The sequence below is a fragment of the Lissotriton vulgaris genome, chromosome 4_1 (assembly GCF_964263255.1).
Source record: "Lissotriton vulgaris chromosome 4_1, aLisVul1.2, whole genome shotgun sequence".
In the NCBI taxonomy this organism is placed as follows: domain Eukaryota; kingdom Metazoa; phylum Chordata; class Amphibia; order Caudata; family Salamandridae; genus Lissotriton; species Lissotriton vulgaris.
In genome coordinates, this window is record NC_141691.1 from 265,986,681 (window position 1) to 266,058,769 (window position 72,089).

The window sequence follows — 72,089 nt, forward strand, 5'->3', positions numbered from 1 at the left end:
TTAGACAAGGGGCCAGCTAGGCGCCCAGGGCTTCTAAGGACACGCAGCTCCTCCCAGTCCAACGCCTAAGGCAATGCAGCAGCAGCACTTCCAAAGGGGGGCCACAGCTTCCTGGGGGCACCAACCTCCCCAAACAGCGTCTGACAGGCGCACCTCACGGGGGGGGGGTGAACAGTTCCACAGCCAGCCCCAGGGGCACTCTCCTCACCTCCTGGGGGGTTTAAGCCCACAGCATTCCTCCTCAGGTGGGCACCTCTTTCCCTCAGCGCTGGAGTAACTCCCGGTTCCCACAGTGTCAGGGACCTGGGTAGGGGCCCTCCCTTGTCAGGGGCCCATGGGGACAGCAGCGGGGGGGTTTATAGGGGTGCAGGGCCCAGCTCACAGGCCCATGTGGCGGTAGCACCTCACAGCAGGTCCCCTCTCTTCTTTGTCCCTGCGCTGACTGACTCTCTGGTGACACTTCTCCCTTTTTATACCCTCCTCCCAGGCAGTGCCAGGACCTTCTAGAATGTTGGCAAATCTGGCCTAATCTGGTTCTAGGGGAGGGGGTGAGCACCCTGGGTGCCAGGCTTTCCCTCCAAAAGCTAGGGGTAGCTGGGTAATATTATCTAGACCGCTGACCTATGTCAGTCCAGTGGCAAAACCCATGGCCATGGCATCCATTTTAAAAGCAATACATTTCAGTCAGGTGCAGTTTTAAAATGGGGGTTTTTTACAAGTGCTCACATTATGTCAGGTAATTACATTTTTCAAAAGGGGTCTCACACCACTCATGGCCTATACAGGTTTAATCCCATGGGGGAGACAATCCAGATAAGGGGGTCAAAAGCGAAAAATTTTGGGGGGAAAAGGCCAAGTCCAACAATGGTCAACTACATAAGCATGACAGATCTGGAGATATTGATGTTTTTAAAGCTGCATTACGAGATCTAGATGAACATTTTTCTCCTGCAGTCTATGTGGGGGTATTGTGTCATGCTTTCTTTCAAAGGAAGCAAGAGAGACAGTAGTCCATTGAAGACTATGTTTCAGCTCTGAAGAAATTGTCAATCAATTTAAAATTTGGTAATTTACATGAGGATTTAATTAGAGACCAAATTGTTATGTATGCCAACAACAAAGCTATTCAAGATAGATTGTGGGTGGAAGGGGACTCAAGCTTAAAGGACCTCATTGCAATTGTCAAAAAAGCAGAATTGTCTAAACGTTGGCTAAAGCTACTTTATCTACTGAAAAGAAAGATTCTTCTGATTCAGTCAACAACATTTCTGATACTAAGAACAAGTCTTCTCACGTTACTGAATCTAAAAATGATAAGAAAGAAGTAAAGAAAGGAGTTTGTTATGTTAAAAAGAAACAACAAAATAAGTACATTTGCTATTGCTGTGGCAGTTATTCTTATGCAGCTAGGTATGATAGATGTCCAGCTAGAAATGCTAAACGTTTAGAGTGTGGTTTAGTTGGGCATTTTGCAAAAGCATGCAGATGCAAGAATTACAAGAAAAAGAGCAATTAGCTTGTGTAAAGGAAAGTGATATTGATGATGATTCATCTGATGATAGTGAGTATGAAAGCAATGGTAAGCAATATAAAAAGAAAGTTGTTTTGAAAATTTCAGGTGAGGGTGATTACAAACATTTATGTTGGTTTCCTTTGGTGGTGTAAATTTACAGGTTGCTGCTGACTCAGGCTCACCTTACACAATAATTGCAGAAAACGTTTGGGTGAAGCAATTTAACTCCACCATTGGATGCCATTTAGAAGTACCTGATATTAATCCCGAAAGTTATACTGGAGAAAAGATTGATGTTATTGGATTTCAGGAATTCGTTTTTAGATTTAAAGGTAGAAAAGTGTTATATAAAGTATATGAGGCCATGGAAGGACCATCCGTACACGGGTGGTTAAATCAACGCAAACTAAACATAATCCTGGATACAAATAGTCCAGAACAAGTCTTAGTTAGCCTGTGATGCAGAAGACACAAAGAAATGGGTTTTAAATGAACTTCCTAATGGTTTTAGTGGAAGAATTGGAAAATTAAGAGTTTTTTTTACATTTAATTAGACTGAAAGGTAAGGCTATTCCAAGGATTCACAAGGCGAGTAGATCTCTCCATTGGTCGCCGCAAGTCGTTCCAAAGGAAAGGTCTGCCTATGTGTTGACCTAAGAGGGTTAAACAGCAATATTACAGTAGACCAATTTCCGCTGCCCAGTATTGATGAAAAGCTGTCTTTCACTAGTGATGCGAAGTTGTTCTCCACACTCGACTTATCTTCAGCATACCATCAAATCATGCTTGATCCTAAATGTCGATAATTGACAGCATTCTGCACAGATATATGATGTTAGCACGCATACTTTTAGCACGCATACCATTACCACGCATTTTTTACAACGCAAAACCTTTTACAACGAATACCTTTACAACGAATTACACTACAACGCAGATACTATTACAACGCATACCATTACAACGTAAGTATAGGTAAGTATATAAAACTTTTAAATAATGTAATTAATAATTATTTAAATATTTTAATTAATTATAAAATAATGGATTATTAAATATTTTAATTGATTATATTAATTTTTATTTAATAATTTGTAAATATATATGTTAAAAATACCCCTGTACCCCAAAACCCAAACCCAACCCTGAACACTAAAAAATACCCCTGTACCCCAAAACCCAAACCCAACCCTAAAACCTAAAAATACCCCTGTACCCCAAAACCCAAATCCAACCCTGAAACCTAAAAATACCCCTGTACCCCAAAACCCAAACCCAGCCCTGAAACCTAAAAATACCCCTGTACCCCAAAACCCAAACCCAACCCTGAAACCTAAAAATACCCCTGTACCCCAAAACCCAAACCCAATACCCCTAATAAATGTTTTTAAAAAAGATAACCCTGAAACCTAAAAATACCCCTGTACCCCAAAACCCAAACCCAACCCTGAAACCTAAAAATACCCCTGTACCCCAAAACCCAAACCCAACCCTGAAACCTAAAAATACCCCTGTACCCCAAAACCCAAACCCAACCCTGAAACCTAAAAATACCCCTGTACCCCAAAACCCAAACCCAACCCTGAAACCTAAAAATACCCCTGTACCCCAAAACCCAAACCCAATACCCCTAATAAATGTTTAAAAACAAAGATAAACTTACCTATACTTACTTTGTAATGGTATGCGTTGTAATAGTATCTGCTTTGTAGTGTAATGCGTTGTAAAGGTATTCGTTGTAAAGGGTCCTGCGTGGTAATAGTTTCGTTGTAATAGTATTTCGTGCTAAAAGATGCGTGGTAACAGTTACATACCTTCTGCACACCATACGGATGTTACCAATTTTATTGCATGCCGTTCTGGTTGGCATTGGCGGCTGCAGTCTTTCAAAGACTCATGACTCAATTGTTAGGCGACATCCTTGATGTTATTTTTTTCCAGGATGATATTCTCATCAAGGGAAAAACCAAAAAACATCACGATGACACTTTAAGAATGGTGCTGCAGGTTCTTGAAAAAAAGGGATTGACTGGTGAGATCAGTAAATGCAAATTTGCTGAATCCAAAGTTACCTATCTGGGTCATGAAATTGGTCGTGATGGTATCACACCTAAAAAGATATAATTGAGGCTATTCTCAAGGCGCCATCACCTCAGAACAAAGATGAACTTCGTTCCTTTTTAGGGCTTGCGGAGTACTACTCCAAATTTTTAGAACATTTTTCCGAGAAAACACACGAAATACGTTTTTTACTTAAGAACAAGAGCAAATTTGTTTGGTCAGATTTATTTCAATCGTCATTTCTTGAGATCAAGTCTGCCATAGCCAAGTCTTCTACTTTGAAAGGATTTGACCCTTCAGCAAAGACTTTTATTACCGCTGATGCCAGTGGAAAAGGCTTAGGCACAGTTCTTTCACAAGCTGCTATCAATGGCTGTGAAAATGTGATTGCCTTTGCTTCCAGGTCAATTTCTCCTGCTGAAGAAAGATATTCGGTCATAGAAAGGGAGATACTGGCGTGTGTTTGGGCCCTTGAACATTTGAGAAAGTTTGTTTGGGAAAGAGAGTTTGTGGTAAGAACCAACCATAAACCTCTAACAAAGGTCCTTACTACTGATTGTTTATTAAGGGCATCTGCTAGATTTGCAAGGCTATCAATGAGACTACAAGATTTTATTTACACAGTCCAATATTTACCAGGTAGAATGAACACCACTGCAGATTTTTTAAGCAGGATGTTGTTACCGTTAACAGAAATTCACACGAATCCTTGGAATTATGTTTGTGTTGCAGGGATTATTGTCAGTGAAGACTGCAAAGAATTACAAGAGAAAGAATGGATGGATGCACAATCTAATGATCAGGTATTAAAAACAGTTAAACGTAAAGTTGAGAATGGATGGCTCGTTTCTGATAAAAATGAACTTCCAGGTGAGTTGAAAGCGATTTGGGAAGTATGAAATTAATAAGGTACTGAAGGATCGTTTTCAGTTAGAGGGAAAATTATTCCTCCTTATAATTTAAGAAGTAAAATAGTTTCGATTTGTCACAAAGGACATCCTGGTATCTCGCGAACCAAACGAAATGTGAAATCCTTACATTGGTGTCCAAAAATGTATATTGAAACAGAACATTTTGTCAGATCTTGTATTGATTGTGAAACAGCTGACAAATCACAAAAACTCTGATTCCTCCTTTGAGTTTTCTTCCTTGTCCTAATTTACCTTTGGAGGATGTAGCATTAGATATTATGTGTCCCATATCTTGGAGTGACGGTTCTCAAAAATTCATTATTGTTTTAATGGATATGTGTTTGAAATGGCTGGAATTGGAAATTGTAACAAAAGTTGACACACGTTCCATGATAAAATGTCTTGGTGTGCAGTTTAAATCTCTAGAAATGAAACAATTTTTAAATCATGCGAGCATTGAGCACGCATTCATGACTCAATTGGTCATAGCCATTTCAGTGTCATGAGAGACAGAATACCCCTTTCGAAAGTCAATCCAAGTTGGATGAGCAAAGATAACAAAATAAATTGGGAAGTTAATGACATTAAGGGACGTATTGTGAAGTCACAACCAAAAAATATTGCATATTACAATAAAAAACATGGTGTTAAAGAGGTTACTTTACATGAAGGTCAATGGGTTCGCGTTAAATCTATTTAAAACATTGCTAAAGGAAAGGATAAGTTTAGTTCCCCTAAGAAAGTTTTTAAAGTATATAAAAATATGATCAAATTATCTGATGGTTCTGTTTATCATATGAGTAAATTTTCTCTAGCAAAAAATTTTGATTTTTGTGAAACTGTACCTGAAAATATTTTAGAATGTAAATCTGACAGATATTGGTGGAATACCCCAAATACCACTTGTGGTCAAATATTTGAACCTGTTTCTTCTCAAACCACTGTGTCAACAGTGACATCAATACAGATGTTGTTAGTCAACATAATATTCCAGATGGGAGGATTGATGGTAAAGTCAGTAGTTTTGGAAGAAACATTGTTAAACCGAAAAAACGTAATGATTATATTTATTCCACTTGATTTCACTAGAAATATATTGTTATTCACTCGTTTTTTAAATGGTGGGGATGTTAGTAAGTTTTTTATTGAAGAAAAGGGATGTGTAGTCATGGGTTTGTATTAGATTAGTTTTTATTCCAGAAGGTGGAACATGTTTGTATTCTATGGAGTGTTACTTGACTCTGCTTTCTGGAGAAGCTTCGGTTGTAGTGAACAGATTACGTGTAGCTGTAGACGTTTCCTGAGCGTTTCCTGTTAGCTGGTAGAGATTATCAATAAATATCCTTTTAACATGAAGAATTGTTCCTGGATGTTACTTCAGTCCTGTTTCAAATATAATTTTGGACAAGTAACTGTATAAGGTAGGAACAGTCACTCATTTTTAAGGGACTAGCGTCACACAGTTACCGCTGTTTTAGGTTCTACAGCTGTACCTCTCCGCTATGTTAGTAATTACAACCACCCCTACACCTAATGATTGTTACCTTTAGAATTTTTCCTATCTCCCCTGGTTTTAGTGCTGTAAACTATTTTGCACCTGTGCTTTATGAGGCCATTCTGAATTAATATTTCCATTACACTCTCCGGTCTAACAGAGCACCAGTCATCACAAGTAAATAGTTCTAACAAGGTTACCTGCGTCCCTAGCGAAACACCTAATATGGCCACCATTCTGTCATTTTGCAAATGCTATGATACGTGCTCACCACCCACGTCACTCCATGCGGAGCACACCCAATATCGCCACCACATGCCCACTTGTAAGCACCAAGATGCACGATATGCCACCACATAACCCCATATGTCAGAGTTAACATGCAGGAACCTGCAAGTTTTATATAGACAGCTGCAGCATCCTCCCTCACACCAGCATATGAGCAGCATAGGGCAGGTAATTCACTATGTAAATGTAAATGTACAGGAATTTATATAGCGCAAATCACCGAGTGGTTTCTAAGCGCTTGCTGAGGGAACCCGTCCTGGTATTCCCCTGTGAGATAACCCCGACAGGGTATCCGCAAGGTGAAAGCCAGGCATCCCGCCGCAAGGGGCCATTGCGGAGATTAAGCAAGCTATTGCCCAGAGTCGCAGAGTGTGAACCCGTGAATCGAGTAGGAACCGGAGCGAGAATTGTCGAGTCCATGGACATTTTAGGACTCAAGACCCCGCCCAGCCGGGAATTGAACCCTGGTCCCAGGCTGACCTCTGCTTCCAGGTCTGCCTCCTCTAACCAGTGAGCCACACTTCTCCACTCCACTATCCACTGAGGAAATCAATTTGAGTATTTTCCTTCTTTGTTATCGACAACTGCGAAAATTTCACTATCTCCCGTTTCAATGATAATACAGAGTACAACATCCTGAGAGCGATTGAGCTATCAGTTTCAGGTTTACTTCCTTACATCACACTCAAGTACTGATAAAGCCATCCCTAACTTCTTCTTGGGTAGGGGTATCAGTACTGACCTGTGTAATATAATTTATTTTGTCTGTGTTTTGTGTGACTATGAGCCACATCAGCATCGAGCATTGACAACTCTTTATACTTGTTCCAGCCCTCAGGAGCATGCCGTTTTTAAGTAACATCACTACTGATCCCGGCTCACAATCCACACCTGGGCAGCCACCCTGTGAGTGTGGCATGTTGTTGTTCACTCACTATTTGTCACACCAACTTTGGCCTAAATATATTTTACTACCTCACTGCTCACAGCTTACATGCAACTCTCAGTCAGACACCCTATCTCTGTAGGCACATCTCTGTTTGCTCACTACCGATCACACCAATGTACTGGCATGAGTGAGCATTGTGAACAACCACTTCACAGCAAGTTTCGGGTATTAGTACCATGTATATGCCAGCATGCGTTTGTAACCTCACATTCACACTGAGATTAACTACTCAACTTCTGAACCACATATCCTTAGAGAAGGATGCAGTATATGACTATGACTACACGCATGATCTGCATTATGCAAATAATTTATCATGGTCAAGTATTTGTTTTTCTCTTTTTCATTTACTTCTCTTTCAGGTTGGACTTCACAACTAAGGTGGCCGTATCCGTTTGGGTGCAGAGTCGCCCTGACTACTCCTAGAATTTTGGTACCATTACAGAGTGTACTGAGTGTCACTGTCCCAGACCCCTGCACTTCACCTCTCACACTTTGCACAGTCCTGAAGAAACGCCACAGGATCCACTAGGGACCATAAAAGGTGTGAAACATGTCAACCTGATGTCAATTTTTTTTTTTAATCTCCACTTGATCTTCACTTACACTAGGATACGCAGAAGGAGAATACTCCTTTTTGTGACTACATGCTCAAGAGCATTTCTCTTGACTCTTGCTTTTAACCACATCACACAGAACCCAGAATAAAGTTACTTTAGGGTACCTGAGTGATATTTTTAACTCAACTGCACTTCTCCCTGCACACCCGCACACATCACTGCGGCATTCCTCAAAAAGATCTCTGACAGGGAGCCCTTTCCTGGGGCCCACGTGGGACAGCAACACCACCCCCACGAGGAGCAACACCCGATGATGAAGCATGACACCTGCTTGGGTGTGTGAGGGCACTTCTTCAACAAGGAGGAATTCCCCCCCTATAACAGCCAACCTATTCCCCCAGATAGAATTCCCCTCACCTGTCCCCGTAGCGACCAGACTGGTCAGCTTCACCTAGGAACAGCTACCCTCTAGTGAACATAATGTAGGCACTAGGGAGCATGGTTACTGGACCTCTGGTTCCATTCTGCTCTTTCTCCCCCCTCTTTTGTGCGTTAGAGACTCTTTTTTGAGGACCAGGAGTTATTTTGATCCAGTCGATAGTCAGAAAGCAGAAATGGGAGAAAAAACCCAGAAACAACACTAATTGGAGAACACTAGGATTATTTTCAACCCAGAAGATTGAGAGAATACGATCAGAAATGCAGAGTGAAGGAAGAAAGACCAACGGGTTGGAATCAAGACTAGGGGGAGCATTGGCATTAGATAACACCTTGATTTGACAGGGTTGGTGATCAGTTGCCCAGATAAACTTTGGACCTATGCACTATTATTATTTTTTTCTTTCAAATAAAGCACTGCCGGGCAAAATATGTAAAGTGAAAAAGTTGTTCACTAATAGTCCAAAGGCTTCTGTATTTTGGAGTAACTGAAACATTGATTTTAAGAGTTCCCACAATCTACCTCATTTTACAGTAGTGTGAGTGAGTGAGTTAGTCAGAATTCACGAAATGCTGTGACCGTATATACCTGCCTCATTTAGAGTGGAAGATTTTATCTGTGAATTTTTTTAATGATGAACATGATAAAATAAACCCATTGTTTTCACTATGTGGGTCAGCGAAAGGCTCTCAGGTTTAAAGACAACTCTCAACGTGGTGGTGCAAGCACCCACTTCTCAGGGTAAAATATTATATTTCCAAAGGCTCCTATGTTCTATGACCACCACCACTTCTGTCTTCTCTGATATCAGCTACAGGAAGTAATTTTCCATCCACTTATTCATGTCTGTTAAGCATTTCCAAACCAACAGTGTTCATAGGCACATCTCCACTGTGTTACATTATGAAGATTTGTAGAACATACTATCACCCAGGATGGTATCATTGTGCTGAGGAGGTTTGAGTTTAGCCACCCCTAGAGCCTGCTGGAACTAATTGAAATGCCAGGTCTTCAGGTTCTTGAGGAAGAGGTTCTTCTGTGTATCAGCTGGTCGAGCCATGCTCTAAGAGCGATGTAGGAGAACTCTCAACAGTTGGAACTGGTTTTCCGTATGCATGGGCTTTGTGTGGGAGTCCGGACTTGTGGTGATGTCTGGAAGGTTTGTGAATGCAGATGCAATTGTTAATTTATGTTGGACTAGTGGTATGTAGTTCCTTGAAAGTATGGGTGAGGAGTTGGAATTGTGCTTATTTGTGAATGGGGAGCCATTGGAGCTTCTTTAGGTGTGGTGTGATGTGAATGCAGCATGGAAGGTTGGTAGGGATTCTGATTGCCAATTTCTGAATTGCCTGCAGCCTTCTGGTGAATATTGTGTTGATCACAGCATGGAGGGCCTTCCCGTAGCTCAGCTTTCTTATGACCAGAGCATTTCTTGATGCTTTGAGGGTGCTGTTTGGGAGTCATTTGAAAATCTTCCTTAGCATTTTCGGTTATGAAAGCTTGAGACTGTGATGGCATTGAATTAGATGGTCATGTTGAATTTGCTGTAGTTGATTGGTAGTGTGTTGCTTTGGTGATGGTGGTTGGTGTTGGTCATAGCTTTGTTGGCCACCAGGTTTAGTCCGATGGTGATGTGCTCTCTCCAAAGTACATGACGTCGGTCTTGTCTGTGTTGACTTTTAGACACTTGGAGCCTGATTTAGATCTTGGCATATCTGGTCCTGTAGAAACTTTCCCATCTGATTCTCAACCTGCCTTCAAGTGGTCTGCCTGCTCTATTTAGATGCTGGTGGGTTGATGGACTAAAGTCAGTCTGAGTGCCGCCATCTCTGCCATGTTTTCCACATGTGTCGATAGAGCCATAATCAAAAGCAACAGTCGGAGGGAGTTCAGACAGTATTTCTACTGGGCCAACCACAATGTGCCTTCCCGCCAATGTAAATGTGGTAGGCAAGCTCCACACCTGAGTTGGTGGTTTTGAAGGGATCTAATTCCATTTCAGTCATGGACCCAATTGCCCAAGTCCTGCCTTTGCTGCTGCTACTTGACCATGAAACAAATCATCCCCTTTGTCACCAGAATCAAAGGTAAACTTCTTTTTTTCCTTGTTACCTTTTCAATTGTCAGTTAACATTAGCTCTGGACTCGTGCATTTTTAAATCACTCTTAGAAGCAATATTTTACTTATCTATAATACATATGTGTGTAATGTTGTTGTTTAAGAAATCTGACGAATCACACCTGTATAAGTTTATTTTATTTTTTAAATGTGGTGCAAGCTGCCTTTATGATAATGGACACTTACGCAAACATTTACATCAATCAAAAAGTGTCCATTCAGGTGTGTTTAATTATTTTTCATAAACTGTCAAATTATGAACATATACATTACATATTATTGGAATAATTAAAATATATTATAATGTAGAAATTTCACTAGACAAGGTGACATTGCTTTTTTATAACTGTAATATCAATGCTCGTTCTAAACTCAAATCATCTTGTCTCTTTAACTTTTTTAAGGCAGGGGTCTCCAACCTTTTCTGTAGTGAGGGCTACTTCTGATCATTGAAAATCATCGGGAGCTACTAAAGGCCAAGCAACTCACATATTTTTATGAGACCAACCTTGCCCAGCTTCATTGACTTTAAGCTAGATTTCTTCAGATCCCATACTGTGGTTTGAAATAAAAATACTTAAAGTTCCATATAAACACTGGTAGGAATGACTTCGGATTTGTGTTTTCACCACACTAGTGCTTTTTGGAGGCAACATAGTGGTTTAGGAGCTAATCTAATTGCACGTGATATGATATTGTAATCTACCCAGGAGAATGTTATTGAAGGTGTCTCTGTTACACACAGCATGGAATACAATGCACTGATTTCCCATGGTGAGCTAAATGAAAAAATCAGATCAGGAATTTTTTAAGTCCCTTGCAAAAGTGAGCACACTTTTCTTTAACACATGGCTGTTTTCTTTTCATTGCATCTGGCAAATTCTGTTGCGTTATAAAATGTTGGTTCACAAAGTACATGGATCTTTTGAAAAACATAAAGGATGACAGAATTTGAAGCTAACCTAGGATGGCTGGAATAAAGCAGAACTCCACACACACACTGTGAGATGCACAGCAGATTCCTAGTGATAGAAGCATGGTGCTGATGATGCCTGGGGATGGTAATCCAGTGAGTCAGCGTTAGTTGAGAATGCTGCTCAGTGACTTGTTGGCACATGGTCTCAGAGGCCTGACTGCAACTGGGGCTGTTGTCAAGGCTAGGGCTGTACATGTGCCTGGTGTGCAGTGTTGCCCACTCTTGCTGCTGGTGCCTCAACCGCCACTTTGACACCACAGATGAAAGTGCCTACCTGCCACAGCACAAAGTACTGGCAGTGTCTCTCAGCAGTGAGACTTTTTCAACTTGCCTCATGTCAGGTGTAATTACTACATCTAGTATTTTTGTTCCCTTACATTTTCTGGTACAAAGGAAATTTAGCTGTTGACATGTCTCATCATTGAAGGAAGAAAGTCTTGTAGCACACCAGTGATATTGGGTTGTGACATTCCATCAGGTACTGCAACAGTATATTGGAATGATCCTGTGGCCACAAAAGGGAATGCTACCATTATTTTAACAAATGATGTTGTTGATGTGTGTTTCCTATTGTGAGGCAGAAGATCCAGCTCCAGCTGATGTGATCCATTAATAAGAGTTTGCCTATTTCATCTGATTGATGAGAATTTTTCCCATTCTTCCATGGTGTCAAGGTCTGGAACTATAAAACAAAATATGACATGAATTCATTTGAACATGCGTAGGTTATAATTCATTAGGAAAATATGAAAAACTTCTTTATTCCAATTGAATCATATCCTACTTTGTGATTTCGTTTTTATTTTTTTATCTTTTAAAAAAAGTGAACACCATTATCTAGATGGATTTTAAGAATGAATAAAAATTCTTTTTAATTCTAAAATGTACAATGGAAGTATAAAAAAGCAACAAATTGAGAAAATAAATATGACACCAGTCTTTTTTTTATTCAATAAAACCAAATGAACTAAAACCGGATGTTAACAATAAACAAACACTAATAATAAGCAAACGTGGTAAAAGAAACTAATTTTGAAGAGCCAACATTGTTTTAAATCCAATATCCATATGAAAACTGTCACGAAAAAGGAATTTGTTTCCAGAAAATAGTCCGCAGATTGAATGGTAGACTCACACTGGAGGGAATTAGGTTCTGTGACTCTTGCTGGTGGTAGTGGACGTCTTGCCGTCCTCTCCTGCTAGTCAGGTTGAACGTCCTCCCCTGAGGTAGGCTGGTGGATCTACACTTGATTGGACTGAGGTTGGTGCAGCTGTTTCATCTTGTGGCAGGGTCTCCCTTTAAGGGGCAAAATCAGCCAGAGTTGCCGCAGATGTCATTGGACCACAGAAAGGGGGGTTGCTGGAAAAGCCCTGCACATATTGGTAAACATATTATGCAGCACCCGAGTTAGGGAGCCAATATTGGAGTTCAGATTTTCCATCTGTACATTGGGCTACCTCTACAACTGGTTCATTTCTCAGAACTCTGTCAGGACTTGGCCCATCAAGTCTTGGGACTAATGGAGGGATCCCAAGACTTGGTCAATGGAGGCTGGGGTGACAGTGACTCATGTTTCTGGCCCACAGATACTCTCCCCCTACCCCACTACCCTATGACCTTGATCCAGTGTGCCTCATCCCACTGAACTGGAGGGGGTGGTGATGTGGAATTGACAGCAGCCAGGACTGGGGGACAGAAGATTGGGGTGATGGTTTGCAAACAGGAAGTTGAGGTATCCATAGGCCGAGGTGTGCTAACAGCTGAGGTGAGAGGTGTAGGCCAAGTTAGACTCACAGTAGCGGCTTGCCAAGGCAGACTGGATGGACCAGGCATTTCTTTGATACATGGACTTGCAGGAGAGTAGCCTTCACAGAAGACTTGTTCTTGGTCTGTAGTGGAGGTATCCTCATTTGCAGATGTCTGTCCACGTGCTCTGGGTGTTGGAACTATTATGAATTAAAAAAGTAAACATTGTATATGTCTGGTTTATATCTCAAAGTAGTTTGAAGCTAAACATTAAGCCACCTAAATGGAAAAGAAAGTTAATATACTGATTGCACATTTCAGTGGTATTATAATACCATACACAAACAGTTTAAATTACACGGAAAATTACTTCAGAGTAGCAGGTAAAATATTGATTGCAAAGTATGCATAACATATACCAAAGATTTACCACAGTAGAGAGGAGAAATGTTACAGAAACCATCCCAAGGCCTGGCAGGCTAAACACTGACAAATAAGTAGACTGATATAGTGCAATAGTCATCGTATAAACATTGAAGAGTATATTTTTCAACTAAAAAACTTATATTGCAATGAAATACCAGCATTTGTAAAGTGCACAGCTACCTCCGGAGGGGTGTCCCGGCGCTGGGGGCCGTCAGGAAGATTAAGCGAGTTAATGCCCAGAGTTGCATAAGGCTGGGCTAACCGTGCACCAGCACCAGGATTTGAACCGTGAACCCTGTGGTCTGGAGTCGGGCATCCTGGCTGCTGCCCACACCTTTTCGACTATTCATTATAACATTTACAAAAAGCATGAAATAAAGATTGATAAATACATAACACTTTAACTTATGTTGAAATTATTATAGAAAAGAGAGAATGAGCATGATAACATTGCAATATTATTTTCCCAAACCAAAAACAAGTCATCATGGTAGTTGTAGTCATTTCAATTAAACATTAACAACACTTGCAAAATTGTAAGTTAAACATACCTAATGAAAATATGAGGTAAAAAAACAGACATTTACAATATAAAACAGATATATGAATTATGAAACAGATATATGAAATATTTTATTTAGTCTAAAAACACTTACAAGCATCATTACATCATGTGAAATGTAATTATTGTAGATTGAAATCTGTAATCTTAAATACAACACAATGCATAGACACAAACAATCAGGATGAAAAAAGATACAAATATATATGGGTGTTTATGTTTCCAAAAGGTGCAAAACACATTAGCAATAGCTAAATTAACAGCAAAAACTATTTTTAGGTTTAGGGGATTTCTTTCAAGCCTTCAAGATGTGGGATATGTAAGACCTTCTCCTCCCAGTGCAAAAGTTGTAAGGGGTGGCTGGGTTAGCATTCACTTTCTCAACTACTCTGGTCCACATTTGCCTTTTCTTAGCTGTGGTTGTATTTTGTTCTTCGACTCCAAACAACTGTGGCTCTTCTCGAATAATGTCATTCACCATGACTGACAATTCTCCCTCTGGGAATGAGGATTTCTCCTCTCTGCCATTATAAAAAAAATGAAATACTTTTTTATAACCATAAAGAAAACAAAAGAAAGAAGTAATAAAGGTTAAAGAAACAGACTAAGCTAAAAACATCTGACTTTACTGACAAATGTTCTGCTTGACAATGTTGTGCTGCAGTGGAATGTAATCAGTAATCAATGTATTGTTTAGTTAAATGAAACCTTAACAATTTTTGCATAGTTCATAATAATACAATAAAATATCTTCTTAAAAGAACATTTCATAAGTGTACGCTGTACACCCATGATCCTTGTGAACAGTAGTCTTCATGTTCATCTGATAGTGATCCTGATCTTAGGTGATACAATCTGATACTGCCAAAGGCAGGATTCATGTAAAACTTTGTCCTAGTATGAGATCATCTAAAAATTGTTCAGTGGTTGATTTTATTATTCAAGTTGGCAAGGCTTTTTTTGCAGCAGGCAGACTTTTTTTTTTACTTAACTTTAAAATAAAAAAATCATAGCAAAATGGTTATTGTGTAGGCTGGGTGAATTAAAACATCATTTATTCCAGTGGCAAAGACGTGAGAGCACTAGCTTAAAAAATTCAGTGAGTGGTATAATTTACATATTTCTTTTTGCATTTAAAGCCATTGGAGCCAGAATAAACCACCATTTCAGTTAGAAAGATAAAGTCAGTGCTCCTATTAAGTTACAATTTCCGAAGCCTGATCGTAGAGATTGAACATTTTTCATTCAAAATATTCATTTTGCGATCTGACGAATCTAGCACGTGCACTATAGCAGCTCTACATGTCCTTATGCCTCTGATAATAAGGGCTCCTCTTAATAAAGTGACACGTGCTGTAAATTGTTTGCAGCATATACAGATTAAATGGATAAGGTCCTCGTTTTACCTGCCACATTGTCCGCATACTGTTGCCCGTATATGTACCCAGCTGAGTCTTTTTAGTTGTACTGAAAATTTGATGTTTATGTAAGGTGCTGGTGTGAGTGTCTTGTAATTTGTAATTACCATCTAGGCGTGTGATCTATTGCTGAATGTGTTTTTGTCAAGTAGCAACGAGTGAACTTTTGCTGCTTTGTTTATAACTTGTGTAAAAGATGAAAAAGGGAGATTGTTGTTCCATAGCTCAGCAGTGCATGTGGTTTTTAAAGCTGTGTGGAGATATTGATTATACACTGATTTTTTGTCATTTTCAAGTGCTGACCAAAGGCCCTTATTAAGTGGGGAAAACACTGAGTATGGTTTCAGTCGATTCCAAAGCTTAATTGTGGAGTGCATTCTCACTACTGTTTCATTTATAAGCCTAAATTCAAGTCGCACCTGAACCGGTGATGGTCACTGTGGGAGCTGGAAGACCTTTTTGTAAGATGTAACTAGCAGATTATTTAAGAGTGCATAGTCTTTGCCATGTAAAGCAATGCTGGCATAAGATTTTGTTGGCAGCATTTTTGCCGCTAGCATGGTGAGAAGTGGTTTGTAAGATGGGACCTTCAGTTTTTTTTACCAGAGTCCTAAATGCAAAAATCAAATGCACTGGTTCAAAAGAATGGCAAAGGGTCATGATCTGAAATGGAGTGTGTTTTAAAGGATAGTATGCAGGTGAAAGCTATTACTCAAAACACATCATGTGGTTATTCTAGCATTCATCCAAAAGCCAGAAGAATAGTACTATGGTGAACACGTCCCACAACAAAATCACTCCACCTGCAATCCGCTCAGAGCAATCACTCCACCCTAACGGTGATGAAGTAATGCTATCCAGCAGGGGAGTTTGCCACGTCGACAGCAGTGAACCGTTTATGCAACAGAAAACAGTCTTTCAACATTGACAACCGATCAACCAGCCAATATCTGAGTATGGTGGGCAGGAATCCTTAAGCTCGACAGAATACTTCTAAACACTGTCATGTAGAGCCAAAGGGAGTCCGGCTAAGATCTAAATAAGGCCCTTGGTCTTCATCCAGTAGATGATTTCAGTCATCCAGGCATTTAACTTGATCCGAGTACTGGTTTCTTGCCTGTGAGTGAGAAAATTTGTTGTACGTCACTGGAGTAGGAAGGACATTGATGTTGTTAGAGCAGATACTAATGGCTGCATGATAATGTATACATGGAAGAGGATCGGACTCAAGGAGGATCCCTGTGTAGCTCATCAGAGTTGTATGAGCACCATTGCAAGAGACACACATTCAACATGCAGAACTACTTGAAACACTGAGGTTAATAGATTACAGATCTTATACATAAACGCATCACTGGGACGCAGACAAGTCAGGTACTCTCTTAGCGAGGCTGATCATAAATGATCCTCCCATTACTGTCATTAGCCGTATTAACCAGGAGGAGCAACCGCAACCACGCAATATACAATTGGTGAAGCCTTTAGTAAACATTACGAAGAATTGTACAGTGCACCCCCATTTTGGAGGAGTCCTCCATCGATGACTTCTTCACAGACTTACCTTACCCACAATCTCTGACAGGCATGAAGAAGGACCTGGAGGGACCTATTACTAGGGCAGACATTAAGGCAGCTATAGCCGGTCATAAAACTTCGGGCCCAGATGGCTTGCCGACAGAATTCTTTGATGCATATTCTGAAATATTGATCCCGCACCTGAAGAGCTCCATAAGAAATCGCTCGAATTGGGGCATCTTCCTCGTACCACTGCTCAGGCACTGGAGGTGTCATTGCCTAAACCGGGCAGGGACTTGACCAACATGTCTGGCTATCGCTCCTTGTCACTGCTATGCACGGAATATAAAATCTTAAGTACAGTGCTGGCGAATAGAATTCAACCATATCTTAACAAGATCGATCACTATGCGCTGGAAGTCATTCAGAGCCCCCACTACATTTATGTGGAATAGCGTACTGCTTCGATGGCCTACAAAAATATCAACCCGGATGATACTCCTACCGTTCCAAGTACCCAATAGTAACTGAGATAGTATGGTATAGAATATAGTAACTCATGGTGGTGACGGAAGGAGCAGTGTAACCGGGAATTGTACACAAAGTAATGCATTGTATGGAGATTGTTAATTGAATTATATACTGAACAGCCAGAGCCAGTTACGGGTGGGGGAGGTCATTAGAAGGGTGGAGGGTGGGGCCATAGGGTGTTGATTTAATATAACTATTCTTACAAGCAACCTGTACAATATACTGCAGTAGAAGCTTGTTCAGAATCAGTCAACAAATGAAGCATCTCCAGAAACACACAATGTTGATGATGTAACTTATTGTGTAAAAGGCCTTATATGTCATAGAATTATGATGCTGTATAGGTAATATACATAATATATATATTGTTTGGTTAAAGAAAAGGAAAAATGCAATAAAGTTTGTTTACAAAAAAAAGAGTTGTATGATGCCAGACAAGTCATGAAGGAGCAGATCCATTGTAGAAAATGTCCATGGATTCAGCGCTGGGTAGGTATTGAATAAGGATTGGTGAGTATGTAAATGCTGAGGAGAGAAAAATGAGGATAAAAGCCAACATGTCTCCTCTGTGAAAAGTCATGCGAATGTCATTCATGGTGGAGAAGAGGGCTGCTTCTGAGCTGTGGTTGGGTCTAACACCAGACTGAATGGTGTTGAGGAGTTGGTGCTTGTTTAGTTATTCTGTGAGGTTTCTACAAATGATTTTTTTAAAAGACTTTATCCGGGAATGGTGGCCGGGAGATCAGTCTGTAGTTGGTCAGCGTTGAATAGTCCGCAGAGAGTTTTATCAGCAATGGAGGACAGTTTCATGTTTTTGAGCTTCTGTGAATTTCACACAAGTGATGAAGAGATTCAGAATGTGTGAGCATGATGCTGAGGGGAATGCATGCCTCTGAGGTAGGCATGGTAGGGGCAGTAACCGATGGGTTCCTGAGTGGATGGATTTCATGTTGGCTGCAGTTTTTTCTGGGGTGATCAAGGGCCATCTGTTAGCATTAATTCTTTACATAATATCAGGAAATATTCAGCTATGTCCCTTGAACCTGGTTGCAAGCTGAATTTGTTGTAAATGGAGGTGATTGTATTACTCCAGAATTGAAAAAGATTGTTACAGAGATCCAGCAAGGGAGTGATCAAACTGAAGAATATTATGTCTTTATATAAAAGTAGTATCTTTGTATGTTGATGGATCTTGCAGGAGCTGAATGTAAGCCTTGAATAAATAAATGAGAGACACTGAGGAGAAATGTGGCACTGCATGAATCAGGCCAGGTAAGTGTGTGGTTATCTTGGCTAAAGCCAAACTTCTAGCTCTTTGAAAAACCAGTAGAGCAGAGGTCTTCAAACTTTTTGATGCAGAAACCCCCTTGTAAAACCTTTTTAGGCTTAAGGACCCCCTTCCAATAAAAGTTTCTAGAAACTGGTACTCATCATCATCATCAACAACTATCGAAAACCATAAATGCGCCTGTTAGACCTCATCACATTCATCCATCATTCATCCACCCACACTTTCACACATCCATCCATCCATCCTTCATCCATCCACCCTTTCATCCATCCATCCATCCATCCATCCTTCCTTCATCCATCCACCCTTTCATCCTTCCATCCATACATTCATCCTTCATCCATCCACCCTTTCATCCTTACATCCATCGTTTACCCATCCACCCTTCCTTCCATCCATCCATCATTCATCCACCCACCTTTTCACACATCCATCTATCATTCATCCATGCAACCTTTTATACATCCATACAGCCATCCTTCATCCATCCACCCTTTCATCCATACATCTATCCTTCATCCATCCACCCTTTCACCCTTCCATCCACATATTCATCCTTCATCCATCCACCCTTTCATCCATACATCCATCCACCCTTTCATCCATCCATCCACCATTCATCCAGCCACCTTTTCACACATCCATCAATCATGATCCATGCAACCTTTTATCCATCCATACATCCATCCTTCATCCATCTACCATTTCATCCTTCCTTCTATCCATACGTACATCCTTCATCTATCCATACTTTTATCCATCCATTCACCCATCATTCATCCACCCCCTTTTCACACATCCATCCATCCATGATTCATCCATGCAACCTTTTATCCATCCATCTATCCATCCTTCCTCCATCTACCATTTCATCCTTCCTTCCATCCATACATACTTGATCTATCCACCTTTTCATCCATCCATTCCCCCATCATTCATCCACCCACTTTTTCCACACATTCATCCATCCATCATTCATCCATCCATGCAACCTTTTATCCATCCATACATCCATCCTTCACCCATCTACCGTTTCATCCTTCCATCCATCCATCATCCATCCATCCATCCATCCACTCATCATTCATCCACCCACCTTTTCACATATCCATCCATCCATCCTTCATCCAACCACCCTTTCATCCTTATATCCATACATCCATTCATCCATCCACCCTTTTATCCATCCATTCACCCATCATTCATCCACCCACCTTTTCACACATCCATTCATAATGATCCATGCAACCTTTAATCCATCCATACATCCATCCTTCATCCATCCACCCTTTCATCCATTCATCCACCCACCTTTTCTGTGCCTCCCTGCTGGGGGCGGACAGACTGTAACAACATCTCACCTGAAGAACAGACTCTCAGGCACATTTCTCCTGCACAGGCGCCAGGTATGATGGTTCGTGCTTTACAGGCAGGACCCACAGCTCCAGGCGTGCAACGTCCATTGAACTCAAAGGGCTACAGCCTCCTTCCCCAGCCACCCTCCCCTGGCCGCCATCACTTCCCCTCCTCGTGTATGTGAGCTGGGCTGAAACACCTTCAGGGACACACACAAAGCTGCACCCCAGTACTTCACATGTCTTTAAAAGACCTTTTACTTGTTAATGAGGCTTTGTTGTTTTTCACCCCTCGGTGTGAATTAGGCCTGCACCGTGGGCACCCTCAATCAGCCCGATGCCATCTAAGGCAAACTGACAATCTGCGACCCCATTCCCAGGACTCCACGACCCCCCTGGGGGTGGCGCCCCACAAATTGAAGACCCCTGCAGTAGAGTATTGTGTACTGCAGTTCAGAGGTTTAAAACAATCTGGAGTGTGCCATCTCCAACGTCCACAATCATTCTGATATCACCATTGAAAAGAGAGAGAAAGACACAAATTGGCTAAAACTTGGTCATTTATCATGGGATTTTTAATTGATACCACCACTAATCAATTCATTTGCTTGGTAGTTTAACTGGTTATTATAAGAAGTTAGGTTCACACAAAATCACACAGTCAATACAGTCAATGACCATCAGGCAAAGATGTTTTCAATGTGGTCACACCTGAGATAATTAACTTCATCCTTGTCACTGTCATCTTGCAAAACCAAGTCCCCAACATCACCATCGGGCTGCCACTGGTAATACTAATTTTGAATATATTCCCCCACATGGCAATGTTGTGAAAAAGACAGTAGAGCACCACAATCTTGCAGACTTTGCCTGAAAAGTAGAGGAGAGCCTCTCTGTATTTGACACTCATATGCACCTCCAATTGGCATTGTTGGGATCCTCATATGTGTCAATGACCAACTGCAACTGGGATTCATTGAGGCTCCTGAAAATCTGAGACACAAAAAATAGCTTTAGACAGCTAATTTGTCACTGCCAGCTCAAAACTATAAAAATGGCTGAAAAGTATGGTTCACACGAATCAGCAAGCATTGGCAGAAGGTTTGTCACCTTTTGTGGTAAGCTGCTTGTGTGTAGAACTAGAAAGTCATGGGTAGAACCAGGATATTTGCAAAGACAATGGTAATGTAGAGGTCCGCAGTACAAACTACCTGCACATTGATGGAATGGAAATGCTTCTGATTACAGTAGGCCTGCTCCTGGTCATGAGGTGGCACAGATGCAACATGGGTACAATCAATGACATCTATCACACGTGATATTCCTCTCAAAACATAAATCTCCACATTATTGTTGTTCAGGGCATGAAATATGTTACCCCCACTATATTACCCCTTTACTAGCTCTTATGGCTCATTATTACCCCAAGGTGGCACCCTTGTTGTTTTTTTTGTGTCAAGGGGCAACCACCCTATTAAAACGTCTTTGGTTCCCTTAGACTTTTTTATAATACACTTTTCTTCACCACCCAATTTTTGAGACCTCTGACATGCATGCATTTAATAGCATTTTAAGATCAAATTATCTCTGATTAAGAGCACCGAGGCTTGTCAGGCATTGCAGTGCCGGCTTCACGAGGTGTGCCCTATGATGAAACATCACAGCCTATTGAGTATTTGAGGGCTCCATTGATATGTTTCATTTTCCGTTGCCCCACCCACTTACATTTGCATATATGAGTTAGCATGATGTGTCTAACTAATGATGTATTCATTAATGCATTTATGTTTGTACTTCCCATTTCGTAATTCATTTATGCATGTAATGATATCTAGTTTTCTTAGCTTAGCCTGTGTGCCACCATTTTGAGTATTTCTCTGTGTGTGCGAGTCGCACTCGCTCATTACCCCTCCCGTAGGAATAGGTAAAACCCTGAACGCAGCAGTTTTCGTTTCTTAGCTAATTGTGACCGAAACTGGCAACAAACCCTAATCAGTAATATTCGCATGCTCTGGAGACGCTGATGCCCGGCTCTGTGGCCTTGGGCAGAGATAACCAAATGTTGCTATTGCAGGTGCAGATGCCTCTTGTATGAGGCCATTGTTCACCCTTTCTGGGGTCCAGTACTTTTCCAGTATGGGCGTGTTCTACTCTGCTGTACCATGTTATAATGTATTGCTGTGGTGAGATGAGTCAGTCCTCTCGGCGCACTCTTAGGGGTGAGGTCGGACAGAGCCCTCTCATATGGGAGTTTGTGGCCTAATAAAATACTTTATTTCTTCTCCACTGTCCGGCTGACTACTTAATTGGTAATTATAGGTGAGTGCGGTAAGTCACTCGGGTGGATTTGAGCCACGCTTATCACCATGATCTAAACACTTGGATCCCTTGGAGGATCAGACTATTGATTCCCCACTATTTTGGGTCAAATGAGTCCCATAAGGAGGGGCTACCCCATCAAATTGTTTTGTTTTATTATGCTGGGAGGAATGTGGGTGTAGGACCTCATTAAATATCTCTCCTTGTCCATCTTTTGATTATTTACTTAAGTAGAAGGTAGGTCATGTACGTTAAGATTTGCATGTCCTGGCAGTAAACAACGAAGAAATTCATGTTTCACACGTTAAGGCATACTCCTACCATTGGTTAACATTGGGAATTCCATTTGACACTTTTAAGCTATAATTCCTGATTAGAAGGGAGTAGCTTTGTCATGTATTTTATCTTTTGGAATGGTAATGGCAAATCCACTTTACTGGTATTGTTGGATTTGGCATTTCTATATTAGAAATTAAAGGGGGAACATCTCTACTCTTAAAGCTCTTTTTGCCTTAAGCCTGTCTCAGATTTATGTCTGGGGTGGTTGACAGTTTGACTTTGTGCATTCCCTCTAGACATCCATACACAAAGGAAGGTTAGGTGCGTCTGAGTGCCCATCTACATTCTGTGAAGAGCTGACACTTACATCTGAAAGGCAGTGTACTGTCCCCACAGAAAGGTTTTCGTAGCCCCTACAGTGAGTCTGGAAACAGGTCTAGAAATAAAGGACTTCTGTGCAGTCACCACCATGTAGAACTGGGTATAATTATGGGGTCTCAGACCTAACCAAATCAGACACTTCTGGACCTGTAAAAAACATATGGCAACTGATGTGCTGCTACAGGGACTGTCGCTCTGCTGGACTGCAGCTCTGGAAGAGCTGCTTTTCTGCCATTTTGCTACAATGCCTGATGCCCCTGACCCTGCTAAGGAAGAGCAGGACTGTTTTATGAGAATCAGGAATAGCAAAGTCTCACCCACTGCTCTGATGCCTGGTCCATTGGAAGTGGACCCAGAGGTTTGCTCCATACAAACGGATGCATCCACTGTCTATGCATAGCGGAACTCAAGCATCAAGGCTGTTGCAGGAGCAGAATCAGCACATGACACTCGGAACCAGAGCATCGCCTTAAGGAACCAATGCAATGCATCGCCACTGCTGCAGTGTGGAAAGATCGACACATTCCATTGACTGTAGCGCATCATCTACAGAACCAACGCTTCTTAGCTCGGTGCATTGTCTTTGGAACTGATGCACCTCCTCCACTGATTGAAGAAAATTACTGCATCACCTTGACTGCGGGATCAACAGTGGTGCATCTCACGGCTGAATCCCGCATCTCGCTGTTGTGATTGGATTCAATGTATCTGGCCCGCGCTCCTTCACGGTCTTTCTGAAATCTTGGCTTTCCCGGTCCAGCTTGACAGATGCCAGCTTAATGTTTCTGAGCAATGTTTTTTTCTTTTTTTCATATCTCAACTTCTACCCATTGGATTTTTGCCATTTTGGTCTCATTTTATTTATACAAATTAGATCTATTTTACTAAGCTAGTGTGGAATATTTTTGTGGTGTTTTCATTGTGTTACTGTGTGTTGTGTTGCACAAATTCCTTACACATAGCCTCATAGGTTAAGCCTGCAAGATCAGTGCCAAGCTACCAGAGGGTGAGCACAGGATAATTTGTGGCTGCCAAATATACTAAGGCTAGTAATGAATCTATGTATATGGGGTTCATGGATTTGTTAGCCGCTTTTGATCACATAAATAGGGACAAGCTTTGGGACATGATGATTTGAACGGGGATAGAGGTTGGGCTCATTAATATCTTAAGAGAGCTGCATAGTTGTACGTCAGCACAAGTTAAGTGCAATATGGAGGGTGGACGCACAGACTCATTCCCCTGTAGAAGTGGGGTACACCAAGGATGTATCCTGGCGCCTCTTTTATTCTCACTCTACATTAATAATTTGGAGCAGTACCTCCTACCGTTGAGGTCTGATTGCCCACGAGTAGGGTCGCGTCATGTTCCTGTGTTACTTTACTCAGATGATGCGGTCCTCCTCGCACGTACACCAAAGAGTCTACAGATTTTAATTGATGGTTTTGTATCTTTTATGGGCTCATTAGACCTGTCTGTTAACTTGGGTAAATCCTATGTGCTGTTAGCCGGCAATAAAACCTGCACTAAATGTACCTTCATGATAGGGAGACACAAAATATAGAAAGTCAAATCATTCTCGTATTTAGGCCTAATATTTGATGGGTCACTAAACTTTAAGGGGCAGATTTATGAGTTCTGGCGCATCTCTGCAAATCAGCAAGGATGCACCAGAACTGATGCGTCACGCAATTCCCTCCTTGCGGCACCACAGATGCGCCGCATTTACAATGCGGCGCACCATGGTGCAAGGAAGGGCAGATGCGTGACGCATCTTGTGGTGTACGGGTGGCGCATTGCTGGAGTAGCGTCGCAAGTGCGACGCAACTCCTGCAATGTACAGAGGCCACCCATACATAATGTGGTGCGTCACTCCTTACGCCTGCTTCAAGCAGGTGTAAGGATTTGACGCAGCAGCGTCGTAAAACTGACTCAGTGAATTCTTGCAGATTTCACTGTGTCAGTTTTACAGGGCTTTCTTACGCGGGAACGCCCACCCTGCGACAGAACGCCCACATGAAACCTGACGCAGGTTCCATGTGGCACAGGGCTTTACAACGTGACGCAGCTGCCTAGATGTGTCACATTGTAAATAGGTCGCAGGGATGCGCCACGTTTCCGCGCCCTTGTGTCACGCAACGGCGGCGTAAACGTGGCGCATGTCCGACATAAATCTGCCCCTAATTGTCTGGTGGAGGAACTTTGCCATAAGATGAATGTTACTAACGGCGCAATTGCAGGTTATGGGTGCAGGTTGGGGAGATGGTGCCCCGAACAGGTGTTGAACCTGTACAAATCTATGTGTTGTTCTAAAGTCATTTACGGGGCAGAGGTACGGGTCTTCGTGAATATATGCCAACTGCAACGGGAGGAGAACAAATATCTGCTATCCATTCTGAAAGCCCCACAAAGTCTGGCTGCAGTAATCGCACACAGGGAGTTATGGATACCCTACCTTGAAGATCTGGTAACGGTCAGGCCAATTTTAGCCTGGCTAAAAATTTGGGTTAATCCTGAGGTGACCTTAAGTAGGGAAATCCTGAATGACTGTAGGGATAAATGGATGCGAATCCCATGGCTTAGTTATGTTATGAACGCACTAGAAAATCTGGGCTTCGGGAATCTCTTTGCTGAACCGGCAGCGATTATCCCCCAGCATAAAATGATTGTAAAAAAGCGTTCTTGGCACATAAAGAGACACAGAGAATAGAGTTAGAAAGGGCTAAAACCAAGGTGTGTGCTTATAACCCTGTTAAAATTTCAGAGGGAATGGAGCCATATTTATACCTAATGCACAATGCGCAGGACAGGTTTTTAATGTGCCGTTTTAGGCTCAATTTATTACCTTATTTATTGGCATCACCACTAGGGTTTTCCACCACAATTGAGCAGAAGGAAACCTGCGGCTGCGACAATAGATCTCCGCAGGATTCCCTTCATTTTGTATTGTTATGTTCATTTTATTCAATGCCTATGCGTAGATTCTTGGTTGATATTTTAAAACAAGCTAATAGGAAATTTGCTCAGGAGGCCCTGGTCTATCTTCAACAAGCGACTGACCCACTTACACTGTGTTGTATTATTATTTTATCAAAGTGGTGGTTCGATTAAGGGCAACTAGGGGAGGGGGTGGAATGTAATTTCTTAGTGATAGGTTTTAACGTTACGAATGATAAAAAAAAATTCTTTTTAATATTTAGTGACCAGATTGTATTATTAATGATCATGTATGTCACTTTAATATTCAGTGATTTGATTGTATTAAGTTTGGGATTCGTATGCTAATTTATTTGTTCTCTTTTTAAAAAACAATGTTGTATGTTTGTGCTTTTATGGTGATTTTTAATCATCGAATAAAGAATCCAATGAATGAATGAATTTGTGGTTTGGAACTGACTTAACCTGACTTGGATTGCGGCTCTTACTTGGACAGGGTGCATACCTCTGCACATAGAGACCCAATTTCTAAAGGTTGCCTTCTCAATTCAGTACAGAGTCCTGTTCACGGTGGAAGGGGTTGTGAGAAGCAGGGATGCATCTTGGACAGTCATCGATGTAGCTCAAAAAATAAATCTTTCATAATGGACAGACATAGCTGTAGTGCTAAGATCCTGTTGTCATCACGAACGGTCAGGCCTGAGCTTTGGGGGTCAATCATGCTGTAGCACGAATGGTTGGGGTGATATAACTTTGATGGATAATTCAAGTGACAGGCCGTTTGCAGTCACAAAGAACCCAAAAACTTCCATTCAGATCAACTGAGACCACAACACAGATCCAGGACCTGAGAGGCACCACTTGGGGGGCTGGGGTTCACTCTAACTGGATCTTAGGGCTGGTTCAGGTGTTTGGAAGCGTGTTTTTTCCCTGTGGCTCTGAACAGGAGTTCAGCACACTATCCCTTGAAGACACTGTGGGAGCTCTGGGTTGAGGTGCAGGTCAATTTCCTCTGACTAAGCAGGAGGGCAGCAGGGCAGCAGTACAGCAAGGCAGTAGTCCAACAGGGGAGCAGCCCATCAGAGTGGCAGTCCTTTCTGCATTACATCAGTCCAATTCCTATACTATAGAGTTGTTGTCTGAGGTCCAATATGTATACCTTGTGCCTCCTTTGAAGTATGGGAACCATGTAGAGGTTTCCTGCCTCCCCTACCCTGGCTCCAGAGTAACTACAAGCAGTGTGCTGGCCATTGTGTGGCAGTAGGACACAATCTGTTCTAATGTAAGTAGGGCTATGCCAATCTCTTCCTACGCCAGGAGCATATCAACTTTCTACATGTAGTATTTTCAGAATTTCAATTTAAAGTTGGACTTTATCACAAGAGAGGATTTTTCATTACACTTCCAAAGACACAAAACATGAACTGGTTACCTGTTCCCTTTTGGAATTTACAGTCTAATAAATGTAATAAGAAAACTCCAATGCTATCCTATAGAAGAGGTAGGCCTTGCATTTGTGAAAAATGAATCTAAGAATTTCCACTACCAGGACATGTGAAACTAAAATGGACATGTCAAACTTTCTAAATACATTGCACACTGTACTCTGGGCTGTCCAGGGCCTACCTTAGGGTTGACATATGCATAAAAAGAAAGGATTGGGCCGGACAAAAGCGTTATTTTGCCAGGTGGAAATGGCAATTTAAAACTGCACACACAGGCTGCAGTGGCAGATGAGACATTCTTAAATATCTACTTAAGTAGGTGGGTCTCAGGCCCAATAGTAGCAATTAATTTACAGACCCCGGGCAGAGGTAGTGCCACTTTACTAGGGGCTTACAAGTAAATTACATTTGTCAATTGGTTATTGGCCAATTCTACCAGGTTTTAAGAAGAGAACAGTAGCACTTTAGCACTGGTTAGCAGCGGTAAAGTGTTCAAAGCCCTTAAAGCGAAGGAAATTGTGTTCAGATTACAGATTGGTGAAGACAAAACTTTGGGATACCTGCCCTAGGACCGCTATTTTGCCCAAAATCCCCTCACCCATGTGGATCCTGCAAAACATTTGAAGTGTGCACCACATCTCCATGCCCATATTATGATCAACTGCATCTGGATGGGGTGTTGTAAGCAAACCTCAGCTAGTCCTACTTAGTGCAAGGGGTTCGTCCTTCTCTGCACAGAATCCTCAGACCTTAGGAAGAAGTTGGCAATGAAACTGGAAAATACAGAAGCAAAGTTTATTGTTGGTTGATTGCTTTATTTCGATATGCATATATCATAAAAGCAGTACAAAGAATAAAAGCAGCATGTCGAAAAAATGTGACTGTACATTGAGAATAAAAGGAATAAAAACACATTTGATCAGCATAAATTAACTAAGACAGAATTAAATTGATATGGACAGTCTTTTAAGTCGAATCAACCAAGCCCATTTTAAAAACTTGGAAACGGCACAAACAATGGGAGGGGCTGTATTGGTTAAAAGGATCCGGAGGGCGACCGAATGCTGGCGAGTGCCCAATTCTCTGCAAATTGGTTTAAGCCATCGTGATCTGGGGAGCCCATAGTCCGGACATTCAAAAAGAAAGTGTGGCACCGTCTCTGGTTTGTCAGGACAAAGGGCACAATGGCGTGATGCGGGCTGGGATTTGTTCCACCTGGAGCAAAGGTCGGCAAGGGGTAGGGTTCCTAACCAGAATTTAATGTACAAAGACCGGTCCATGGCGATGGTAATTAAGTCCATGTAGAGCTCGAAGGCAACAACATCTTTTATAAGCAAGAAGGCTGTGGTGGCTTTGCAGTGCTGCTGGTTGCTGATGCGCTTCGCGAAGATCCATTCCCAGTAAAGTTTTTTTAGGGACTCCTTTGGGGGGGCTGAGTGACTAAGCCAACAGGAGTCCAGACCTAGATCCCCTAAAAGTTGTTTAATTTCCCGGAGCCATTTGATCTTGTGCCAACCGTCGGAGCGCATCACCTCTGCTAGTCCGTCAGCGTAGGATTTTAGCTCCGGAACCCTCCACAGGCGAGCCCAAAGCAAAAGAGGTCGGAGGCGGGCCTGGTCCCCAATTGCTTTACAGCCTACATCCAATAGGACTGGGAGTGTCGGGCTACTCATCAGGATGGCAAGGAGGTCTTTAATGAATTTGTTCTCGGCCTTGCTCAGTGAATCCACTTTACCTAGGCCCCACAGTTCAGCTCCGTAAAGTGACGCAGATACAGCTCGGGCTTTATAAATGTCTATTAGAGGGGCAACACACTGTTTGGTTGAATTATTGTACTCCTTAAGGAGGGCCCCCCCCACCCTTTTGTGACCGATTGTCATTTTGTTGATGTGGGCGGTCCAGCTCATCGCATCACTTAAACGGATTCCCAGGTAATCGAATTCTGCCACTCTTTCAAGGGGGGTGGAGTTCAAGATTGGGGGACGGCCAAGTTTACGAGGTGGGTGCATGACTAAATACTTGGTTTTGTCCACATTGATGACTAGTCCTCTGATAGTGCAGAAGTCCTGGAAGCGGTTCAGGAGTTTCTGGAGACCTTGGGGGGTTTTCGAAATGAGGAGGGTATCATCGGCGAACAGCAAAGTTGGGATTTTTATGCCTCCCAAGGTGGGAGCGTCTGCTGGTTCGCCGAGCAGGTGCTCTACCACCCCATTAATGTAGAGGGAGAATAGGGTGGGAGCCAGGACGCAACCCTGCCGCACTCCCCTCTCGACCCTGATCTTATCGGTCTTTTCCCCATTCAAGCCCCATCTAACCTGGGCATAGGTGTTGTTATGCAGTTTGATGAGGAGGTTTAGGATGTACGGAGGCATCCCTAGGCTATGCAACACCCTCCAGAGTTCCTCCCTAGGAACCAGGTCAAAGGCAGTCTTCAGGTCGATAAAGGCCAGGTAGAGACTGCCTTTGCCTACCTCCACCACCTTCCAGTACAATAACAGGAGCCTGAACACTTGTTCGATAGTTCCGGTACCTGAACGGAACCCGGCTTGCATATCAGACAGAATGTGGTTGTCGTCCACCCATTGTAAAATCCTCCCCAAAATGGCTTTCCCCACCAGTTTCTGACTCGAGTCTATTAGGCTTATGGGCCTATAGTTCCCAGGTAAGTCCCAACAGCCCTTTTTGAAAATAGGGACTACCTCTGCTCCTTTCCAAGAGTCTGGCACAGATCCCCCCTCGATGATTGCGTTAAGGAGGGCCGAGATCAATACCCCCCATTCTTCAGGGTAGGCTCGGAGGATGTCTCCTGGGAGACCGTCCGGGCCAGCTGCTTTTAATGGCACCAAAGTTTTGATCTGCTTTGTGACATCCAGAGCGGAAAACAAATCCAAGTCTCGGTCTAAGGTGTAAGGAGGGAGGATGAAGGGATCATTGAGTGGGCCTTCAATAGCGGAATAGAGTTTTTGAAAGTTTATTAAACCTTTAAAGTTGGTACTACAATCCACACAATACCCTTCAGTATTGTATCGAGTAACACACCGAACTAAGGCACATGGCCCCTTTTATACACAATGAGGGGGCTCAAAAGAAGGCCCTACAGAAGACAAGAGCAGTTTCATGACCATACAAGGACATTTTAGAAGGCATAATCAATAGATGGGCAGAGTTAACAGTCTTCGGTAACTGGTAAACACATTCTTATCTGGAACCAATTAGTAACGGTCATTGACCCTACTGCGCATGTCTGGACCTGCTGGAAGCAGGGATTACTAAAAATAGCCTGTTGCTGGGCAGACTTCAGGCGCAGTGAGCAAGAAGGTAAGACAAAGCACATGACAAGCACATGGCAATGTATGGCATACAAAATGGCCGCTGCAATTACAAAATGGAGGCGGCACATTTGTTACGATAATGGGCAAACCAAGCATGTCTTCTGCTAATGCTTAACCTAATCGCTGCTGATTTACAACAGACAACCCTTTCAGCATTAGCTGAAAACATTCGACTTCCTGGGAAAAGCTAGATACTCATCTCTTACATCAATGGCCATCATACTAGCTATCTCCTTTTTCAAATCATTCTGCATTTTGACTTCTGCAATATTGCTTTTAGTCAGTATACAAGCAGTGACACACATAGAACAAATCATCGGACTGCATTGAATACTTATACAGCAAGTGAAAATTATTGCAATTATTATACATTAAGCTGTTAATACTTTCCAGCCCCAGGCAGAAATTAAAGTCCAAAGCCACCCTGTAAAAGTCCATGTACCATTTTCTGTGTAAAGGTCTGCAGCGATTGTATGAAGTTTATTAATCGCTTTGTACACTGATGGGGTGTGGTCAGGTATAAAAATACAACAGCTACTACCTATAACACGACATGCACCACCTCTATCTGCTAGCATGATGTCCAACACCATTCTATTCTGCAAAGCTACAATTCTAGCAATTTGCAATTCTTCAGTGATGTTTCCAAATGCTACAGCTGTTTGATCTGTTACAGCTTCCACTACTCTAGTCAGTCGTCGCACCTTTCTGCTGTTTAATGCAGCACACACAAAAAAGAACAACCCTAAATTGAAATCTATATATTGTTGTAGGCTAGTGTTCGGTTTGATCGATGCTATCAGTAGTCAAAGTTCTCTTGTATCTATTTACAGTAATATTGTTGAACAATTTAGGATTTCGATGATACAATGGAGGTGCCAGAAATACAGGGGGCAACAAAAATGACACGTAACTGATGCCAGTCCAACCGGCTGGTAGTCGATAATATCCACGATTTCCGCTCACAAAATAAGTATTGTGTGAAGCTACAAAGGTACTATTATTTAAGCCATCTATGTTCAATACAGTAATACATTCACTGACTCCCACCGGGATATGTCCAATGCTCTGTACACATAGTTCCGCTTGTGTTTGAGTAACAGAAATAACAAAAAGTTCAGCATTAGATGAGTCTCTTGTGTTGGTGAAGATATATGGCGTTGAAATATTGTCTGGCCGATATTCCTCCCACTCCCATATAGTTCCATTTGCCTGGGGATACCCATCTTTGTCTTGATGGCACTCTTTATTTAACCAGAAAAGTAGTCTGCCCACTGTAGGCTTTCTGGTCGCAAAGAGCAAAGTATACCAGGCTTGACAAGAGCCATTATGCGAAAAAGGGAGAGGTATGAATGGTGTACCCCCTTTTTTTTGGATGCGCAGGCATCATCCCACAAATCCAACAGTTTGTAGCGTTCGTAGCAATGTGGGCATGATGTAGCATTTGAATGTAGGTATTTTTGAGATAAGATTGTCGATGTTTCAATTCTTGATATGGGAGAGTAAAGAAATAGTGCTCCTCTGGCACAGGTGTGGTAACAACAAACAACTCGCGAGCAGGAGTTGTCTCCTCAACAGACCATGTCATTGTTGCCGCAATCACTAAAGCAACAACAAACCCTACAGCACAAAAAATCTTCTTATTCTTCTCCATTTTAGTCACAACACAAAACAAATTTTCCTGAAACTAAAGTAGTTGTCAGAGCTCTTACCCCTGGGTAGCCGTTGATTTCTTCACCACGGGCCAAGAGGTGTCTTTACTCTAATGCAGGGCTGATTCCCCCCCCCCTTGCCACATCGGCCTTCAATTTCACTGACCCAGGAAATGCTCAGACAACTTTCATAAATGCTGCAGATTTCTCTCTCGGTCTCAAATCATATCTTGTTGCTCCTGGGACTGTCTGGTCCGTGAAGAACTCCTCATATCCGTCCGGTGTCACAGCACGACCTCTCTCCGCAGTCAGAACCTCTTGGTGGTCGGTCAACACAGCAAGCTCCACCAAAGTCGGAAGTACTCGGCGACAATGGGTACCATGGACCCAGTATTTTCCGATTTGTGACTCAAACTGCTGTTCTCGTGGCAAGTAGCACTTGCTCTGGCCCACGCCACCTTGGCTCCAAACTGTTCGACCTCTCAAAGGATTTTAGAAGAACGAAGTCACCAGGCCGGAGGTATGGCCCTCACCTGTGGATCTGTCAGAAAGTGCTTCTCGAACCTGTTGATGAATAGAAACCAAGTTATCAGTTAATTGTGTCAAATAGTCATTCATTGAGACACAAGGTACATCATCATCATACACAGAACTCGGTTTAGGAATTCCCCAGATATTCATGGGCCTACCAAACAGGACCTCATAGGGTGTGAGACCTGTTCTAGAATGAGGCACTGATCTAATTGACAACAATGCCAGTGGCAACGCATCTGGCCAATTCAGAGAAGAAGAAGCCTGTATCTTGGGTAGCTTCAGTTTCAGAGTTGCATTGTATCTTTCCACCAATCCTGCTGATTGTGAGTGGAACACTGAATGAAACCTCTGTTTGATCCCTAATCCTTTCAGGACATATTGTATAACGTCCCCTACAAAATGAGGTCTGTTATCACTCCACAACAATTTCTACAAACACCATAGCGAGGAAAGAATTCCTTCAAAAGCACTTTTGCCACAGTTATTGCAGTGTTGTCCTTTGTGGGGTATGCTCGATCTATTTACTGAAGGCACATACCACCACTAAGACATAGTTTAGATTATTTCAGCGTTGAAGCTGAATATAATCCATCTGCAATACTTCAAAAGGTGCAGTCGGAGTAGCAAATCCTCCTGCTGGAGTTCGTGTCCCTTTTCCAGGATTAAATCGTAGGCAGATCATACAGGACTGTACTACTCTCTTAGCTGTGCTAGCAATTTCTGGATGCTCCCAAACTTGTGTAAGCAATTTCACTATTGCTGAAGCTCCAAAATATGCTAGCCCATGTGCCATCTGAACCATAGGTTGTACAAAAGCTATAGGCAACTTCCATCTATCCATCTGTTTGTTTCGCCAACAACCTTCATCATCCAATTCTCCATCCTTGGACCATTGCTCCCATTCTTTGTCAGAAGCGGTCCTCTGTATCTCTAGTACTTCCTTCCTAGCATCGTGCCACCGCTCAGCTTGTGACTTCACTACATACATAGAAGTAGTGTCGGGCTACATCGCAGTCTCACGTGCCACTCGATCTACAAAAGCATTTCCTTGTCCCACCTTATCTGTCACCTTTTTATGCACACTGCATTTCACTATAGCTACTTTCTTTGGATATGTTAATGCAATCAAAAGATTATGCACTAGTTCTCCGTGCATTATGTGCATCCCGTGTGATGTCAGAAAGCCTCTTTCCTTCCAGAGCAGGCCAAAGTCATGCGCCATTCCAAAAGCATAGCGGCTATCTGTATAAATATTCACACACAGTCCTGTACTAAGCTCACACGCTCGAGTCAAAGCTATTAGTTCCCCTGCTTGAGCTGACTTCTATGGTATGCGAGCTGTCTCTACTATCGTGTGAAGCGTAGTAATCGCATATGCAGCTGAAGTTGTACCATCTGGTAACTTCAGACAAGACCCATCGACCCACAGTTCTCCATCTACATCTGGAAGGGGCGTATCTTGTAAATGAATACGACCCTTTGTCTGTTCCTCAGTCAGAAAAATATAATCCTGTGTTTCCTGCACCTCAGGCTGAGTCACTGGAAATGCCAACAACGTGGCTGGGTTTAGTGTTGCACATCTTTTCAATGTAATGTGAGGAGCTAGCATCGTCAGCTCATATACAGTGTAGACGAGCGCTAGTTAAGTGCTGCATCTTTGTTTGATTCAAAAGGGCATCAACAGCATGACACATCCATTGCCGCAACCGAGCGAAAACAGCCAGGCAACGCTCGAGTGACAGGATCAAGTACTGCTGAGAAATATGCACAAGGGCGTTGCTTATCACCATGCGTCTGTACTAAGACTGACAATGCACATCCATCCCTCTCGTGTACGTACAATGTAAAGAGCTTCATGTAATCTGGGGTACCTAACACTGGTGCTGAACAAAGGGCTTGTCGCAACTGTCAAAAGCACTCTCACATTCATCTGTCCAAGGGAGGGGTATTGGGGTATCTTTTGTCAAAAGTGCTAACAAGGGTTTAGCGATATGTGAAAATCCTAATATCCATTGCCTACAAAAAGAAGTAACGCCTAAAAATGCTCAAACCACTTTCTATGTAGAAGGTACTGGTGTGTCTAGAATTGCTTGAATGCAATCTGATGTGAGTACACGCCCCTCCTTAGACATAAGGTGACCTAAGTAGGTCACCTTTGGTCTACAATACTGCAGTTTCTTTCTCGATACCTTATGATGATGTGAGGCAAGGAAAAAAAGCAAAGACAAGTACAGTTCTCACATTTTTCAGGGGTAGCGGCTGCTAACAAAATATCATCAACATACTGTATGAGCGCCACACCCTCAGGTAGACAAAAGAATCAAGTTGTCTTTTCAATGCTTGGCTGTAAATACTAGGACTCTCAGTATAGCCTTGAGGAACTCTCCAAAATCTATACGATCGATTATTCAAAGTGAAACTGAACAAATATCGGTTATCAGGATGAATAGGGATCGAAAAGAAAGCGTTCTTCAAGTCTATAACAGAGAAGGTAGTTGCAGTAGGTGGAACTAAAGTAAGAAGTGTGGTGATATCAGAAACCACTGTGTATTGAGGTACCACTATCTGTTTTACCTCTCTTAAATCAATAATAAATCTGTAAATCCTGGTATCAGTGTCTTTCTTCAAAATTGGGAGGATCGGACTGTTACAAATATTAAATGGAACTTCCTCAACAACTCCAACTTCAATGAGTGCTTCCTCACCCTCCTGTGTAATGGAATATTGAGGCAGGCGTGGCAACACAGCTCCCTCCTTTACACTAATATACACTGTTGGAATAGCCATCTGACCCACATCGGTATCTGAAGTAGCCCACAGTTTCAGGTAGGGATGCTAATGCAGCATCCTCTTGAATAATACAAACTCTGTCTGTTACTGGATAGTTGTCATTCAAAATCAGTCGCTCTCCTTCAGGGGAACATCTTATTGTGGCTCTCAAATACTTGAGCATATCAAGACCTACAATATTATCTGGTGTATTTGGGGAAAGCAAAAACGGGCATGGAGCGGCAAACTTATCAACATGAAATGCAAGTGGTTGTGACAATGGGCTAAGGGAAGGTGTTCCATCGAACCCTATCGATGTAATCCTTAAGCCAGACGGGGGAGACCTTGGAACCATTTGTTTAGACAAAGTGCTACGAGTAGCTCCTGTATAATCAGAAACTGATCAGTAGAACCCAAAATATGTGCTGTAACATAAGGACCCCTCTGATCTACTGGAACTTCAACTGATTCCTTACCCCATCCTACTCAATCCTATGCATAAACAGAATCATGCAACACAGGCTGCACATAATCAGACAGCTGGTATTGGTTGCGCCTATCAAAAGTATTGAACCCATTTTGTACCCGCACATTGGAATCAAACCTAGCACGATCATTCATGGCACCTCTGGGTCCTGAGTTCCCCGAGTGGTTCCTCAGGGATCCTCGGATACGAACATAGCGATGTGAGTGCAATAATGGACACTCATCTGCACAATGACCAATTGTCCTACAATACGTACATTGATCAACGGCCAAAGAGGAACAAGTATAAGAGGAATTAGAAAATCCCCGTCCGCCTCTATCGCTATCTCGAAGAGGTGGACCATAAACATGAGACAACATAACCTTTGTTTTTATTTCTTTAGATTTTTTATCCTCATTACCCTTCGCTTCTAGTTCCTGACGCTCGTAATATTGAGCCATCGTCAGGACGGATGCCGGAGAAGAGGTGGTCCAAGAGCATTCGCTAGCTTTCAAACAGCTAGCCACTCCTGGTAATAGATTCGTAACATACTTATATACAAACAAGTGTCGGCCCTTATCGTCCGTTAGCGACTGGCCTCTGAAATCATGAAAAGCTTCCCCAAAACATGTGAAAAAATCTGAAACTGATTCATCTGTTTTTTGCTTACAAGATGGTAGAATAGTCCAATCAATCTTTTTTTGGGGGGGTAATCGTTTTTAACTCAGCTAATATTGCACTGGGAAGATCTAAAATCAACTGACATGGCTTTTCTGCTGGTTCCCTGTCCTCATCTTCCCTCTCTGTATCTTTCCATACCGCCCCATATGCTGCGCGATCATTGACTTTACGCATGGATCTCCACATATCAGGCGGCAATATTAGCCCGAAAAATAAATCAATATCAGCTAATGTCATGGTACAAGAATTTAAGGCTCCCTCAACTTCCTCATAAAAAGCGGCAGGATTTTTACGCGGATCAGGCAATGCAGCTTTAAGTGCCATAACATCTGCTCTATACCAGGGAGTATATACCCAATTACAAATAAAATACCCTTTAGCATCTACAGAATATTTATCGTCACTTGTACCCGCTCATTTAGGAGGAACATATAAAGGCGCGGCCTCTCGCATAGGCTTGGCATGCACTATCGCGGTTTTATCTGTTTCAAAAATAGATGATTATTTCCTGTTGACCAATCCCGGTCGTTCATCTGTTCTAGCTTTCCGTTTCTCCTCCCGTAGCCAAAGCGCCTCATTTCGAAGTTGAACCAGCCGCCTGATCGTATCAGTCACCTGGGAAAGAGTAAAAAGGCCCTTATGTAATTGCTTACAATAAATTGCTATATCATCTGGGGGAGCCGGCTGCGATTCTCAAGACTTAACCGGTTATTTCCACAAAAGCAGCACAACCTACGAAGTGCGCTAAAAACAGGCATCCCGCTTTCTCTTCTGTTACCCCATTGGCCGCCCCGCTCCCGCCTCCCAGCTGCTCCTCCATCCCACTTCGCCTCATATTAAGCCCGCGCGCTCGCGTAGCGGGCGCGCCGATTGTGCACCGAAGGAGCGCCAAAGGCAAGCCTGTCTGTGCCCGTCCGCGCCTGGACCGCGCCCAGCACCAGGACCCCTGGACCCCGTCGATGCCAGCCCACACGACGGACCTACAACGCCGCCACCCTCAACGCACTCAAACCCAACCAGAAGTCCGCCTGCTACCGAGCCACCCCGAAACCCTCCCACGGACCCTTCACCTGCCAAGCCTGCAAGTTCACCTGCCTCCGGACCTGCACCGCACTCGAAAGGCCAGGCACCAACAACAACCACCTCAAGTGCATCCTGCTCAACACCCCCTCCTTCCACAGACACGCCGTCGAACTCTGGAACCACCTCGACACAACATCACCGGACGTCGCCTTCCTCACGGAAACCTGGATGAACGCCTCCTCAGCACCCGACATCGCCATAGCCATCCCGGACGGATACAAGTTCACCCGGAGGGATCGCGTCGACCAGACCGGAGGAGGCATTGCCATCGTCCACAGGAACATTATCCGCATCACGACCAACACCGACGACACCTTCACCGCCGCCGAGCACCTCCACTTCCAGATACACACAGACCCCAAGACCACCCTCAGAGGTACCCTCATCTATAGACCCCCGGGACCACGCACACAATTCAGCGAAGCCATCGCAGACTTCATTAGCCCGCACGCCCTCATCTCCTCCGACTACATCCTCCTATTGGACCTCAACTTCCACCTAGAGAATATCAAGGACAGCAACACCACCACTCTGCTGGACAACCTCGCCAACCTCGGACTCAAGCAACTGGTGAACCCCCCCACCCACTACGCCGGCCACACGCTCAACCTCATCTTCTCCTCCAGCAAGAACATCTCCTTCAGCCACTCCACCGAACTGCATTAGACTGATCACAGCTGCGTCCACTTCAGCTTCAGGAGAACCACGACCCACCACCACCCGCAACAAGTCCCCAGCAGGAGCTGGAGCAAGATCACCGTCGACCAGCTCACTACCTCCCTCAGCCAGAACCCTCCCGCCAGCACAACGGACCCCAACGACGCAGCCCGCATCTTCACTCAGTTGCTCACCAACTGCGCTGACAACCTCGCACCACTGAAGAACCCTCCCAGCAGACCCGGCAGCAAGAAAGCCTTGGGGTTCACAGACGAACTCAAAACATCCAAGAAAAACTGAAGCACCCTTGAAAAAGCCTGGCACCAAGACCAGACTACAGAAAACATGGCTGCCCTCAAGAACGCAACCCGCACACACCACCATCTGATCTGCACCACCAAAAGGACAACATTCAAAGAACGACTGGACAACAACACCCAAAACAGCAAGGAACTCTTCAGCATCGTCAAAGAGCTCTCCAACCCCAGCGCCGGAAACAACAACATCACTCCCTCGCAAGACCTCTGCGACTCACTCGCCTCCTTCTTCCACTGCAAGATCGCCAACATACACAACAGCTTCGGCACACCAACCACGCACCCCACCACCGAACCAACGCCCCCATCACCACCCTGCTAGCCTGGACCTCAGTCAGCACCGAAGACACCACCCGCACGATGAACACCATCCACTCCGGATCCCCAACCGACCCCTGCTCCCACCACGTCTTCAACAAAGCCGACTCCATCATCGCACCCATACTCCGGGACATCATCAACATCTCCTTCAACACACCACCTTCCCGGAGAGCTGGAAGCATGACGAGATCAGCGCCCTCCTGAAGAAACCAACAGCGGACCCCACTGACCTCAAGAATTTCCGCCCCATCTCGCTCCTCCCTTTTCCTGCCAAAGTCATCGAGAAGACCGTCAACAAACAGCTTGCTGCCTTCCTCGAGATGAACGAATCCCTCGACCCCTCACAGTCCGGTTTCCGAGCCAACCACAGCACTGAGACCGCCCTCATCGCAGTCACCGACAACATCAGATCCCTGCTCGACAATGGGGAAACAGCAGCCCTCATCCTCCTGGACCTCTCCACAGCTTTTGACACTGTCTGCCACAGCTTCCTAATACAGCGCCTCAGCAACATCGGAACCCAAGAGAAGGCACTGGAGTGGAACCTCACATTCCACACCGGAAGAACCCAGAGAGTCCGCCTCCCCCGTTCAGATCCGAGGCCACCAATGTCATCTGCGACGTGTCACAAGGATCCTCACTCAGCCCCACCCTCTTCAACGTCTACACGAGCCCCCTCGCAGCCATTGCACCCCAACACAACCTTAACATCATCTCCTACACCGACGACACCCAGCTGATCCTCTCCCTCACCAACTACCCCGCCACCACTAGAGCCAACCTACACGAAGGAATGAAAGACGTCGCCGAGTGGATGAAGAACAGCCGCCTGAAACTGAACTTAGACAAGACGGAAGTCCTCATCGTGGGATCATCTCCCTCAGCCTGGGACGACTCCTGGTGGCCCCCTGCCCTGGGCACCACCCCCAAGCCAACAGACCACGCACGTAACCTGGGCTTCATCCTGGACTCCTCACTCTTGATGACCAGACAAGTTAACGCCGTCTCGTCATCCTGCTTCAAAAAAAAATATCGGCTATCAGGATGAATAGGGATCGAAAAGAAAGCGTTCTTCAAGTCTATGACAGAGAAGGTAGTTGCAGTAGGTGGAACTAAAGTAAGAAGTGTGGTGATATCAGAAACCACTGTGTATTGTGGTACCACTATCTTTTTTACCTCTCTTAAATCAATAATAAATCTGTAAATCCTGGTATCAGTGTCTTTCTTCAAAATTGGGAGGATCGGACTGTTACAAATATTAAATGGAACTTCCTCAACAACTCCAACTTCAATGAGTGCTTCCTCACCCTCCTGTGTAATGGAATATTGAGGCAGGCGTGGCAACACAGCTCCCTCCTTTACACTAATATACACTGGTGGAATAGCCATCTGACCCACATCGGTATCTGAAGTAGCCCACAGTTTCAGGTAGGGATGCTAATGCAGCATCCTCTTGAATAATACAAACTCTGTCTGTTACTGGATAGTTGTCATTCAAAATCAGTCGCTCTCCTTCAGGGGAACATCTTATCGTGGCTCTCAAATACTTGAGCATATCAAGACCTACAATATTATCTGGTGTATTTGGGGAAAGCAAAAACGGGCATGGAGCAGCAAACTTATCAACATGAAATGCAAGTGGTTGTGACAACGGGCTAAGGGAAGGTGTTCCATTGAACCCTATCGATGTAATCCTTAAGCCAGACGGGGGAGACCTTGGAACCATTTGTTTAGACAAAGTGCTACGAGTAGCTCCTGTATAACCAGAAACTGATCAGTAGAACCCAAAATATGTGCTGTAACATAAGGACCCCTCTGATCTACTGGAACTTCAACTGATTCCTTACCCCATCCTACGCAATCCTATGCATAAAGAGAATCATGCAACTCAGGCTGCACATAATCAGACATCTGGTATTGGTTGCGCCTATCAAAAGTATTGAACCCATTTTTTACCCGCACATTGGAATCAAACCTAGCACGATCATTCATGGCACCTCTGGGTCCTGAGTTCCCCGAGCGGTTCCTGAGGGATTATCGGATACGAACATAGCGATGTGAGTGCAATAATGGACACTCATCTGCACAATGACCAATTGTCCTACAATACGTACATTGATCAACGGCCAAAGAGGAACGAGTATAAGAGGAATTAGAAAATCCCCGTCCGCCTCTATCGCTATCTCGAAGAGGTGGACCATAAACATGAGACAACATAACCTTTGTTTTTATTTCTTTAGACTTTTTATCCTCATTACCCTTCGCTTCTAGTTCCTGACGCTCGTAATATTGAGCCATCGTCAGGACGGATGCCGGAGAAGAGGTGGTCCAAGAGCATTCGCTAGCTTTCAAACGGCTAGCCACTTCTGGTAATAGATTCGTAACATACTTATATACAAACAAGTGTCGGCCCTTATCGTCCATTAGCGACTGGACTCTGAAATCATGAAAAGCTTCCCCAAAACATTTGAAAAAATCTGAAACTGATTCATCTGTTTTTTGCTTACAAGATGCTAGAATAGTCCAATCAATCTATTTAGGGGGGGGATAATCGTTTTTAACTCAGCTAATATTGCACTGGGAAGATCTAAAATCAACTGACATGGCTTTTTTGCTGTTTCCCTGTCCTCATCTTCCCTCTCTGTATCTTTCCATACCGCCCCATATGCTGTGCGATCATTGACTTTACGCATGGATCTCCACATATCAGGCGGCAATATTAGCCCGAAAAATAAATCAATATCAGCTAATGTCATGGTACAATAATTTAAGGCTCCCTCAACTTCCTCATAAAAAGCGGCAGGATTTTTACGCGGATCAGGCAATACAGCTTTAAGTGCCATAACATCTGCTCTATACCAGGGAGTATATACCCAATTACAAATAAAATACCCTTTAGCATCTACAGAATATTTATCGTCACTTGTACCCGCTCATTTAGGAGGAACATATAAAGGCGCGGCCTCTCGCATAGGCTTGGCATGCACTATCGCGGTTTTATCTGTTTCAAAAATAGATGATTATTTCCTGTCGACCAATCCCGGTCGTTCATCTGTTCTAGCTTTCCGTTTCTCCTCCCGTAGCCGAAGCGCCTCATTTCGAAGTTGAACCAGGCGCCTGATCGTATCAGTCACCTGGGAAAGAGTAAAAAGACCATTATGTAAATGCTTACAATAAATTGCTATATCATCTGGGGGAGCCGCCTGCGATTCTCAAGACTTAACCGGTTATTTCCACAAAAGCAGCACAACCTACGAAGTGCGCTAAAAACAGGCATCCCGCTTTCTCTTCTGTTACCCCATTGGCCGCCCCGCTCCCGCCTCCCAGCTGCTCCTCCATCCCACTTCGCCTCATATTAAGCACGCGCGCTCGCGTAGCGGGCGCGCCTATTGTGCGCCGAAGGAGCGCCAAAGGCAAGCCTGTCTGTGCCCGTCCGCGCCTGGACTGCGCCCAGCACCAGGACCCCTGGACCCCGTTGATGCCAGCCCACATGACGGACCTAAAACGCCGCCACCCTCAACGCACTCAAACCCAACCAGAATTCCGCCTGCTTCCGAGCCACCCCGAAACCCTCCCACGGACCCTTCACCTGCCAAGCCTGCAAGTTCACCTGCCTCCGGACCTGCACCGCACTCGAAAGGCCAGGCACCAACAACAACCACCTCAAGTGCATCCTGCTCAACACCCCCTCCTTCCACAGACACGCCGTCGAACTCTGGAACCACCTCGACACAACATCACCGGACGTCGCCTTCCTCACAGAAACCTGGATGAACGCCTCCTCAGCACCCGACATCGCCATAGCCATCCCGGACGGATACAAGATCACCCGGAGGGATCGCGTCGACCAGACCGGAGGAGGCATCGCCATCGTCCACAGGAACACCATCCGCATCACGACCAACACGGACGACACCTTCACCGCCGCCGAGCACCTCCACTTCCAGATACACACAGACCCCAAGACCACCCTCAGAGGTACCCTCATCTATAGACCCCCGGGACCACGCACACAATTCAGCGAAGCCATCGCAGACTTCATTAGCCCGCACGCCCTCATCTCCTCCAAATACATCCTCCTAGGGGACCTCAACTTCCACCTAGAGAATATCAAGGACAGCAACACCACCACCCTGCTGGACAACCTCGCCAACCTCGGACTCAAGCACTCGGACTCGGACTCACCCACTACGCCGGCCACACGCTCAACCTCATCTTCTCCTCCAGCAAGAACATCTCCTTCAGCCACTACACCGAACTGCATTAGACTGATCACAGCTGCGTCCACTTCAGCTTCAGGAGAACCACGACCCACCACCACCCGCAACAAGTCCCCAGCAGGAGCTGGAGCAAGATCACCGTCGACCAGCTCACTACCTCCCTCAGCCAGAACCCTCCCGCCAGCACAACGGACCCCAACGACGCAGCCCGCATCTTCACTCAGTTGCTCACCAACTGCGCTGACAACCTCGCACCACTGAAGAACCCTCCCAGCAGACCCGGCAGCAAGAAAGCCTTGTGGTTCACAGACGAACTCAAAACATCCAAGAAAAACTGAAGCACCCTTGAAAAAGCCTGGCACCACGACCAGACTACAGAAAACATGGCTGCCCTCAAGAACGCAACCCGCACACACCACCAGCTGATCTGCACCACCAAAAGGACAACATTCAAAGAACGACTGGACAACAACACCCAAAACAGCAAGGAACTCTTCAGCATCGTCAAAGAGCTCTCCAACCCCAGCGCCGGAAACAACAACATCACTCCCTCGCAAGACCTCTGCGACTCACTTGCCTCCTTCTTCCACTGCAAGATCGCCAACATACACAACAGCTTCGGCACACCAACCACGCACCCCACCACCGAACCAACGCCCCCATCACCACCCTGCTAGCCTGGACCTCAGTCAGCACCGAAGACACCACCCGCACGATGAACACCATCCACTCCGGATCCCCAACCGACCCCTGCTCCCACCACGTCTTCAACAAAGCCGACTCCATCATCGCACCCATACTCCGGGACATCATCAACATCTCCTTCAACACACCACCTTCCCGGAGAGCTGGAAGCATGACGAGATCAGCGCCCTCCTGAAGAAACCAACAGCGGACCCCACTGACCTCAAGAATTTCCGCCCCATCTCGCTCCTCCCTTTTCCTGCCAAAGTCATCGAGAAGACCGTCAACAAACAGCTTGCTGCCTTCCTCGAGATGAACGAATCCCTCGACCCCTCACAGTCCGGTTTCCGAGCCAACCACAGCACTGAGACCGCCCTCATCGCAGTCACCGACAACATCAGATCCCTGCTCGACAATGGGGAAACAGCAGCCCTCATCCTCCTGGACCTCTCCACAGCTTTTGACACTGTCTGCCACAGCTTCCTAATACAGCGCCTCAGCAACATCGGAACCCAAGAGAAGGCACTGGAGTGGAACCTCACATTCCACACCGGAAGAACCCAGAGAGTCCGCCTCCCCCGTTCAGATCCGAGGCCACCGATGTCATCTGCGACGTGTCACAAGGATCCTCACTCAGCCCCACCCTCTTCAACGTCTACACGAGCCCCCTCGCAGCCATTGCACCCCAACACAACCTTAACATCATCTCCTACACCGACGACACCCAGCTGATCCTCTCCCTCACCAACGACCCCGCCACCACTAGAGCCAACCTACACGAAGGAATGAAAGATGTCGCCGAGTGGATGAAGAACAGCCGCCTGAAACTGAACTCAGACAAGACGGAAGTCCTCATTGTGGGATCATCTCCATCAGCCTGGGACAACTCCTGGTGGCCCCCTGCCCTGGGCACCACCCCCAAGCCAACAGACCACGCACGTAACCTGGGCTTCATCCTGGACTCCTCACTCTCGATGACCAGACAAGTTAACGCCGTCTCGTCATCCTGCTTCAAAAAAAAATATCGGCTATCAGGATGAATAGGGATCAAAAAGAAAGCGTTCTTCAAGTCTATGACAGAGAAGGTAGTTGCAGTAGGTGGAACTAAAGTAAGAAGTGTGGTGATATCAGAAACCACTGTGTATTGTGGTACCACTATCTTTTTTACCTCTCTTAAATCAATAATAAATCTGTAAATCCTGGTATCAGTGTCTTTCTTCAAAATTGGGAGGATCGGACTGTTACAAATATTAAATGGAACTTCCTCAACAACTCCAACTTCAATGAGTGCTTCCTCACCCTCCTGTGTAATGGAATATTGAGGCAGGCGTGGCAACACAGCTCCCTCCTTTACACTAATATACACTGGTGGAACAGCCATCTGACCCACATCGGTATCTGAAGTAGCCCACAGTTTCAGGTAGGGATGCTAATGCAGCATCCTCTTGAATAATACAAACTCTGTCTGTTACTGGATAGTTGTCATTCAAAATCAGTCGCTCTCCTTCAGGGGAACATCTTATCGTGGCTCTCAAATACTTGAGCATATCAAGACCTACAATATTATCTGGTGTATTTGGGGAAAGCAAAAACGGGCAAGGAGCAGCAAACTTATCAACATGAAATGCAAGTGGTTGTGACAACGGGCTAAGGGAAGGTGTTCCATCGAACCCTATCGATGTAATCCTTAAGCCAGACGGGGGAGACCTTGGAACCATTTGTTTAGACAAAGTGCTACGAGTAGCTCCTGTATAACCAGAAACTGATCAGTAGAACCCAAAATATGTGCTGTAACATAAGGACCCCTCTGATCTACTGGAACTTCAACTGATTCCTTACCCCATCCTACGCAATCCTATGCATAAAGAGAATCATGCAACTCAGGCTGCACATAATCAGACATCTGGTATTGGTTGCGCCTATCAAAAGTATTGAACCCATTTTTTACCCGCACATTGGAATCAAACCTAGCACGATCATTCATGGCACCTCTGGGTCCTGAGTTCCCCGAGCGGTTCCTCAGGGATTATCGGATACGAACATAGCGATGTGAGTGCAATAATGGACACTCATCTGCACAATGACCAATTGTCCTACAATACGTACATTGATCAACGGCCAAAGAGGAACGAGTATAAGAGGAATTAGAAAATCCCCGTCCGCCTCTATCGCTATCTCGAAGAGGTGGACCATAAACATGAGACAACATAACCTTTGTTTTTATTTCTTTAGACTTTTTATCCTCATTACCCTTCGCTTCTAGTTCCTGACGCTCGTAATATTGAGCCATCGTCAGGACGGATGCCGGAGAAGAGGTGGTCCAAGAGCATTCGCTAGCTTTCAAACGGCTAGCCACTTCTGGTAATAGATTCGTAACATACTTATATACAAACAAGTGTCGGCCCTTATCGTCCGTTAGCGACTGGCCTCTGAAATCATGAAAAGCTTCCCCAAAACATTTGAAAAAATCTGAAACTGATTCATCTGTTTTTTGCTTACAAGATGCTAGAATAGTCCAATCAATCTTTTTAGGGGGGGATAATCGTTTTTAACTCAGCTAATATTGCACTGGGAAGATCTAAAATCAACTGACATGGCTTTTTTGCTGTTTCCCTGTCCTCATCTTCCCTCTCTGTATCTTTCCATACCGCCCCATATGCTGTGCGATCATTGACTTTACGCATGGATCTCCACATATCAGGCGGCAATATTAGCCCGAAAAATAAATCAATATCAGCTAATGTCATGGTACAATAATTTAAGGCTCCCTCAACTTCCTCATAAAAAGCGGCAGGATTTTTACGCGGATCAGGCAATACAGCTTTAAGTGCCATAACATCTGCTCTATACCAGGGAGTATATACCCAATTACAAATAAAATACCCTTTAGCATCTACAGAATATTTATCGTCACTTGTACCCGCTCATTTAGGAGGAACATATAAAGGCGGGGCCTCTCGCATAGGCTTGGCATGCACTATCGCGGTTTTATCTGTTTCAAAAATAGATGATTATTTCCTGTCGACCGATCCCGGTCGTTCATCTGTTCTAGCTTTCCGTTTCTCCTCCCGTAGCCGAAGCGCCTCATTTCGAAGTTGAACCAGCCGCCTGATCGTATCAGTCACCTGGGAAAGAGTAAAAAGACCATTATGTAAATGTTTACAATAAATTGCTATATCATCTGGGGGAGCCGCCTGCGATTCTCAAGACTTAACCGGTTATTTCCACAAAAGCAGCACAACCTACGAAGTGCGCTAAAAACAGGCATCCCGCTTTCTCTTCTGTTACCCCATTGGCCGCCCCGCTCCCGCCTCCCAGCTGCTCCTCCATCCCACTTCGCCTCATATTAAGCACGCGCGCTCGCGTAGCGGGCGCGCCTATTGTGCGCCGAAGGAGCGCCAAAGGCAAGCCTGTCTGTGCCCGTCCGCGCCTGGACCGCGCCCAGCACCAGGACCCCTGGACCCCGTTGATGCCAGCCCACATGACGGACCTACAACGCCGCCACCCTCAACGCACTCAAACCCAACCAGAATTCCGCCTGCTTCCGAGCCACCCCGAAACCCTCCCACGGACCCTTCACCTGCCAAGCCTGCAAGTTCACCTGCCTCCGGACCTGCACCGCACTCGAAAGGCCAGGCACCAACAACAACCACCTCAAGTGCATCCTGCTCAACACCCCCTCCTTCCACAGACACGCCGTCGAACTCTGGAACCACCTCGACACAACATCACCGGACGTCGCCTTCCTCACGGAAACCTGGATGAACGCCTCCTCAGCACCCGACATCGCCATAGCCATCCCGGACGGATACAAGATCACCCGGAGGGATCGCGTCGACCAGACCGGAGGAGGCATCGCCATCGTCCACAGGAACACCATCCGCATCACGACCAACACCGACGACACCTTCACCGCCGCCGAGCACCTCCACTTCCAGATACACACAGACCCCAAGACCACCCTCAGAGGTACCCTCATCTATAGACCCCCGGGACCACGCACACAATTCAGCGAAGCCATCGCAGACTTCATTAGCCCGCACGCCCTCATCTCCTCCAAATACATCCTCCTAGGGGACCTCAACTTCCACCTAGAGAATATCAAGGACAGCAACACCACCACCCTGCTGGACAACCTCGCCAACCTCGGACTCAAGCACTCGGACTCGGACTCACCCACTACGCCGGCCACACGCTCAACCTCATCTTCTCCTCCAGCAAGAACATATCCTTCAGCCACTCCACCGAACTGCATTAGACTGATCACAGCTGCGTCCACTTCAGCTTCAGGAGAACCACGACCCACCACCACCCGCAACAAGTCCCCAGCAGGAGCTGGAGCAAGATCACCGTCGACCAGCTCACTACCTCCCTCAGCCAGAACCCTCCCGCCAGCACAACGGACCCCAACGACGCAGCCCGCATCTTCACTCAGTTGCTCACCAACTGCGCTGACGACCTCGCACCACTGAAGAACCCTCCCAGCAGACCCGGCAGCAAGAAACCCTTGTGGTTCACAGACGAACTCAAAACATCCAAGAAAAACTGAAGCACCCTTGAAAAAGCCTGGCACCACGACCAGACTACAGAAAACATGACTGCCCTCAAGAACGCAACCCGCACACACCACCAGCTGATCTGCACCACCAAAAGGACAACATTCAAAGAACGACTGGACAACAACACCCACAACAGCAAGGAACTCTTCAGCATCGTCAAAGACCTCTCCAACCCCAGCGCCGGAAACAACAACATCACTCCCTCGCAAGACCTCTGCGACTCACTCGCCTCCTTCTTCCACTGCAAGATCGCCAACATACACAACAGCTTCGGCACACCAACCACGCACCCCACCACCGAACCAACGCCCCCATCACCACCCTGCTAGCCTGGACCTCAGTCAGCACCGAAGACACCACCCGCACGATGAACACCATCCACTCCGGATCACCAACCGACCCCTGCTCCCACCACGTCTTCAACAAAGCCGACTCCATCATCGCACCCCAACTCCGGGACATCATCAACATCTCCTTCAACACGCCACCTTCCCGGAGAGCTGGAAGCATGCCGAGATCAGCGCCCTCCTGAAGAAACCAACAGCGGACCCCACTGACCTCAAGAATTTCCGCCCCATCTCGCTCCTCCCTTTTCCTGCCAAAGTCATCGAGAAGACCGTCAACAAACAGCTTGCTGCCTTCCTCGAGACGAACGAATCCCTCGACCCCTCACAGTCAGGTTTCCGAGCCAACCACAGCACTGAGACCGCCCTCATCGCAGTCACCGACAACATCAGATCCCTGCTCGACAATGGGGAAACAGCAGCCCTCATCCTCCTGGACCTCTCCGCAGCTTTTGACACTGTCTGCCACAGCTTCCTAATAGAGCGCCTCAGCAACATCGGAACCCAAGAGAAGGCACTGGAGTGGATCCTCACATTCCACACCGGAAGAACCCAGAGAGTCCGCCTCCCCCGTTCAGATCCGAGGCCACCGAAGTCATCTGCGACGTGTCACAAGGATCCTCACTCAACCCCACCCTCTTCAACGTCTACACGAGCCCCCCTCGCAGCCATTGCACCCCAACACAACCTTAACATCATCTCCTACACCGACGACACCCAGCTGATCCTCTCCCTCACCAACGACCCCGCCACCACTAGAGCCAACCTACACGAAGGAATGAAAGACGTCGCCGAGTGGATGAAGAACAGCCGCCTGAAACTGAACTCAGACAAGATGGAAGTCCTCATCCTGGGATCATCTCCCTCAGCCTGGGACGACTCCTGGTGGCCCCCTGCCCTGGGCACCACCCCCAAGCCAACAGACCACGCACGTAACCTTGGCTTCATCCTGGACTCCTCACTCTCGATGACCAGACAAGTTAACGCCGTCTCGTAATCCTGCTCCAAAAAAAAATATCGGCTATCAGGATGAATAGGGTTCGAAAACAAAGCGTTCTTCAAGTCTATGACAGAGAAGGTAGTTGCAGTAGGTGGAACTAAAGTAAGAAGTGTGGTGATATCAGAAACCACTGTGTATTGTGGTGATATCAGAAACCACTGTGTATTGTGGTACCACTATCTTTTTTACCTCTCTTAAATCAATAGTAAATCTGTATATCCTGGTATCAGTGTCTTTCTTCAAACTTGGGAGGATCGGACTGTTACAAATATTAAATGAAACTTCCTTAACAACTCCAACTTCAATGAGTGCTTCCTCACCCTCCTTTGAAATGGAATATTGAGGCAGGCGTGGTAGCACAGCTCCCTCCTTTACACTAATATACACTGGTGGAATAACCATCTGACCCACATAGGTATCTGAAGTAGCCCACAGAGTTTCAGGTAGGGATGCTAATGCAGCATCCTCTTGAATAATACAAACTCTGTCTGTTACTGGATAATTGTCATTCAAAATCAGTCGCTCTCCTTCAGGGGAACATCTTATCGTGGCTCTCAAATACTTGAGCATATCAAGACCTACAATATTATCTGGTGTATTTGGGGAAAGCAAAAACGGGCATGGAGCGGCAAACTTATCAACATGAAATGCAAGTGGTTGTGACAATGGGCTATGGGAAGGTGTTCCATCGAACACTATCGATGTAATCCTTAAGCCAGACGGGGGAGCCCTTGAAACCAATTGTTTAGACAAAGCACTACGAGTAGCTCTTGTATGAACCAGAAACTGATCATTAGAACCCAAAACATGTGCTGTAACATAAGGACCCCTCTGATCTACTGGAACTTCAACTGATTCCTTACCGCATCCTACGCAATCCTATGCATAAACAGAATCATGCAACTCAGACTGCACATAATCAGACATCTGGTATTGGTTGCGCCTATCAAAAGTATTGAACCCATTTTGTACCCGCACATTGGAATCACACCAAGCACGATCATTCATGGCACCTCTGGGTCCTGAGTTCCCCGAGCGGTTCCTCAGGGATCCTCGGATATGAACATAGAGCTGTGAGTGCAATAATGGACACTCATCTGCACAATGACCAATTGTCCTACAATACATACATCGATCAACGGCCAAAGAGGAACAACTATAAGAGGAATTAGAAAATCCCCGTCCGCCTCTGTCGCTACCTCGAAGAGGTGGACCATAAACCTGAGATAACATAACCTTTGTTTTTATTTCTTTAGACTTTTTATCCTCGTTACACTTCGCTTCTAGTTCCTGACGCTCGTAATATTGAGCCATCGTCAGGACGGATGCCGGAGAAGAGGTGGTCCAAGAGCATTCGCTAGCTTTCAAACGGCTAGCCACTCCTGGTAATGGATTCGTAACATACTTATATACAAACAAGTGTGGGCCCGTATCGTCCGTTAGTGACTGGCCTCTGAAATTATGAAAAGCTTCCCCAAAACGTGTGAAGAAATCTGAAACTGATTCATCTGTTTTTTGCTTACAAGATGCTACAATAGTTCAATCAATCTTTTTAGGGGGGGATAATCGTTTTTAACTCAGCTAATATTGCACCGGGAAGATCTAAAATCAACTGACATGGCTTTTTTTGCTGGTTCCCTGTCCTCATCTTCCCTCTCTATATCTTTCCATACCGCCCCATATGCTGTGCGATAATCGACTTTACGCACGGATCTCCACATATCAGGTGGCAATTTTAGCCCGAAAAATAAATCAATATCAGCTAATGTCATTGTACAAGAATTTAAGGCTCCCTCAACTTCCTCATAAAAAGCGGCAGGATTTTTACGCGGATCAGGCAATGCAGCTTTAAGTGCCATAACATCTGCTCTATTCCAGGGAGTATATACCCAATTATAAATAAAATACCCTTTAGCATCTACAGAATATTTATCATCACTTGTACCCGCTCATTTAGGAGGAACATATAAAGGCGCGGCCTCTCGCATAGGCTTGGCATGCACTATCGCGGTCTTATCTGTTTCAAAAATAGATGATTATTTCCTGTCGACCAATCCTGGTCGTTTGTCTGTTCTAGCTTTCCGTTTCTCCTCCCGTAGCCGAAGCACCTCATTTCAAAGTTGAACCAGCCACCTGATCGTTTCAGTCACCTGGGAAAGAGTAAAAAGACCCTTATGTAATTGCTTACAATCAATTGCGATATCATCTGGGGGAGCCGGCTGCGATTCTTCAAGACTTAGCCGGTTATTTCCACAAAATCAGCACAACCTACGAAGTGCGCTAAAAACAGGCATCCCCCTTTCTCTTCTGTTACCCCATTGGCCGCCCGCTCCCGCCTCCCAGCTTCTCCTCCATCCCACTTCGCCTCATATTAAGCACGCGGGCTCGCGCAGCGAGGGCGCCGATTGTGTGCCAAAGGCAAGCCTGTCTGCACCCGTCCGTGCCTGGACTGGGCCCAGCTCCAGGACCCCTGGACCCCGTCGATGCCAGCCCACACGACGGACCTACAACGCCGCCACCCTCAAGGCACTCAAACCCAACCAAAATTCCGCCTGCTACCGAGCCACCCCGAAACGCTCCCACGGACCCTTCACCTGCCAAGCCTGCAAGTTCACCTGCCTCCAGACCTGCACCACACTCGAAAGGCCAGGCACCAACAACAACCACCTCAAGTGCATCCTGCTCAACAGCCGCTCCGTCCACAGACATGCCGTCGAACTCTGGAACCACCTCGACACAACATCACCGGACGTCGCCTTCCTCACGGAAACCTTTATAAACGCCTCCTCAGCACCCGACATCGCCATAGCCATCCCGGACGGATACAAGATCACCCGGAGGGATCGCGTCGACCAGACCGGAGGAGGCATCGCCATCGTCCACAGGAACACCATCCGCATCACGACCAACACCGACGACACCTTCACCGTCGCTGAGCACCTCCACTTCCAGATACACACAGACCCCAAGACCACCCTCAGAGGTACCCTCATCTATAGACCCCCGGGACCATGCACACAATTCAGCGAAGCCATCGCAGACTTCATTTGCCAACATGCCCTCACCTCCTCCGACTATTTCCTCCTAGGGGACCTCAACTTCCACCTGGAGATCATCAAAGACAGCAACACCACCACCCTGCTGGACAACCTCGCCAACCTCGGACTCAAGCAACTGGTGAACACCCCCCCCACTACGCCGGCCACACGCTCAACCTCATCTTCTCTTCCAGCAAGCACATCTCCATCAGCCACTCCACCGAACTGCATTGGACTGATCACAGCTGCGTCTACTTCAGCTTCAGGAGAACCACGACCCACCACCACCCGCAACAAGTCCCCCGCAGGAGCTGGAGCAAGATCACCGCCGACCAGCTCACTACCTCCCTCAGCCGGAACCCTCCCGCCAGTACAACGGACCCCAACGACGCAGCCTGCATCTTCACTCAGTTGCTCACCAACTGCGCTGACGGCCTCGCACCACTGAAGAACCCTCCCTGTAGACCCGGCAGCAAGAAAGCCTTGTGGTTCACAGACGAACTCAAAACATCCAAGAAAAACTGAAGCACCCTTGAAAAAGCCTGGCGCCACGACCAGACTACAGAAAACATGACTGCCCTCAAGAACGCAACCCGCACACACCACCAGCTGATCCGCACCACCAAAAGGACAACATTCAAAGAACGACTGGACAACAACACCCACAACAGCAAGGAACTCTTCAGCATCGTCAAAGAGCTCTCCAACCCCAGCGCCGGAAACAACGACATCACTCCATCGCAAGACCTCTGCAACTCACTCGCCTCCTTCTTCCACCGCAAGATCGCCGACATACACAACAGCTTCAGTGCACCAACCATGCACCCCACCACCGAACCAACGCCCCCACCACCACCCTGCTCGCCTGGACCTCAGTCAGCACCAAAGACACCACCCGCACGATGAACACCATCCACTCCGGATCCCCAACCGACCCCTGCCCCCACCACGTCTTCAACAAAGCCGACTCCATCACCGCACCCCAACTCCGGGACATCATCAACATCTCCTTCAACACCGCCACCTTCCCGGAGAGCTGGAAGCATGCCGAGATCAGCGCCCTCCTGAAGAAACCAACAGCGGACCCCACTGACCTCAAGAACTTCCACCCCATCTCGCTCCTCCTTTTTCCTGCCAAAGTCATCGAGAAGATCGTCAACAAACAGCTAGCTGCCTTCCTCGAGACGAACGAATCCCTCGACCCCTCACAGTCCGGTTTCCGAGCCAACCACAGCACTGAGACCGCCCTCATCGCAGCCACCGACATCATCAGACCCCTGCTCGACAATGGGGAAACAGCAGCCCTCATCCTCCTGGACCTCTCCGCAGCATTTGACACTGTCTGCCACCGCTTCCTAATACAGCGCCTCAGCAACATCGAAATCCAAGAGAAGGCACTGGAGTGGATCCTCTCATTCCTCACCGGAAGAACCCAGAGAGTCCGCTTCCCCCCGTTCAGATCCGAGGCCACCGAAGTCATCTGCGGCGTACCACAAGGATCCTCACTCAGCCCCACCCTCTTCAACGTCTACACGAGCCCCCTCGCAGCCATTGCACGCCAACACAACCTTAACATCATCTCCTACACCGACGACACCCAGCTGATCCTCTCCCTCACCAAAGACCCAGCCACCACTAGAGCCAACCTACACGAAGGAATGAAAGACGTTGCCGAGTGGATGAAGAACAGCCGCCTGAAACTTAACTCAGACAAGACTGAAGTCTTCATCCTGGGATCATCTCCCTCCTCCTGGGACGACTCCTGGTGGCCCCCTGCCCTGGGCACCACCCCCAAGCCAACAGACCACGCACGTAACCTGGGCTTCATCCTGGACTCCTCACTCTCGATGACCAGACAAGTTAACGCTGTCTCATCATCCTGCTTCAAAACCCTGCGCATGCTCCGTAAGATCTCCTGATGGATCCCCAACGAAACCAGGAAGACGGTCACCCAGGCACTCGTCACCAGCCAACTGGACTACGGGAACACCCTCTACGCAGGAACCACTGCCAAACTACAGAAGACACTCCAGCGCATACAGAACGCCTCTGCACGACTCATCCTGAACATCCCCCGCCACAACCACATCTGAGACCTGCACTGGCTCCCCGTCAGCAAGAGGATCACGTTCAGACTACTCACCCACGCACACAGGGCTCTCCATGACCTGGGCCCCAAGTACCTCAACAACCGCCTCACTTTCTACACACCCACCTGCCAGCTGCGTTCGACCAGCCTCGCCCTCGCCACAGTACCACGCATTTGCAGAGCCACCTCCGGAGGAAGATCCTTCTCCTACCTGGCGGCCAAGACATTGAACTCCCTCCCCATCCACCTACGGCTGACCCACGACCATCTCTCCTTCAGGAAGCAACTCAAGACCTGGCTTTTTGAGCAGTAACGGACCCCTCCCTCCCAGCGCCTTGAGACCCTTCCGGGTGAGTAGCGCGCTATATAAATTGTCTGATTGATTGATTGAAACAAACACCTGACCAGACCTCCACTTCGACCTATAGTATCCACTAAAGGCAGTATACATGAAACAATGGCAAGTTCATCGATAGATATTTGCAACCGTTTGTCATTGCAACCGGATCTTACATCAGGGATACCACTGATTTTTTGGTGAAGTTGAACGCATGTACTGACCAGCTGGAAGACCAGGACCTACTACTGTGCACCTTAGACGTGTACTCGTTGTACACCTCGATACCCCATGACATGGGTTTAGAAGCTGTAGAAATGGCACTCAACGGATCTACATTGGACACTGATTTAAAAGTACTATTGATGGAACTTACAATATTCACCTTGTATCATAGCTACTTTAGAGTCAATGACAACTGGTTTCACCAACTATGGGTAATTGCGCAGCACCATCCTATGCCAATTTATTCATGATGATGTTCAAGGAGACGCACATCCTGAATGACCCAGCCTCGCAAACACACGGTAAATTATACCTCAGGTTTATAGATTACATTTTTATACTGTGGTCAGGCACAAGCATAACCCTTCACAAGTTTCTAGAGCACTGGAACAACATCACTTATCGAATTCAATTCACCTGGAACTAGGATAATAACAGTATTCATTTTCTGGATGTAGAAATCCAAAGACAAGATGGCAAAGTATCAACCCCAATTTTTCGCAAACCTACGGATCGCAATTCGATTCTACACTTCAACAGTTTCCACCGACCAGGTCTCAAACAAAACTTACCTTACTCGCAACTGTTATGGGTAAAGCGTATTGTGTCCTCCCACAAGGACAGTCAACAAGAGTTGCAAAACACACTAGAGAGGTTCAAGGATCGTGGCTATCCACAAGAAACATTAGACAAAGCTGCAGCACGATGTGAGAAGATCAATTGTAAAGATTTGCTTCAAGTAAAACCTAAAGCAGAAAACACATGCATGGTGGTGGTATCCAAATACACCACCCTCAGCAACAAATTCAGGAGAATCATATCTAAACATTGGTCACTCTGAAGTACTGAACCCGATTTTCAAGGCGTGTTCGCCCAACAGCCTGTCTTTGCTTACACCAGAGGACGCAACCTAAAAGAAATAGAGACCCAGTGATCAACATCCCTCAATGACATACAAGGGACTCATGCCATGCTACAATTGTAGCAATTGTCATAACGTCATACCAAGGGAACTACACCAACCATCCCATGAAAGGCAATAAAATCAAGTTGAAGGTGAATGCCACATGTAATTCATCAAATGCCATATACATGCTGAAATGCCCGTGTGGCTTATGCTACGTAGGCCATACAGAAAGGAAAATACGAGTGCGAATACTCGAGCACAAAATTAATATACGGACCAAAAACATCAAGTCCACCGTAGCGGCGTACTTTCTTGGGAAGCATCACAATGTGGCACAGTTGAAGTTCCTTATTTTGTAACAGATCAAACCCACCAGAGACAACAAAAACACTCTTTTGAAAAGAGAGAACTACTGGATCCGTTACATGGCGATGATGCAACCTAACGGGTTGAATGATAGGATGGAATTCCTATGTTATCTGTGATTTATATGTGCACATGCTGAGAACTCTCCATGCTTATCTTGCATTTAATATTATGTATTATTAGTCATACATCATGAGTATATGTTTGTTATAACTGATGTCATTCCATCTTGAGCTGTCTTGTTTACGTCTTTGCGTATTATCATATTGCACCCCATGTTTCTATATACCTAGCAAGTTTGACACACGCAGTATCTTTCGTTCATAACCCAGTTCACTCGCGATTTCACCACTCTAAGATGGCGACCCCCACATGGATATAGGATCTAAGTCCGTTTTCAGTGTTTGCACCATCAACACGCCGGCATTAGCACCACACCCCAAACACGTTAGCTTCAGCCACGTTGGGGAATACGCGGAAGTCCTGAGTACCCTGCAGATTTTCTTGGCTTATCAGTAAGTACCTCACACGAGGACGCGTTATGCGAATCAACCCACTATCCTAATTGTTCCCTAATGGTTTGTTCCCGCGTCCTTGTTTTATCAGGTTCACAGATAGACCAGACTACAGTCCACGTAAGCGAACCTTGTTATTGTAATGCGAGCATAATATGGAGGGGGCCAATGATGCGGCTCTTAAACACACGTGCACACATTGATTTAAGGTCGAGCACTAGACAAACAGCATGAAGTAAGAGCACACGCGCAGAATAATGGTTTAAGACACCAACGCTTTAACTTCCACTGATATTCTTATTCGCACCACTGGTTGCTACAGAGTCCTCTGATACTCAGCACTGATTGTTTACTGCGGACGTCAACACAGCACATTCGCCATCAGGAGCTTTAACACAGTGCATGATATTAATGCATGAATTTATCACACATTTACCACTAATAGCACATAAAAATGTCAGACAGACATACCAATGGACTCACACACTTTCTTTACTTGTAGAGCGATCCCCTGATGAAGGGCCAACTCAGCGCCCAAAATGCATTGGGAATAGAAAACAGGGATCATTCATGTATTTATGACAAGGAAACCGTGATGTTACTTACAAGGATGATATGAACTTTAAGAAAATAACCATGAAAATAATGAGTTGATGAATAAAAAAAGACTTCAAAAGCAAAACCCTTTGAATTTAAAAAAAACTTTATTGTTCGATAAATGTGAACAAGACTTCTTCAGCCTTTTACAAGCAGTGCACAAAGGAGCCTTCCCCCATGCTGGGGTAGCTTTGTAATAATGATTGAAAAATAGTGCAGAATATGCAGTGTTATATTCAAAGTAGCACTTAAGGTATCTGTAATACGTTGTGCCGTTCAAATCAAAATCGTATTATGGAGAAAAATCTCCTCATTACCTGCCTATATATGTTGCAACACATATATTACACATACACATCATTGACTAGTCATTCCAAACCAAAATTGCCACAGCAAGCGTATCCTAAAACTGCCTTGCCACTCCCAGGCATCCAAACCCACAGCAAGGACCGTACAACGGTTCTTACCAATCACAGGGCGTCCAGATTCCGACTGCCAAGTTCTGAATTCGACCAAACGGCCACTGCACGGCAAACCAACAGAAGTGATCTCAGTCGAGGACCGGCACTACCTGGATGGTCAGATCGGAAAGAAAGGAAAAACCCCTTGGATGCCAAGACTCGGGTCTCCTCTGGCATGCGTACGCATCTGCAGCGGGATTCCAAACCTTCGTCACAACCACTCCTTCGGGCATCTGAGTTGCCGATGAGCCCCACGTGTCGGGCGCCAATTTCTTGTAAGCAAACCTCAGCTAGGCCTACTTAGTTCAAGGGGTTCGCCCTTCTCTGCACAGAGTCCTCAGACCTTAGGAAGAAGTTGGCAATGAAACTGGAAAATACAAAAGCAAAGTTTATTAAACCTTTAAAGGTGGTAGTACAATCAACACAATACCCTTCAGTATTGTATCGAGTAGCACACCGAACTAAAGCACATAGCCCCTTTTATACTCAAAGGAAGGCGGTACAGAAGACAAGAGCAGTTTCATGACCATTCAAGGACATTTTAGAAGGCATAATCGATAGATGGGGGAGTTAACAGTCTTCGGTAACTGGTAAACACATTCTTATCTGGAACCAATTAGTAACGGTCATTGACCCTACTGCGCATGTCTGGACCTGCTGGAAGCCGGGATTACTAAAAATAACCTGTTGCCGGGCAGACTCCAGGCGCAGCGAACAAGAAGGTAGGACAAAGCACATGACGAGCACATGGCAATGTATGGCATACAAAATGGCCGCTGCAAATACAAAATGGAGTCGGCACATTTTTTACGATAATGGTCAAACAAAGCATGTCTTCTGCTAATGCTTAACCTAATCGCTGCTGATTTACAACAGGAGAGCCGGCAAAGTAATATTCTGTGCCAAGCAGACACCCTTACACCATGGTGCACGGGCATTCAGTGGGAACACCAACCCCAATGCCCATGGTATGCCTCCCCCACGCAGTGTGATGGAACACTGCAACTTGGGCTGCTTTGCCTTACACAATATCTACGAGGCGATGAAAAACCACAGGGTGGCTCTCCCAGGCCTCTTAGGTAAGAGAAAGCCCAGTGTGCTGCCAAAACATCAATAAAAGTGATTTTCCCGCAGCACACTCAACATATAAAGAAGCCCTTCAGTCCCCAGCTACAGGCAGTGTGCTTTAAGAGTATTACAGTATTTACAAAGTAAATCCTGACATATTTAGTCATCCCTGACATTTCATGCAACATATTCAATTCTGGGTAAAAAAGACTGGGCTGTTTAAATGTGTTTCACATGAATTATTGGTAAAATATCAGCTTACACTATATAAGTCCTCCCCAATTATGCTTTACTTAAGTAATGTCCTGGGTTGAGAAACAACTTGATTAAAATTGATTTAGATGATCTACACATTACTCCTTCTAGAATGCCCTTTAGAGCACTTACAAAGTTTGGAATCACTTTCTCAAAACTTTTCAAATTTGAGCACTTTAATATAAGTTACACAGCATTGTCATATGTGTACAACTACATCTTGGGCATTCCTTCCATGTCAGGTCTATTTAGTATTTCAGAGTGCCAGCCTATACATTGAGTAAACAATGCAGAGAGTATCAGCAAGAACTAAGAGTTGGCCTTTCTCCAAACTAATACCACACCCTCCAGTGATGACTTTTATTTGTGCTCATATATTTTGAGTAGAGGACCCTGTTTGAATTGAAAGGAAACCTCAAAGCTTCCAAAACATGGAGCTAATTCAACCGGTTCACCAGGTCAGACACATTACCTGCATCTTAATACCATGGAGATATCACAATAATCAATATTAGCCAAGAGATAATGACTACTGGTACCAAAAAGGTGATTTGCTATGACCCTTTTTTGATCCAGGAGATTTGTTTGTTAGTTAAATGAAGTACATTTTATAGTCAATATGTCATATACTCTGTGTTCAACTGGGTTATTGGGTTGTATGAACCAGATTTAACCTTACTTTTTCCAGTTTAAGGAACAGAACGTAATTCCTGACATGAAAGAAAAGCATCAGAAACATAAAACTACTAATCTGCTTTTCCTGGATAATACAGGGGTGTTGCAGAAACCTGACCATTCATATTCCTCAAAAATGAATTGAGAAAAGGTGTGCAACAGTGGATGTGTAATGTGACTGATGGACGAATAAGGATGAAGTCTTGCAAGCCTCTGCATCTGGAAGCATGTTGAATAGATTGGGCACCGGGGTTTGAGTTCACAGTGATGACCATGAAAAAAAGATACAGAACAAATGTTCAATCAACATTCTAAAGGGAGGACCAAGGGTCTGGTAAAAAGGCCTTTTAATCCACAGTCTGATCCGGCTGTATCTCGATCATGTACTGAGTCAAGTGGGTCACATTTTGTAGCACATGTCACTCAAGTCGAGTGCCACAATAGACTTAATGTCCTTTTTCATAAAGAGGTTGGGAGACCAGGAGCAAGATTAGATGACACAGAGGATCTCTGTAAATTCCCCGCTAGTGAGGTGCTTGTACTGACATTATTATTTGAGTCACTGAGAGAAGAGGTTGTCGCACTTACAATGGAGGTTACTACTCTAACTGAGAGATTAATTTGTAGGAAGGTGGTACATCATGAGTCTCCATCGGTCCACCTGTCTGCATTCCAAATAGGAACGGAAGTCAGGTGTATAGGATCCAGTTGCTTTGGGAATATTGACCCTCTGCACAAAGCTGTCATTACTAACACCTTACACTAACCTTCTGCCCACACTAGAAAGTACCATCCCAACGATATATCTAGCTTAGCTGCAAGAAATTGTTCAGGAGCTGGCCATGCCAGGGTTGGGCCTAGGGTTTTGCAAAGAGGCAAGGTGATTTTAGATGAAGGGCAGGTACCTAAGTTAAGTTATGGAGGAATACTGGGGAAGGGGCCAGTAAGGGATGGTGTTTACACGAGATCTAGTGAACATGGTGCTCAAGATCTGGTCTACCTCACTGAGGTTCCTAAACCCTCTATGGTTGAGTATGAAAACCAGGATTCCCTCAAAAATAAAGTTATTCACTTGGTTAGATTTATCCGCATTTGTTATTCTATCATTAGAGGTTATATTAAATCTGTAGAAAGTTTATGTCTCCCTGGGTCACGACAGGACATGATTGAAATTAGATTATTCGACAAGGATATGGTTATTGGTCTACTGGTGATCGACTCCCAGACTATCCCACCTGCAAACACATCTCTATCTATTATGTACAGACCCCAGGAAGATTAGACCCAGTGTCCCTTAGGTATGCCCATGATGGACCGTTTCCATGTCCCTTATGAGAAGGGACGGGGCACAGATGACTGCAGTTTGACCATAATAATAAAAATAATAATAATCCATATTTGTAAAGTGCGAACACACACCCGTAAGGGTCTCTAGGTGCTGTGGGCCGTCCGGAAGATTAAGCAAGCTATTGCCCCGAGTCACATGGTGCTGGGCTAACCTGCCGCCGGAACCGGGATCGAACCGTAATCCCCAGATTCCAGCATCAGTCACCCTGTCCGCGGCGCACTATAGGATGAGCCTTGACAAAAACATAGTGCACCCAGGGCCTCTACTGAATTTGCCTTCACTAGAAGTCCCATCATCTAAGGGTCTGGCAAATAGAACTGAGACCTGTTGTGAGGCAACCACCGGTAGTGCAAGACAGGGTATGGCTGCTATGTGCAGCATTGTAGAAGGAGGGGCATTAGTTCACCACTCTTTAAGGGTTCTTGTTTGGAATGTGGCAGGGATTTTAAAGTTACTGACCCTGATTGGTGTTTCTTTGTGGACTCCTATGACGTGATCTTATTCCAGGAAACTTGGAGTCTGTCTACTCCATTTAGAAGTGGTTTTTCTACATATGGTATTGATGCCATTAGGAAAGAGCAGGGCATACCATCCGGAGGTCTAGCAGTCTTGGTGAAAAATGCTCTGGCATCTAAAGTTTAGTTTCTTCATGTTGAATCACATGACATTTTAGGTTTTGAGTTGACTTTGTATAGTGGCTGGAAGATTAGAATTTTGAATGTGTACAATAGAATGGTGCGCGGTCTAAAGGAAACTAACACAATCCGCATCTTAGACGATGCTCTGGCCGAGTATTCAGATTGTGTTCTAGTATTAGTGGTGGGCGATTTTAATTGTCCCCTTGAACCCTTCACCCTTACACACCCAGATTTGACTGAGGACTTGGGCTGTGCATGGTCTATCCACAGCTAGATCCCCCTATAGTCAGATGGACGAAGAGAGGAGGCGAGGTGTTAGCTCTTATCCTACAGTATGATTTTAAGAGCAACAAATGGGAGAACTATGTCTGATCCCAAAGGAGAGTGCACTTTTAATAGACCTGGCCACACAAGCAGAATTGATTATTGTTTGGTTACTCTCAGTCTTTGGCCCCTAGTCGATGATATGGCGGTGGTTAAAAGATTTGATAGCAACCATAATGCTCTTTCCCTTACTTTTACCAAGCTGGACACTCCACAACTTGACATCAGGGGGTGCTCGGTCCTGGGTGTTCTTTCTGTTGCTAATAACTTAAGATCAATTAGGTGGAATTGGGTGGAGGATCAATCGGGAGCCCTTGAAACTATTAAAAGTAAAGTCCATCTGGAGTTAGAGGAGCTGGCCAAATTCCCCAATAATGATGCCATGGAGATTCTGAGATCACGCCATAAGTTTAATGAGATAATGGATACGCTTAGTCATCCACCTAAAACGCCAAAAAGGGGGGATGTCGCATAGATTTGATTCCAGATTCAAGGGGTGCCTGGTACAATCAGGACTTAGGAATGCGAAGGGGATGCTTATGTGTGCAGTAAAATGAAAGGCACGCTCAGAGGTAGTGACCTACAGAGACAAGTATAGGCAGGCCATAGAGACAGCAAAGAAGAAATGGGAGGGCTCTCTGTGATCCTGCTTACACAGGAAACTGTCAAACAAAGACTCCAAGACTTTTTGGAGAAAAGCAGTGTATTGGCTCAAGAGGAATAAGACAGCCCTGGAATATACAGTCCAGCCAGAAGAGTTGGTTGCTCACTTTGGTTTAGTTTATGATTTAGGCACTCTGGAAAGAGAAGAAGTTGGTGAGATGTGGGATAAGGCCCACAGCTTGGAGGGCAATACTTTGGTTTTCTCTATAGAGAAAACTCGAGTGGCCTCTTTGCGTATTATCATATTACACCCCATGTTTCTATATACCTAGCAAGTTTGACACACACAGTATCTTTCGTTCATAACCCAGTTCACTCGCGATTTCACCACTCTAAGATGGCGACCTGCACATGGATATAGGATCTAAGTCCGTTTTCAGTGTTTGCACCATCAACACGCAGGCATTAGCACCACACCCCAAACACGTTAGCTTCAGCCACGTTGAGGAATACGCGGAAGTCCTGAGTACCCTGCAGATTTTCTTGGCTTATCAGTAAGTACCTCACACGAGGACGCGTTATGCGAATCAACCCACTATCCTAATTGTTCCCTAATGGTTTGTTCCCGCGTCCTTGTTTTATCAGGTTCACAGATAGACCAGACTACAGTCCACGTAAGCGAACCTTGTTATTGTAATGCGAGCATAATATGGAGGGGGCCAATGATTGCGGCTCTTAAACACACGTGCACACATTGATTTAAGGTCGAGCACTAGACAAACAGCATGAAGTAAGAGCACACGCGCAGAATAATGGTTTAAGACACCAACGCTTTAACTTCCACTGATATTCTTATTCGCACCACTGGTTGCTACAGAGTCCTCTGATACTCAGCACTGATTGTTTACTGCGGACGCCAACACAGCACATTCGCCATCAGGAGCTTTAACACAGTGCATGATATTAACGCATGAATTTATCACACATTTACCACTAATAGCACATAAAAATGTCAGACAGACATACCAATGGACTCACACACTTTCTTTACTTGTAGAGCGATCCCCTGATAAAGGGCCAACTCAGCGCCCAAAATGCATTGGGAATAGAAAACAGGGATCATTCATGTATTTATGACAAGGAAACCGTGATGTTACTTACAAGGATGATATGAACTTTATGAAAATAACCATGAAAATAATGAGTTGATGAATAAAAAAAGACTTCAAAAGCAAAACCCTTTGAATTTAAAAAAAACTTTATTGTTCGATAAATGTGAACAAGACTTCTTCAGTCTTTTACAAGCAGTGCACAAAGGAGCCTTCCCCCATGCTGGGGTAGCTTTGTAATAATGATTGAAAAACAGTGCAGAATATGCAGTGTTATATTGAAAGTAGCACTTAAGGTATCTGTAATACGTTGTGCCGTTCAAATCAAAATCGTATTATGGAGAAAAATCTCCTCATTACCTGCCTATATATGTTGCAACACATATATTACACATACACATCATTGACTAGTCATTCCAAACCAAAATTGCCACAGCAAGCGTATCCTAAAACTGCCTTGCCACTCCCAGGCATCCAAACCCACAGCAAGGACCGTACAACGGTTCTTACCAATCACAGGGCGTCCAGATTCCGACTGCCAAGTTCTGAATTCGACCAAACGGCCACTGCACGGCAAACCAACAGAAGTGATCTCAGTCGAGGACCGGCACTACCTGGATGGTCAGATCGGAAAGAAAGGAAAAACCCCTTGGATGCCAAGACTCGGGTCTCCTCTGGCATGCGTACGCATCTGCAGCGGGATTCCAAACCTTCGTCACGACCACTCCTTCGGGCATCTGAGTTGCCGATGAGCCCCACGTGTCGGGCGCCAATTTCTTGTAAGCAAACCTCAGCTAGGCCTACTTAGTTCAAGGGGTTCGCCCTTCTCTGCACAGAGTCCTCAGACCTTAGGAAGAAGTTGGCAATGAAACTGGAAAATACAAAAGCAAAGTTTATTAAACCTTTAAAGGTGGTAGTACAATCAACACAATACCCTTCAGTATTGTATCGAGTAGCACACCGAACTAAAGCACATAGCCCCTTTTATACTCAAAAGAAGGCGGTACAGAAGACAAGAGCAGTTTCATGACCATTCAAGGACATTTTAGAAGGCATAATCGATAGATGGGGGAGTTAACAGTCTTCGGTAACTGGTAAACACATTCTTATCTGGAACCAATTAGTAACGGTCATTGACCCTACTGCGCATGTCTGGACCTGCTGGAAGCCGGGATTACTAAAAATAACCTGTTGCCGGGCAGACTCCAGGCGCAGCGAACAAGAAGGTAGGACAAAGCACATGACGAGCACATGGCAATGTATGGCATACAAAATGGCCGCTGCAAATACAAAATGGAGTCGGCACATTTTTTACGATAATGGTCAAACGAAGCATGTCTTCTGCTAATGCTTAACCTAATCGCTGCTGATTTACAACAGGAGAGCCGGCAAAGTAATATTCTGTGCCAAGCAGACACCCTTACACCATGGCGCACGGGCATTCAGTGGGAACACCAACCCCAATGCCCATGGTATGCCTCCCCCACGCAGTGTGATGGAACACTGCAACTTGGGCTGCTTTGCCTTACACAATATCTACGAGGCGATGAAAAACCACAGGGTGGCTCTCCCAGGCCTCTTAGGTATGAGAAAGCCCAGTGTGCTGCCAAAACATCAATAAAAGTGATTTTCCCGCAGCACACTCAACATATAAAGAAGCCCTTCAGTCCCCAGCTACAGGCAGTGTGCTTTAAGAGTATTACAGTATTTACAAAGTAAATCCTGACATATTTAGTCATCCCTGACATTTCATGCAACATATTCAATTCTGGGTAAAAAAGACTGGGCTGTTTAAATGTGTTTCACATGAATTATTGGTAAAATATCAGCTTACACTATATAAGTCCTCCCCAATTATGCTTTACTTAAGTAATGTCCTGGGTTGAGAAACAACTTGATTAAAATTGATTTAGATGATCTACACATTACTCCTTCTAGAATGCCCTTTAGAGCACTTTCAAAGTTTGGAATCACTTTCTCAAAACTTTTCAAATTTGAGCACTTTAATATAAGTTACACAGCATTGTCATATGTGTACAACTACATCTTGGGCATGCCTTCCATGTCAGGTCTATTTAGTATTTCAGAGTGCCAGCCTATACATTGAGTAAACAAGGCAGAGAGTATCAGCAAGAACTAAGAGCTGGCCTTCCTCCAAACTAATACCACACCCTCCAGTGATGACTTTTATTTGTGCTCATATATTTTGAGTAGAGGACCCTGTTTGAATTGAAAGGAAACCTCAAAGCTTCCAAAAGATGGAGCTAATTTAACCGGTTCACCAGATCAGACACATTACCTGCATCTTAATACCATGGAGATATCACAATAATCAATATTAGCCAAGAGATAATGACTAATGGTACCAAAAAGGTGATTTGCTATGACCCTTTTTTGATCCAGGAGATTTGTTTGTTAGTTAAACGAAGTACATTTTATAGTCAATATGTCATATACTCTGTGTTCAACTGGGTTATTGGGTTGTATGAACCAGATTTAACCTTACTTTTTCCAGTTTAAGGAACAGAACGTAATTCCTGACATGAAAGAAAAGCATCAGAAACATAAAACTACTAATCTGCTTTTCCTGGATAATACAGGGGTGTTGCAGAAACCTGACCATTCATATTCCTCAAAAATGAATTGAGAAAAGGTGTGCAACAGTGGATGTGTAATGTGACTGATGGACGAATAAGGATGAAGTCTTGCAAGCCTCTGCATCTGGAAGCATGTTGAATAGATTGGGCACCGGGGTTTGAGTTCACAGTGATGACCATGAAAAAAAGATACAGAACAAATGTTCAATCAACATTCTAAAGGGAGGACCAAGGGTCTGTAAAAAGGCCTTTTAATCCACAGTCTGATCCGGCTGTATCTCGATCATGTACTGAGTCAAGTGAGTCACATTTTGTAGCACATGTCACTCAAGTCGAGTGCCACAATAGACTTTATGTCCTTTTTCATAAAGAGGTTGGGAGACCAGGAGCAAGATTAGATGACACAGAGGATCTCTGTAAATTCCCCGCTAGTGAGGTGCTTGTACTGACATTATTATTTGAGTCACTGAGAGAAGAGGTTGTCGCACTTACAATGGAGGTTACTACTCTAACTGAGAGATTAATTTGTAGGAAGGTGGTACATCATGAGTCTCCATCGGTCCACCTGTCTGCATTCCAAATAGGAACGGAAGACAGGTGTATAGGATCCAGTTGCTTTGGGAATATTGACCCTCTGCACAAAGCTGTCATTACTAACACCTTACACTAACCTTCTGCCCACACTAGAAAGTACCATCCCAACGATATATCTAGCTTAGCTGCAAGAAATTGTTCAGGAGCTGGCCATGCCAGGGTTGGGCCTAGGGTTTTGCAAAGAGGCAAGGTGATTTTAGATGAAGGGCAGGTACCTAAGTTAAGTTATGGAGGAATACTGGGGAAGGGGCCAGTAAGGGATGGTGTTTACACGAGATCTAGTGAACATGGTGCTCAAGATCTGGTCTACCTCACTGAGGTTCCTAAACCCTCTATGGTTGAGTATGAAAACCAGGATTCCCTCAAAAATAAAGTTATTCACTCGGTTAGATTTATCCGCCTTTGTTATTCTATCATTAGAGGTTATATTAAATCTGTAGAAAGTTTATGTCTCCCTGGGTCACGACAGGACATGATTGAAATTAGATTATTCGACAAGGATATGGTTATTGGTCTACTGGTGATCGACTCCCGCACTATCCCACCTGCAAACACATCTCTATCTATTATGTACAGACCCCAGGAAGATTAGACCCAGTGTCCCTTAGGTATGCCCATGATGGACCGTTTCCATGTCCCTTATGAGAAGGGACGGGGCACAGATGACTGCAGTTTGACCATAATAATAAAAATAATAATAATCCATATTTGTAAAGTGCGAACACACACCCATAAGGGTCTCTAGGTGCTGTGGGCCGTCCGGAACATTAAGCAAGCTATTGCCCCGAGTCACATGGTGCTGGGCTAACCTGCCGCCGGAACCGGGGATCGAACCGTAATCCCCAGATTCCAGCATCAGTCACCCTGTCCGCGGCGCACTATAGGATGAGCCTTGACAAAAACATAGGGCACCCAGGGCCTCTACTGAATTTGCCTTCACTAGAAGTCCCATCATCTAAGGGTCTGGCAAATAGAACTGAGACCTGTTGTGAGGCAACCACCGGTAATGCAAGACAGGGTATGGCTGCTATGTGCAGCATTGTAGAAGGAGGGGCATTAGTTCACCACTCTTTAAGGGTTCTTGTTTGGAATGTGGCAGGGATTTTAAAGTTACTGACCCTGATTGGTGTTTCTTTGTGGACTCCTATGACGTGATCTTATTGCAGGAAACTTGGAGTCTGTCTACTCCATTTAGAAGTGGTTTTTCTACATATGGTATTGATGTCATTAGGAAAGAGCAGGGCAGACCATCCGGAGGTCTAGCAGTCTTGGTGAAAAATGCTCTGGCATCTAAAGTTTAGTTTCTTCATGTTGAATCACATGACATTTTAGGTTTTGAGTTGACTTTGTATAGTGGCTGGAAGATTAGAATTTTTAATGTGTACAATAGAATGGTGCGCGGTCTAAAGGAAACTAACACAATCCGCATCTTAGACGATGCTCTGGCCGAGTATTCAGATTGTGTTCTAGTATTAGTGGTGGGCGATTTTAATTGTCCCCTTGAACTCTTCACCCTTACACCCCCAGATTTGACTGAGGACTTGGGCCGTGCATGGTCTATCCACAACTAGATCCCCCTATAGTCAGATGGACGAAGAGAGGAGGCGAGGTGTTAGCTCTTATCCTACAGTATGATTTTAAGAGCAACAAATGGGAGAACTATGTCTGATCCCAAAGGAGAGTGCACTTTTAATAGACCTGGCCACACAAGCAGAATTGATTATTGTTTGGTTACTCTCAGTCTTTGGCCCCTAGTCGATGATATGGCGGAGGTTAAAAGATTTGATAGCAACCATAATGCTCTTTCCCTTACTTTTACCAAGCTGGACACTCCACAACTTGACATCAGGGGGTGCTCGGTCCTGGGTGTTCTTTCTGTTGCTAATAACTTAAGATCAATTAGGTGGAATTGGGTGGAGGATCAATCGGGAGCCCTTGAAACTATTAAAAGTAAAGTCCGTCTGGAGTTAGAGGAGCTGGCCAAATTCCCCAATAATGATGCCAAGGAGATTCTGAGATCACGCCATAAGTTTAATGAGATAATGGATACGCTTAGTCATCCACCTAAAACGCCAAAAAGGGGGGATGTCGCATAGATTTGATTCCAGATTCAAGGGGTGCCTGGTACAATCAGGACTTAGGAATGCGAAGGGGATGCTTATGTGTGCAGTAAAATGAAAGGCACGCTCAGAGGTAGTGACCTACAGAGACAAGTATAGGCAGGCCATAGAGACAGCAAAGAAGAAATGGGAGGGCTCTCTGTGATCCTGCTTACACAGGAAACTGTCAAACAAAGACTCCAAGACTTTTTGGAGAAAAGCAGTGTATTGGCTCAAGAGGAATAAGACAGCCCTGGAATATACAGTCCAGCCAGAAGAGTTGGTTGCTCACTTTGGTTTAGTTTATGATTTAGGCACTCTGGAAAGAGAAGAAGTTGGTGAGATGTGGGATGAGGCCCACAGCTTGGAGGGCAATACTTTGGTTTTCTCTATAGAGAAAACTCGAGTGGCGATTTCATTTTGTGTGCCTGACCGAGCTCTTGGCTCAGACAGAATTCCTAATGATTTGTATAGAGAAGATACATTTTTCTGTGGCTTTTATATAAACTTGGTACCCAACGTAATTATGTCCAGTGCTGCCATACCTCCACCCTGGAAGATTGCATAAATAGTGCCTATCTATAAAAAAGGGGACAGAGCCAAGCCGGCCAGAAATGTTTTTTTATTATCTTAGGAATTATCCGGATTGGATGTCTGAGTTTTGAATTTTGAGCGATTTCCAAGCAGGCTTCCATTCAAACGTTATCACCCTAGATCAGGCCTTTCACCTTCTCTGTATTTTTTTGGAAGGAAGTTGTTGTCAAGTGGGGAAAGTAATACGTGGCTTTATGTACAGCGTTTGACCTTGTCCCTTGTGCCAGCCTTTGGAGACTATTAAAAAAGATGGGCTTCCCGGGAAACATTTTAGACATTTTAATTAGATTACATTAATCTAACTCAGCACAGGTCAGGTGGGGGAAAACAACCAAGTAACAGGATCTTTCCCAGTCTAACCTGGAGTGAGACAAGGATGTGTGTTACTCTTTTTTTATTAATGGGCTGGTTGATCTTTTAGATGGAGATGGGTGTGACGCCCCTAAAATCTGTGTAAGAAGGGTGCCCGCACTACTCTTCACCGCTGACACACTTGTCATTTCTAAATCTCTGCAGGGTTTACAACAACCTTTGAATGATTTTATAAGGTTCTGCGATGAGCCTGTTTCTAAATTAGGCCAAAACAAAGTATATGATATATAACAGAGGAATGGCAAAATTGTCCAAAAGACCTCAGTTGGCTGGTAGTACTAAACTGGAGCTAGTTGACGTTTTTGACTATTTAGGTATCCGTCTGACTCCATCAATTCATTGGGCTGCCCACATTGAGAATGCGAAATTACAACGAACCCAGCAGTCTGCTCACATTAGTAAAACTCATAGGAAGACAGTCGCTCGTCAAATTGCTCCAGCACTTGAAATTCATAACACCGAGGTCCTTGGGAGGTACTCTATAGAGCAGAGTTGTTGGGTACGGGCAATTAAACTAGCCACTCTATAATAGAAAATAGTTTTTTAAGATCACTGGAAGATCTCTCCTCTACCTCCCCCTTGACAACCATGCACTTGGACCTTGCCCCTTGACAGCTGGCCCATAAGCTGAACTATAACATTCTTGGGGCAGAATTATAAGGCCCTTGCGCGTCTTTGCGCCGCAATTGCGTCACTTTATTTGACGCAACGGCGGCGCAAACAATGCACCCTATTTAGGAGATGCGTCACGTTGTAAAGCCCTGCGCCATAAGGAGGCGTTCCTGCACAGGGGGGGCATTCCTGCGCAGGAACGCCTCCTAGAAGTTGCTGAGTGAAATCTATAAGATTTCCCTCAGTCACTTTCAGGCCAATGCTGAGTCAAAACCCTGCGCCTGCTTGAAGCAGGCGTAGGTCTTGACGCAGCATTGTGAAGATGGGGCACCCCCGAGCCTTGCTGGAGCTGCGTCGCGCTTGCGACGCAACTCCAGCAATGCGCCACCTTTACGGCACAGATGTGCCACGCATCTGTGCCGTTTTTGCCCCATGGTGCGCCCCATTGTAAATGCAGCGCACCATGGGTGGCGGAGCTGTGGCGCACATTAACTGGCGCATCCCTGGGGATAAATCTGCCCCCTTATGTT